The sequence below is a fragment of the Brachyhypopomus gauderio genome, chromosome 1 (genome assembly GCF_052324685.1).
Source record: "Brachyhypopomus gauderio isolate BG-103 chromosome 1, BGAUD_0.2, whole genome shotgun sequence".
Lineage (NCBI taxonomy): Eukaryota > Metazoa > Chordata > Actinopteri > Gymnotiformes > Hypopomidae > Brachyhypopomus > Brachyhypopomus gauderio.
Genome location: NC_135211.1, coordinates 53,068,841 through 53,133,076, shown reverse-complemented (window position 1 = coordinate 53,133,076; position 64,236 = coordinate 53,068,841). Strand labels below are relative to the sequence as shown.

At 42.7% G+C, this 64,236-nt stretch overlaps 1 protein-coding gene across 2 annotated transcripts; it reads left to right on the top strand.

Annotated features, from left to right (window-relative positions):
• The first annotated feature begins 6,213 nt into the window (after positions 1-6,213).
• LOC143525346 (NLR family CARD domain-containing protein 3-like) lies at positions 6,214-45,887 on the top strand. Of its 2 annotated transcripts, XM_077019168.1 has the most exons (12): positions 6,214-6,268; positions 6,694-6,801; positions 6,915-7,217; positions 7,333-7,425; positions 8,868-8,904; positions 9,261-9,465; positions 16,534-18,319; positions 23,096-23,269; positions 24,898-25,071; positions 25,519-25,692; positions 43,813-43,859; positions 44,088-45,887. In XM_077019168.1, exons 2-12 carry the CDS (start codon positions 6,752-6,754, stop codon positions 44,657-44,659), a joined length of 3,615 nt encoding a protein of 1,204 aa, XP_076875283.1. In that variant the 5' UTR covers positions 6,214-6,268; positions 6,694-6,751; the 3' UTR covers positions 44,660-45,887. The 2 variants fall into 2 exon arrangements, with proteins under 2 accessions (XP_076875283.1, XP_076875292.1); XM_077019177.1 differs by lacking the exon at positions 24,898-25,071.
• The last annotated feature ends 18,349 nt before the right edge of the window (positions 45,888-64,236 follow it).

Genomic DNA, 64,236 nt, shown 5'->3' with positions numbered 1-64,236 from the left:
TGCCGTCCAAACATTTTAGACAGGACCTCACTTTGTGTATGAGTTTGGCTAAAGCCCTACTGAGTGTCTTCCAACTGGAGAAGCGCTCAAATCGATGTGACCCCAACCCACTTTCAGAGGCATTGACTGTGAAAGCTGTAACCTGCTGTGGGCGTATATCTTTGTCTGCATCAGGGTCAATAAGATCGAATGTCTCTGGTTGTGAGTAGGTGTCTCTGGACAGGAAAGCTGGGCCTTTAAGCCAGCTGGTGTCCTTCAACACAGCCGCTGGCACTGAGCGGGTCCCATGGTCTGCAGGGTTGTGTTCTGTGCTGACAAACTGCCACTGTTATGGCCTTGTGGACCTCCTGATGCGGCCAACTCTGTTGGCTACGTATACATAAAATCTTCTGCTTGTGTTGTGGATGTAGCCTAAAACAATCCGACTGTCTGTGTAGAATGTGATCTTGTGGATGTCTATGTCCAGCTCATTGATGATCAACTCTGCCATTTCAGTGGCCAAGACAGCAGCACAAAGTTCCAATCGAGGAATGGTATGTGGAGGATGCGGGGCCAGTTTTGACTTGCCCATGATAAATGTGCCCAATGTGACTGTTTCCCTCTGTGTCTGTTGCTTTGAGGTAGGCCACTGCTGATATGGCCATAGTGGATGCATCAGAAAAGACACAAATCTCTCTATATCTTGCTGAACACAGAGAGATGGGCACATAGGTTCTATGTATCTGAAGCTGTTCAAGCTCGCAAAGTGAGTCAGTCCACAGTTTCCACTGTTCTTCCTTTAACGCTGGTAGAGGATCATCCCATTCAGCATTTTCGGTAGACAGCTCTCTAACCAAAGCTTTCCCTTGAATAGTTACAGGTGACACATATCCCAGGGGATCATAAAGTCCGTTGACAGTAGACAAGATTCCCCTTCTAGTGAACGGCTTCTGTTCTCTAGATACGCGAAAGGTGAAAGTGTCAGACTGCAGGTTCCAGGTAAGTCCTAGACTCCGTTGTAGTGGCAAGGGGTCTACAGTTAACTCCAAATCCACTAGGTTTTTGGCTCTCTCTTCAGGGGGAAATGCATCCATCACAACATGGCTGTTGGATGCTATTTTGTGTAATTTGATGCTTGACTCTGCTAGCATTTCTTTTGTACTTTTCAGGACCGAGATGGCTTCACCTTCACTGCGGAATGAGGAAAGCCCGTCAGGTTCCTCATGACAAATTGCTTAGCTTCAGCACCATGTTCTTTCTCCCCAAACAAGGCTGCTTTCCTCAGGCCATATATGGCTACCGCAGGGGATGGAGAATTTCCAAAGACATGAACTTTCATGCAGTACTCAATTATCTGCTTGTTTGGGTCATTCTCTTTAAACCACAAAAATCTCAGAAAATCTCGATGTTCTTCTTTGACAATGAAACAGTAAAACATCTGTTGTATATCTGCCGTCACGGCTATGGGCTCTTTGCGAAAGCACATGAGGACTCCCAGCAAGGTATTGTTCATGTCGGGCCCCCGGAGAAGAACATCGTTGAGGGAAAGGCCTTCGTACTTGGCGCTGGAGTCAAACACCATGCGGATCTGGTCTTTTTTCTATGGGTGATAGACACCAAAGATCGGCAAGTACCAGCGTTCTTGTTGTGATGGCAGTGCTGGAGCGGGTTCTGCTTGGTCTGCGTCGAACATTGCTTGCATAAATTTGAAGAAGTGTTCCTTCATGCCTTGTTTCTTTTCCAGCATGCGGCGGAGGGACATGAGACGATTGTTGGCATGTTGCATGTTGTTGGGTAGACGCGGTCTGTTTGGTTTGAAGGGCAGGGGTGCTACCCAACAGTTTGCTTCATCCATGTATACGTCTCTGTCCATGAGGTCGAGGAAAAGCGCATCTTCAATAGACGTGCCAAGCTTGTCATCATGCTGTGTTTTTTGAAACACATTCCAGCCCAAGCTCTCTACCCTCTCCTTCACAACTAGACTACTAGTGCATGGGCTGAGAAAGGAGTGGCGTCCGCTGGCGAGTACGCTTGTTTTGAATGCACTGACATTAGTTGTTCTGTGAGTTCTTCCCAGACACACGTCTCCGATGATCACCCATCCAAGGTCTAGCCGCTGGGCGAACGGAGCACTATGAGGGCCATTACACTGTTCTCGTACCTTGTGTGCCTGGATCACATCCCTTCCAAGAAGAAGCAGAATAGACGCATCTGGATCTACGGCTGGAATTTTGTCCACCAGATGCTCCAGATGAGGATGGTGTTTGGCTACTTCTGGCGATGGTATTTCAGACCTGTCTTCTGGCAGCATGTCGCACTCAATCAAGACAGGCAGCGGGATTTGTGTGTTGCCATCCAGCGATTCCACAATGAAGTTTCTGGCATGTCATCCTGTAGTCTTGAACGACCCTGAGCATGTTTTCAGAGTGTATGCTGATCCTTCTCCTTTAATGCCGAAGTGCTCAAAGAACTCTGTTCTGCCCAGTGACTTGTTGCTCTGTTCATCAAGAACCGCATAGATCTTTATAGCTCTGTCTCTCTGCCTTGCCGGATACACAAGCACAAGACAGATTTTGGAGCATGACCTTGAGGTGTTAACACTGCCACATACTTTTGTGCATCTGGGATTCACTGATAGGGTGGCTTCCCCTTCTTGTGACTGCTCCCCGCCATGGTCTGTACATATTTGTCGCGCCACAGCCTTCCATGGGGCAGGTCCTGGATGCAGTGCTGAGAGATATCTATCACTGTTACACTCTTTACACTGCACGAGTTTGACACAGTCCTTGGCCATGTGGGTAGATGATGCACAGCACCTGAAACAGATGTGTTTTTCCTCCAGATATGCTTTCCTTTCATCCAATGTTTTGTTTCTGAAGCCGCGGCACTTTCTCAGAGGATGTGGCTTATTATGTAAGGGGCACTGCTTGTCGGGACTATCATCAGGTTGGGTTGTCACAGCATCACCCCTGTCGTTGTTGCTAGCTGAGACTTCAGTCCTTCTCACAACCACTGACGTTCTCATCTGGTTACTGGTTAAGCTACTCTTTTCTGTTTTGGCTGCGCACCATGATCCTGTTATGCTGGCGAAGCTAGGGTCATTGCGTGTTTTTGCTTGTTCACAGATGAAGTTTACGAAGACTGAGAACGGTGGGTAAGGAACCCTGTGTAGTTCTTTGTAGCGTGATGTTTCCCTATGTTAATAACAGAACATCACATTATACATATTCCTCCTCCTCTGCCTGACAACCTAGGTCTATGTATATAACTATATCCCACAGGAGTGGCTTCGTTTAGTGTTAAATAATCACCAGATTGAATCCACATTTCAGTTAGACACAGAATATCAATTTTCTGGTGAGTTATAAGGTCATTTACAAAAACTGCTTTCGAGTTGAGCGATCGATTATTGATTAATCCGATTTTCAGATTGGTCATATAGGTAATAATTGGATGTGAAGTCTGAATATTAGTTAAAAACTTAGGGCGGACTATTTTCTTATTATTTTTAGTCATCACTAAGCTTTGGGGAGTTCATTTCAAAACATTTCCGATGTAATAACATACAAAAAAAGAATGAAAATTAAAGAAATCAAAACGAAAGCATCACTGCCACATACTCCCCTCTGAACTTCACAAAGCTTGGCCTTAGGAGATAAGAAATACATAGGTAGTCATCCCCCTCAGTATGATACTCCATGCAACGTACACGTCACCCGACTTTTCGGGAAAGAGGCGTAATAGAGTTGATCAGGCTTTCAAATGCCGTCTTGCTGCAGGGGTGCTTTATACACCACCTACTCGTATGACTTGGATGACAATCTACTCTCCTGGCCTAAAAGGGAATGTCACACCTTGATTCATGTTACTAAGATGCATTATGATGACAATGCTTTTACAAAACTCTTAACTGAACCATGTGTAGCCTTCTGTGTCATATTTTGAATAAGCCTATCCACAGGTCTTACTATTCTACCAACTCGCGACCTAACCTAAGCCACTACTCCAAGGACATGTGATGGTGACCAATGTACAGTTGACGTGTTGGGCTTCACTGAGTCCTCCCGACCACCGGATACTCCGACATCAGCAGACACTGCTAAATTGTCATCTTCGGCAATGTTAGAATGACCAGCAAGGGACTCTAAATCCACGTTCACTGATTGCTGTTCTGACTCTCCTTTCTCTGAGGTGCACTGGCCTTCCGCAGAGCCATCCAAAGCGGCTATCCAACTGGCCGTCTGATCGTCTTTGTCTGGTTTGTCTTCAAGCATGGAGGATTGCCTGGGGGACAAGTCTGCTTGGCTACCATCTGATTCTGAGCCACTAAAGGACAACTCTACTTCTCTGTCAGTGTCAAAGGGTAAAAAGTTGACATGCAACATTAAATTATGGTGGACCACCTTCTCTTGACCAGTTCTATTATTTCTTACACGATAGGTATGGCACTGGGGGTCTTTGGAGACCACGGTGTAAGGAACAGATTCCCACCTATCTGCTCATTTCCGCCGTCCTCGCTCACCCTTGTTGGCCAGTAGCACTTGGTCACCTTCCTCAATGTCCGAACCCTTCATTCTTTTGTTGTAAAGTTCAGCTTGGCGCTGCTGACTTGCGTTTGCGTTGGTTTGGGCAAAGGACAGAGCTTCCTTGAGGTTATCTCGCATCTTTCTGATGTAGCTATCGTAATCAGTGATGTCATTGTCCCTTTCTACACTGAAATACCACATCTACAGGTAGGCGTGGAACTCTACCAAACATCAAATAGAAGGGAGCGTAACCAGTAGACTCATGGGCTGTGCAGTTATATGCAAATTTCAAGGTCTGCAGCATCTGAGGCCACTTTAACTTGTCTCTTGGGGGCAAAGCTCTAATCATGTTTCCCAGAGTGCGATTAAACCTCTCAACATGCCCATTACCCATTGGATGATAGGCTGTGGTTCTTGATTTCCTTACCCCAGAAATCTGCAGTAACTGTTGAATCAAGTGGCTCTCAAAATTTGCACCTTGGTCCAAATGAATACGTTCTGGAAACCCGTATACACAAAAGAATCTGTCCCAAAGCTGGCGGGCGACTTGTCTGGCTGATTGACCATTGCAAACGAATGAATGAGACATTTTAGTGAAGTGATCCGTGATCACTAGGACATCTACACTCTTGCCACGGGAATCTTCTGCACTCCAAAAGTCTATACAGACCAATTCTAATGGCCGTGATGTTTTCACACTTTCCAGTGGAGCCCGTCCCTCAGGTTCAGGGGTCTTACTCACTACTCACTACACTTACAGCGCCTGACATGATGTCGTATGTCTTGTTCCATGCCAACCCAAAAGAATCTCTGCCTCGCTGAGTAGAGTGTTCTGCCTTGCCCTTGATGACCAGCATCATCGTGCAACACCATATCCAACAGCAGAGCAGGAACAACATACTGGTCTTTGCACACACGGTATAGTATGCCATCCAACATTTTTAGCTTGTCCCACTGTTTCAGGGTTTTCAAAGTTTTGAATGTTTCCTGAGTCCTCTCTCGCCTCGATGGTTTCCTGCCACGTGTGATGTAGTATAGAACTCGAGACAGAACAATGTCACTTTGTTGTTTTTCCTGCAGGACTGGTATTGCGCTCTGACCTGATGGTAACAACTGATGTATGTCCTGGGACAGCCACAGCCCCACGTTTTCACCAAAGCCTGTGTCCCACTCCATGTGATTATCCAGTATGGCAGACACCTCAGCACAGGACAGTGAGCTGTGTGCAAGGTCTTTGTGGCATGGTGCAGGTTCAACAGTTTGGCACTGAGCACTGACATGGAGTTTGGTGAGAGTTTGGTGCTGTGGAATCTTTAATGTCCATAACACAGCAATAAAAATCACACTCAGTGAAATGAAGCAAAGCCAGACACACACAGTGATAGGCAGAATCAAGCTAATCTAGGCACATAGTCCATGACTTGGCAGTCAGAGAGAGGCAGCAGAAGACGATGCAGCACAATCACTCCTCACGACTCAAGAACGCACAGTGATGACTGGCTGGACCTGTGGTCTGAAGTAGGGAGGGAGGGTGATGAGGAACAGGGGCCTGTAATTATGGAGTATGCGGGTGAATTGGAAAGTGTGAGTAGCTGTGTTGAGGAATGTGTGGAATGTGAAGTGGGCGGCTCCCCTGTGGGGCTGGACCGTCCTACCATGACAAACACAAACAGGTAAAACAGGTAAAGGTGAGATGGGTGAGGCCAGATGACAACTGAAAGTTAAGAAGAAAGAATAAAGAATTTAGTCTGTGACATACAACGGTGAGTTTATTAACACTTATATTGAGAAATGTTACGAATGTTACATTATGTATAAAATGTATTGTTTAATGTTCTAACGATAAAGGGGCGTAATCCAGTCTGAATATGTACGAATCTGTGAGTCTTAAATGACAATTTCTTCTGGAAAATCTTACCATTGGTTAAAAAAAAACAAAGAAAAGAAAAGAATAGTCATAGAAGTTGTCAAATGATGGCGCTAGTGTTATCACAAGTGTCAGTCAAGTAAGCATTCAAGTACATGTACAATACAGTGTGTCATGAACCACATGTCTATGAAAAATGTCCTTTTCCTATAGTGTTACTGGGGTTCTGTTAGGGAGAGCCTCATCCTGCAGTGACATCAGGTTCATTATAATCAGTGTTTCAGTGTCCTGCTCCTCCTCTTTATGATGAACTGTTGACAGGGAGCAGAGAGCAGCATCTCCAGTGTCCAGCTGTGTGTGTGTGAAGAGGAACAACTCCATGATGGAGCCTCATATCTCCACCAGTGGAGGAGGAACCTCTGACCCAAAGTGAGGAGCTTTACATCAGCACTTAATCTGAGGAAACAGGAAGAGGGAATATTCAGGATAAATGAAATGTAGTGAAGGACGTAAATACTCAACACTTTCCTCATCTTCATCAGGGTAAAGACAGCAGCACATCCAGTACCCAGCTGTGTGTCTATGAAGAGTGAATCATCTCCACTACCCAGCTGTGTGTCTATGAAGAGTGAATCATCTCCAGTACCCAGCTGTGTGTCTATGAAGAATGAATCATCTCCAGTACCCAGCTGTGTGTCTATGAAGAGTGAATCACCTCCAGTACCCAGCTGTGTGTCTATGAAGAGTGAATCATCTCTAGTACCCAGCTGTGTGTCTATGAAGAGTGACTGGTCCATGCATCAGCCTCTTGCATTCAGCAGTGAACCTGTGACCTCTGACCCACAGTGAGTGACACATTTACACACATAGAGATTATTTCAGTCTTTTAACAGGAAGAGGGAATATTCAGGATAAATAAAATGTAGTGAATGATTAATTACTCAACACTTTCCTCATCAGGGTGAAGACACACAGCTGTGTGTCTATGAAGAGTGACTGGTCCATGGGTAATCCTCCTGAATTCAGCAGTGGACCTGTGACCTCTGACCCACAGTGAGTGAAACATTATACACATAGAGATTCTTTCATCATACAAAGTCTTTTCTCCATCACATATAATATTGATATTTTACAGAATTCCTACAGTTTCCCCACTATCAGGATTCAGGATAATCTTCACACAAATTCAACAAAGAAGAGAATAACAGGTCCCACTTTATTGTAAAGTCACTCCCCAAATGAATGTCTCCGGAGCTCAGAGGAGCCCTAATGTTTATTCAAACTGTATATTCTAATCACACACACATTGCCCCTCCTACTTTATTTACATATCCGCTTTAGATTCTACCATCATCATGACTTCACACCCCAGTCATTCATATTCATATACACATTCGTTATATATGTATTAGGTCCAAATGTAAAAGTTCTATCTGTTTAAAGATCACCTGATCTGGACCTTTATCAAATGAAGCCTTTTACAGTGTCATCCTACATGCACAGTTCATCCAGCAGCATGTAGAGACCCTTTCATTATCTCCCTGTGTTCATATTATGTCTAAATTCTCCAGGTCTTTCCACCAGTCTGTACGTTATCAATGGAGCTTTGTGAAGTTTTCATTATTAATAGTTTAATTCATTTTTAATATTCTTGGCTGAGTTCCAAAATATTTTCCAACTACATTTGTGTCTCACAGGAACTGATCTTCACCTTTACCCTGTATGATATATTACAATGAATTCTGTTTAACCATGAATGAGAATGTCTTAACCTCCCATATAAATAATTAATAATGATAAAATATTTTTCTATTAAACATCTTGTATTCTGGTATAGATGAATATGTATCAGTGGTGCTGTGGTCATAAACTGACCAGTGATGAAGGGGGTAGAGCAGGGGTGTCCAAACCTTTTACAGTGAGGTCCAGATTTGGTGAGATGAACATGTGTGGGGGTATAGTATAGTATACTCTGCCATACCGCTATAGTATAATATACACTGCCATCTTCTGGTGAAATATAAAATGTTGTGGTCAACAGAGGCTGTGGGCTGGAAAATTTGAACGTGGGCCACATTTGGACACCCCTGGGGTAGAGGGAGGATGAAGAACTGTGTCATCATCAGAAAACTACAATATAAGTTAGGGACATAAAGTGTCCAGTGTTTGTAGGTACAAGTTGTTTCTAATAAAGTATCTGGTGAGGCCCCATTCACATAAACATTATTCTACATCACCAGAGTTAAAGTCAGATGCAGGTTCTCTGTGTTTGTTCTACAGCATTTGGGTTCAGTGTCCCTCAGTCTGGGAGCCCAGTGAACCGTGACATGTTCAAGTGTGTTCAGTTATTCCACAAGTATCACATCATCATCATCATGTACAGAAGCATGAATATAACATGTATTTATGAGAGTAACATATTCATGAATGTAATTTGTATTCATGCCTTTAAAATGTAGATTTTCCATTAAAATTGTTGTTCTGTCTGTACACAGTGTCCAAAAGAAAGACAAACTGGAGTCAGTATTCAAGGTGTGTATGTGACTGTATATGTTTATTTGTGTGTGTTTGTGGGAGAAGGGGCTTATCATTAGAGTGAGTTTACATCACAAATCCTGATGAGACTGTGGCTTTACTGCTTACTGCTTCACTTTAATTTAATTCAGCTGATGATGAATCATATTCAAAGTTATAATACAACTCTGTTCTGGCTTTATAAAACTACATAGAATTCAAACTTTAATATTAGAATTATGTACTTATAAACCATAATGTCCACAAGACCAACCAGTCCCTCTCAGTTCAGTCCTCTCTTATGTTTAATGGATTATTCTGTGTTATAATCATCTGTCTGTAACACTGTAGTTTTACTGATACTGATTATTCAGGAGCTGGAGCACAAAATCATCTCTCTGGTGAAAAATGAGCTGAAGAGGTTCAAGAATCTACTGAGTGCAGATTACCCAGCATGCACTGAGAGACAGGTGGAGGATGAGGAGGATCAGAGCAGTGTCAGAGAGGGGGCGCTGAAGATCACACTGCACGTCCTGAGGAACATGAACCAGACAGACCTCGCTAACACACTACAGACCAGTAAGAGCTATGGGTCATGACATCATAACATCACTTTATTACTTTAGAGGGAGGACACTGTTGGTGAATCTCAGTTCACAATGAGGATCTTAAATCAGTGTTGATCTGTCCTCAGTTGACCTCCCTTCAGTGAAGTCTGCTCAGGTGCAGACTCAAGACACCTACTTTTATCAGTCATGTGATTGTAGAATGTTGAGGATACATTGTTGTTCTTTACAAGTGAGATTTGACAACTCTAACACCAGTGAATGGCGAACACGAGATCCACCGTGATGTATTAACAGTAGGCGAACCCAAGTGCCAGCCCACGTAAATTTGAGAATAGAAACCACCCTTAGCTAACACAGAAATAAGGGCAGGTAACTCACTGCTGTCATACATGCAATATAAGGCAGAAATGGGGAAAACCAAAGGACTCGCAGAAAACTCAATGCAATAAAGAGAGGGAAGAAAATAAACACTCGCGGAAAACTCAATGTGACTAGAAAACAGAGGAGAATGAACTAAAGTAGAGTGAGAACACTCGAACAGACAGGCTGAAGCATGTAATCTCCAAACGGAGATAGATACAGGGTGGCGAGACACCCAGCGCAACATGTTACTAGAGACAGGCTGAACGTTAGCAGCAGCGACTACAGCAACAACTCAGCAGCAGGGACATCTTTAGACTTCCACATGCCCAGGTCCATCTTTAGACTTCCACATGCCCAGGTCCATCTTTAGACTTCCACCTGCCCAGGTCCATCTTTAGACTTCCACCTGCCCAGGTCCATCTTTAGACTTCCACCTGCCCAGGTCCATCTTTAGACTTCCACCTGCCCAGGTCTATCTTTAGACTTCCACCTGCCCAGGTCCATCTTTAGACTTCCACCTGCCCAGGTCCATCTTTAGACTTCCACCTGCCCAGGTCCATCTTTAGACTTCCACATGTCCAGGTCCATCTTTAGACTTCCACATGCCCAGGTCCATCTTTAGACTTCCACATGTCCAGGTCCATCTTTAGACTTCAACATGCCCAGGTCCATGTTTAGACTTCCACATGTCCAGGTCCATCTTTAGACTTCAACATGCCCAGGTCCAAAAAAATCCAGCGCCCCCCTTGCCCTTTTGCACCTGCACTTTTAAGTCTAAAGTAAAAAACAAGCCAACAACTGTTGAGTTCAGTTCTATTCGTAGGTTTGGAACTGTAGATCACAAAAGAAATTTACACAGTACAGTAAATGTAAATTTCTCACAGACTAACAGAGACAATCAGTAAATAATTACAATTATTGTTGCTGACAAGGTGACTACAAGTAATAAAGGTAAAGGCATACAGACATGTCATAATGTTTACTGGATTGAAAAATGTCCAAAACAAACTTTTGCTAATTCACCCCACATTCATTCTAAATTGTTATAATACATAATATTACTTGCAGACAGTCAGACATGACACACAAGTAACACACACAACTAACTGTATGTCTGGGCAGCATGCAGAACAGCATAATGCATAATTATGCATTCCGTTTATTTTGCCCTAGGCTATGGCCTAGTTGGCCTATGCCAAATTGTAGGGCTGCTCTGCTTCTGTCTTCCTTAAGAAGCAAGGAAGACCGGTGCAGATCATCACTGCTGATTGAGCTGAGTTCTGGCTCATGGGCTCCCCCAGGTGGTTACAGAGGGAATGGCCCTGGATCCAGCCCTGACAGTCACTGTCTCATGATGTCATACACAGATGTGTTTTCTATTTATCCCCATTGTCTGTCAGATGTCCAGTCTGCTAGTTGTAGGTCTCCTCAGTCAGGTGATAGTTACCAATGTGTGGTGGAACTTCAGCTAGTGTAATTGTAGCACTTGTCTGGCCAGTATCAGAAAGCACTAACATCTACTAAGTTCGAAGGAGAGGTAAGTCAAACGAGAGCAAGCTGAACAATTGACCAGTTTATTGCCTCACAACTGATCATGCAAACCACAATGTAAAATACTGTAAAACAAAAATAATTAAACAAAAGTGAATTGCATGGGGTTATCAGATTCCTAAAAAAAAAAAAGAAAAATCAGTCCCTCTAATATGTGCACATATGAGTAGAATCCAGGGTATAAAGGTTTCAGTCCGCAGACAGTGGTGGGTGCAGATTCCACGGTTCTGTTCCGATCCGTCCTTTACACAATTGTATCTGACTACCTATCTGTCGGATGGGTAGGACTTGGATCTGATGACTTCTCGATGGGCGAATCAGGTTCGGTCTGGATCATACGGTCAGCCGCACCGCATCCAGGATCTGGGGTTGGCTCGCCATCTCAGCATTCAGATTCGTCAGCTTTAAAATGTATACAAAAAACCAATCTACACAAAGTGCAGAACAATCAGTGTCTGTTTCAATCGTACATGAGATCTCAATAATGCCTTCTCACAGGTGTAACATTACCCGAATACACTCAATTTATACTGAATGATAGATCATCATAATATTCACTCAAACTTCCATGGAAGCTTGCATTATCGATGTGCTTCAGGAAATAATATACCATCAAAATGAAATACTTCAAATTACAAAGTAATTATCTGTATCATTTTAGTAACATGTCGTGACTTATTGTCGTGCTACATTGTGTAAATGTACTGAACAAACATGAAAATAACACACATAGTATCCCTTAATCTAAGATGTAGATTAGCCATTTAGTCTGGATATCTACCGACATAAGTTAAATGAACAAACTGTAACACTTAGTGCAACGCACCTCATAACATTCCTTTACGGTTCACTGTTACCTCAACGATAGGGTAAGCATCAAAATGGCAGGTTTATATTTAATCTTTTAGTCTATAATAGTGAACAGTTTAATGATTGTAATAATAGATTACTAAAGTTTTTTTCATCATGACTATAATTATATTATTACTCCGATTGGTTTTAGAGGATTCATTCAAACACCACCTAATAATTTCCTAAATTCGCTAGCATGGTTCTAGTAACGACTAGCCAACGTGAATGTGTTCACTCACCGGAGTTTCTAGTGCCTGATAACGTGATGGAATCGCTTCGAAATAACTCTCAAGTTGAATGTCTAATTGGAGAATATAGTTTGTTTATATATAATTAGGACGTTATCCTGAGAGCTTTATATTATTTCCCAGCGAAGTCTGGGAGTTTCGATCTCTGACACGTCAGGAAAATCGCTCAGGGAAAAAAAAAAAAGATGTTCTTCTTCGTTAGAAATTCCCTTAAAAAGAACGTACAGAGCGCCCCCTTAAGGCAATGACCTCAACGATTCCTGAGATTAGTAACCCTAATTTCAGGAGGGTTACATAATGGTTTCCTCCATGAACCAATGTGTTCTCCATTTCAATCTGCTGATCATTCAGTGTTATTGTAAGTAAGTAAGTAAAATGTATTTATATAGCACTTCTCACAGGCACAATCCACAAAGTGCTTTACAACAGAAAATAAAATAACAAAATAAAAACACAAAAACACACTATAAAACATAAATAAAATACAGTGCACAAGGTCAACAGCTGCAACCTCCACCACTAACTAAAAGCCTGCGTAAAAAAGGAAAGTCTTTAGCTGTTTTTAAAAAGTATCCACAGAGTCAGCTGATCTTAAATGTGGAGGAAGTGTGTTCCACAGTTCTGGAGCAACCACCTTAAATGCTCGGTCTCCACGAGTCTTTAGACGTGAACATGGCACAGACAGTAAACTCAGGTTGTTTGTCCTGAGTGATCGCGATGAAGTGTAGGGGTGGAGCAGGTCAGCGACATACACAGGAGCTGTGTTGTGTAGGGCTCTGTATGTTAAAGTTAAAATCTTGAACTGGATCCTGAATTCTACAGGAAGCCAGTGTAAGGATTTTAAAATGGGTGTTATGCGAGACCGTCTGCTTGACTTGGTCAGTAACCTCGCTGCAGCGTTTTGAATTATCTGTAAACGTCCACGAGCTGATACACTGAGAGATGAAAACAAGGCATTACAGTAGTCTATGCGAGATGAAATAAACGCATGGATCAGCATCTCTAGATCTGCTGTTGAAACCATAGATCCCAGTTTACTGATATTTCTCAAGTGGAAGAAACAGGATCTTGACAGCTGTTTAACATGAGAATCAAATGCTAAAGACTGATCGAAAATAACTTCCAGATTTCAGAGGCTAGAGTGGACAGCAGAGGAAAGAAGCCCAAGATTTGCTATTGATACCCAGACACTTTAACCTACATCTAGTTTAACACTTACAGTACTTCAATTTCCTGAATGTATCATGGCTGTAATGGGGTAACAGAAACAGCAGACAGAGGAGGTGGTGCTGGGTCGACTTTTGTCCATTTCCATCATAGACACAGCACAACTCAAAGCAGTGTAAACACTTGAAATCAGTTGAGCATAGAGTGTTCAAAGAGAGAGTCACGTTATAACTTGGCCTAAAGTGTAGCACGACGTCAGCAATCAGCAGCAGGTCCTGGTAGGCACACAAGGTGCAGCGACGTGTAATGAGACCTGTGGGCTTATGAAGAGGTGACAGGAAATGAGGAACAGGTGAGAGTAATGATGAGAGTGAATCAGTAGTCAGGGGATTGAGACCTATGGAGTGAACGTAAGGTGGAGTTTTGTGAAGTGGGCGGCTTAACATGATAACGGCCAATCTATGGGGACTAAAAATCCATTCATAATGATGTCTTTTCTTTTTTTCTAACAATTTCTTTATTGAGCAATAGCAATACAGAGACTCAGAAAGGATGGGGTAAACCCAAAACATAAAAATGGCTCACTTGTTTTACAGTTTTCAGAGAAAAACCAGCCCACCCGCCCCTCCCTCCCATACTCTCACCCACCCCTCCCGACCCTCCCGCCCACCCATCAATCCCCAACAGCCCCATGATTTAAGTGCAGTGTATGAGTGAAAGTAATCTAAAATTTACAAACAAGGGGACAAGAAGGAAAAAAAATAATGTAACGAATTAATAATAAAAAAAACTCAGACATATGTCTCTTCTGGTTCTATGTCCACAGTGTCTATGATAGACAGCAGGGGGTCCCAAGTCCTATTAAATTTACTCTGTGATCCCTTAAGGGAAAATATTAGCCTCTCCAATTTCAAATTGAACAGAACTTCCTTGACCCATCAACTATAAGAGGGAGGTGCAGTGTGCTTCCAGTTAAGCAGAATTAAACGCCTTGCCAGTAAAGAACAAAAGGCCAAACAGTGTTGGGCTTTGCTTGAAAAGGATTTTGTTTGAAGAATGCTGAAAAGAGCTATTAAACCATCCTTTTTCCCTGAGACTTGGCGTGATCGCTTCCTTTTTAGTTGCTCACACCGCCCGTCACAGAATAACCAGCCACCCTTCGAAAGCCGCCGAGTCTCTTTTTCTTTCTCCTTCGTTCGTGGTCATGTCTCGTGGTAAGTGTGTGGTGTTTTGTGAAGAGTTCCGCCGTGCTTTTGTGTGGTGTTTGTGGCACGGCGAGGACCAGGGCCGTCTGCCCTGGGAAAAACTCTTCGTGTTTGTCGTTTGTTTGTTGGAAGAGCTCCGCCGTGCTCGTGTTGTGTGTGTGGCACGGCGAGGACCAGGGCAGTCTCCCTGGGTATGCTCTTCGTCTTGTGTGGTGTCAATGTGTACGTATGAATGGTAACGTTGGTCAGTGTGCGTCGCTCGTTTGTGTTTGTGTTGAATGTTTCATGTGTGACGCGGGTACCGCTCATCACCGTCGCCTCGCTCCCCCGTCGTCTTGTGTTTAATGTGGGGGAGCGACTGCGAACCTGAGCGGCACGTCACTGTCTAACGAGCGCGCACGTAAGGGTCCCGTTCCGTTCGTTGTTTGTACACAGTTTTGTTTGTCTAGCCATGGGGCTCCGGTCTGAAAAGCTCCTGCTGAGGAGGGAGATACTCCCTCCTGCCCGGGGTGACCAAGAGGCCCTTGGGGCTGCTCCCTAGCCCGCGTCGGGGGTGCTATGGGCCTCGGTCTCTGGCGCTCCTGGGTTGGGTGGAGGAGTCTACCTCGCGATGAGAGGCCCCGGGAGGGGTTGGCTCCCCAGGAGGTTGGGGTGACCCCTAGCAGAAGGCAGGGGTCAGCTCTGGGAGGAGATAGGTCCAGGAGGTGAAGTAGCCACGCCTTGGAGAGGTAGCCTGCACACACACACATACACGAGGGACGAGAGAGGAGCCGTAGCCCCTCGTCCTCACACCTGTGGGGCTCACCGGCTGAAGGCCGGATAGGGCGTGAGGGCCCTGTGACCGACTGGGGCGTGGTTTTGTGTTGTTAACGGCCCGGTCGGTCCAGGGTCCCGCTCGGGGAGGCGAGCTGAGTAATGTGTGTTTTTGTGTTTCAGCTCCCGGACTCAGGAGGTGTGTCCATGCCTGTCCCTGCCTTCCTGCCCCTTCGTGTTTTGTGTGTAGCCGCTGTGTGCCACACACCCAGTGGAGGGGAGTGCGGCTTGGTGGGGGGGTCTGTCACGGTGAGGCGGCCCCCTACCGGCTGCCTCTATCCACAGCGGCTGTTGTTGTTGTTGTTTGGTGACGTCATGTGCGTCCCTCAGGTGGGCGGAGCCCGTGATCCGTCTCACCTGAGGGTCGTTTGTTTGCCTATATATGTCTTGTCTTTGTACCAGTTGACCGCTGGTCATTATATCCTTAATTTGGATCTTTTGCACGGGTTTTGGTTTGCACACTTTCTATTAAACCATCCTTTTTCCCTGTGACTTGGCGTGATCGCTTACTTTTTAGTTGCTCACACCGCCCGTCACAAGACCTAGATCTTGCTCCCACAAATTTTTTGTTTGTTGGGGGAAGACAGCAACAGTAGAGTCCAATTCCCTAAATATATGTGAGATGTTTCCTCTTTGATTGGGATCTATCAAAAGAAGTTCGTCTAATAAATTTGGTGCAGGAAGATTTGGGAAGTCTGGGTAATTTTTCTGAACAAAGTCACTGATTTGAAAAAAACGAAAAAGGTGGGAAGGGGGAAGCTTAAATTTGGTCAGCAAGCCCGTAAAAGGCATAGTAATGATGTCTTTTCTTGTATGTCCTGTGATGAGTCCGTTATAATTTATCATAAAGATATGTGCTGTTGTCTTCCTATTTATCAGAACTGGCCCCTGCTTGCCACAGAAAGCTCAAATCCAAACTGAGGGAAAAATGTCAGAAAATTAATGAAGGAATCTCACAGCATGGAACCACAGCACTTCTGAATGAGATCTACACAGAGCTCTACATCACAGAGGGAGGGAGTGGAGAGGTGAATAATGAACATGAGGTGAGACAGATTGAGACAGTATCCAGGAGACCAGCAACACAGGAGACACCCATCAAATGCAGTGATATCTTTAGACCCTTACCAGGACAAGACAAAGCCATCAGAACTGTGCTGACTAAAGGAGTGGCTGGAATTGGTAAAACAGTCTCCGTGCAGAAGTTCATACTGGACTGGTCTGAAGGAAATGTAAATCAGGATGTTCTCTTCATATTTCCACTTCCTTTTAGGGAGCTGAATTTGATGAAAGAGAAAAAGCTCAGTCTGGTGCAGCTTCTTCATTGCTTCTTTCCAGAAACACGTGAATTAAAACCAACTCACTATACACAGTACAAAATTCTTTTCATCTTTGACGGTCTGGATGAGTGTCGTCTTCCTCTAGATTTCCAGAACAATGACAGCTTGTTGGATGTAACAGAGTCGACCTCCGTGGATGTGCTGCTGACAAACTTCATCAAGGGGAATCTGCTTCCCTCTGCTCTCCTCTGGATAACCTCTCGACCAGCAGCAGCCAATCAGATCCCTCCTGAGTGTGTTGACCAGGTAACAGAGGTGCGAGGGTTCAGTGCCCCTCAGAAAGAGGAGTACTTCAGGAAGAGAATCAGTGACCAGAGTCTGGCCAACAGAATCATCTCACACATGAAGTCATCAAGAAGCCTCTACATCATGTGCCACATTCCAGTCTTCTGTTGGATTGCAGCCACTGTTCTAGAGAGAATGTTGTGTGAAGCAGAGAGTGGAGAGATCCCCAAGACCCTGACTCAGATGTACACACACTTCCTGATATTTCACATCAAACACAAGGATCAAAAGTATGATCAGAAAAGTGACACTAACCCTCACCAAACTAGAAAACATGTTTTAGCACTGGGGAAACTGGCTTTTCAACAGCTGAAAAAAGGCAACCTGATCTTCTATGAGGACGAACTGAGAAACAGTGGCATTGATGTCAGAGAAATATCAGCGTATTCAGGAATGTGCACTCAGATCTTCAGAGAGGAGTTTGGTCTACAGCTGGGGAAGGTGTTCAGCTTTGTACATCTGAGTGTTCAGGAGTTTCTGGCTGCTTTATATGTGTTTATTACCTTCATCTCCACCAACAACAATGTGCTGGATCAGCAACAACCTGGATTTTTCAGTATTTCCAAAAAATCAATATCTTCTCTCCTCATCAGTGCAGTGGACAAGGCCTTACAGAGCCAGAATGGACATCTGGACCTTTTCCTCCGCTTCCTTCTGGGTCTCTCACTGGAGTCCAATCAGACTCTCTTACGAGGTCTTCTGACACAGACAGGAAGAAGCTCTCACAGTAATGATAAAACAGTCAAGTACATCAAGGAGAAGATCAGGGAGAATCCCTCTCCAGAAAAAACCATCAATCTGTTCCACTGTCTGAATGAACTGAATGATCATTCTCTAGTACAGGAAGTCCAAACATACCTGAGCAGAGGAGGTGACACTCGTCTGCGTGGAGCCAGGCTCTCTGCTGCTCAGTGGTCAGCTGTGGTGTTTGTGTTGCTGAACTCAGAAGAGGAGCGGGATGAGTTTGACCTGAGCAATGTCCCATTAGAGGAATGTCTACTGAGACTGCTGCCAGTGGTTAAAGCATCCAGAAAAGTAATGTGAGTATTTTAATTAGAGATTAACAGTGGACATAGCACTGGGTGTTCTTGACTCAGAAGGTCTATGACAAATGAGAAATAGATAACTTTAAACAGAGAGAAGGGTAGAGAGATCCCACATTAAAGGGAGAGAACATTATAAAAAGAGATAAGGGTAAAGAGAGCCTACATTAAATAACTATTTCACAAGATACTGGCACCACTTACTAGGGTTCTTTACACTTTTCTTGTGGTAATATCTTTTAATTTATATTATATAAATGACACATTCCCAATATTAAAATGACATGTTATGAAAAATCCACCTTTCAGTGCTTGTACACATACATTTGACTACATTATATTGTAACGGCGTTGTGTCAGGATGATGCCAGCTGTGGTCTCTTACTAGTCTCCGGTGGTAGTGGACTAGCGTGAGCAAAGTCACCGCCTCCATCCTTGTCATGAGTGTCACGCGGGGGTCCTGGTTCAGGAGTCTCCCCCTAGCGAGGCCGAAACGGTGCCAACCAATCTTGATGGACCACCACGATGCGCCTGCCTGCACGCACCCTGTAGACGACCTCTCCCAGGCGGTCCAGGACCTCGCACGGGCCCTCCCATGCGGACTGAAGCTTTGGGCAGCGTCCGTGTCGCCAACGAGGGTTATACAGCCAAACCCGGACCCCTGGGCAGAGGGGTTCTCCTGAACACCGGGAGTCATAGGCGCGGTTCTGGCGTCCATTGGCGTCACCCTGGTGTGCCCGCGTCATCTGGTGGATTTTCGCTGTCTGTGTCCAGGGGAGCTCTGAAGGCCAGCTCCACTGGTGTGCACAGCTCCTTCCCGAATATCAGCTGCACCAGCATGAAACCCGTTGTCTCCTGTACTGCCGAGCGGCATGCCAGCAGAACTGCTGGTAGGTGTTGGTCCCAATCGCGCTGGTGCTGGGCCATCAGGATCACCAGTTGCGTAACCAGCGTGCGATTGAAGCGTTCTACCAGGCCGTCACTCTGGGGATGAAGGAATGTAGTACGGGTTTTCCGAACGTTCAGCTTCCTGCAAACCTCGGCCATAACAGCAGACTCAAAATTTCAACCTTGGTCACTATGTAACTCCTCAGGGAGCCCAAATCGGCAGAAAAACTCACTAAGTAGAGCAGTCGCTACAGTCGTAGTACTCTGATTAGGAATAGCATAAGCCTATGGCCACTTAGTAAAGTAGCCCATAGCTACTAGAATGAAACGGTTACCTGTGTCTGACGCAGGAAAGGGACCCAGGATGTCCATGGCCACTCTCTCCATAGGCGTGCCGGAGCAAAGCGTGTGCAGGGGGGCTCGTGAACGTCGCTGCGGCCCCTTTTTTGCTGTGCAGTGATCGCAACAGTGGACAAATAGCTCCATATTGTTGTGGCAGCCCGGCCAGTAGAATTGTTGCTGCAGTCGATGCAGTGTCTTGGTAACGCCGAAGTGTCCTACGCCGACAGCTCCATGCACTGCAGCCAGCACTCTTTCTCCCAAGCTCCGCGGCACTACTAGTTGCCAGGTCCGAATGTTAAACTGATACTCCTGCAGTATGGTGTTCCACCTCGCTATCTGACCTTGTTGTTCCTTGAACTGCATGAGCCATGTCATAGATGCGTGATCGGTACGGAGTTGGAATGAGACTCCATACAGGTAAGAGCGGAAATGTCTCAACACAACCACGATGGCTAATAGCTCTCTGTGCATCACGCAGTAGTTCCGTTCGGGCTTGCTAACACAATCGGCCTCTCTTCTCCATCGTGCACTTGTGAGAGCACTCCTCCAATACCGGAATCGCTCGCATCTGTTTCTACAATGAATTTGGTGCCCGTTCGGGGGAAAGCCAGCGTGGGCGTGTCACTGAGCTTCTCTTGGATGACCGTGAAAGCACTCTCCGCGGGGTCATCCCACTTGAATTCGGCGCTCTTTGCCGTCAGTCGGTGTAGTGGTGCCGCTATCTGCGCAAAGCCTTGCACGAAATGACGGTAGTAGGAATCTAGTCCGAGAAAACTCCGCAGCTCGGTGACGTCGAGGCCAGTCTCGTACTGTCTGCGTCTTCTGTGAGTCTGTCTCAATTCCTGCACCACTGACGATGTCACCCAGGAAATTGGCTCGGCACCTGAACAACTCACACTTCCCCAGGTGTAACCTCAGGTTCGCCTCTCTGATCGCTTTGAACACCGTTTGCACATTGTTCAACTTGACTTGGACGTGGCTGCGTGTACCAGTACGTCCAGGTAAACAATGCAGCGGTCTGTCAGGGCATCAGCCAGTACATGCTCCATGAGGTGCTCGAAGATAGCGGGGGCATTACAGAGGCAGAATGGCATGACTGTGAATTGCCACAGACCTGTACCTAGTGTAAATGCTGTCTTCTCTTTAGCCTCGGGTGCTAATGCTACCTGCCAGTAGCCACTACTCAGGTCAACGCATCGTCGATGCGAGGAACAGGGTAAGAGTTTACCTTCGTCACCATGTTCAGCTGTCGGTTGTCCAAGCAGAACTTCCAGCCACCTAGCTTCTTCTTTACTAGCACCACCAGGGCAGCCCACGGGCTGCTTGACTGCTCAATGACTCCTGCAGCAGCCATCTCAGCTATTTGCTGCCTGGCGACCTATCTCTTTGCCAGCGGCAATCGATGTGGGCGCAGTCAGATGGGCGCAGTGTTGCCAGTGTCAATGTGGTGCTGTACGAGGTCGGTGCGTCTGCAGACTTCCTCAGACTCTGCAAAAATGTCTTTGTTTTGTCGCAGTAATTCCCAGTTTTTGCTTCTGTCCCGAGGCGAGTTCTTTGCTGCTGCGGTCCCACAGCACGTGGACACAGCTTCTCAGTCTCGCATTCTTGTTCCGCTGTTGTATGCTGTCGTGTTGCTCGTGTGCACCGCCCACAGCCCCTGAGGTTTCACTCTCTGATACCGGCGCTGCGTGTTCAGCTGCTTCAGCACGGGCAGTGTTCCCCAGAGAAGGCAGTGGTGATCTCTACTTGGTGGTGGCGCGCCCGGCCCCTCGAGTGTCACCATTCACCTCTGGTGCTGCATTTTCAACTCCTCCAGAGGTGGCGGCTCCACCCGAAGGAGTCCGGGGCAGCACCACCAAGGAGCCTCGGGACTCTGCTGTTCTATCACTACAGCCTACGCCAGCCAGCGTCACTGTTTTTCTCCCAACTTTTAGCGTTCTCGTTTTTATATCCAGTATAGCTCCAACTGCAGTCAGATAATCCATGCCGAGGATACAGGGCTCGCTGATGGGTGCTAACCAGAAGTCCTGTGCCCACGCCTGGCCGGCCAGACTCACCTCTAGCCGTTTCTTGCCCCACATCTCTACTTGGGCGCCTGTAATGGTCCGCAGATGTGCATCGGTCAACTGCCATCCCTCGTCAGGGAGTATACCGGGGCGCAGTATTGAGATAGTAGACCCAGTGTCAAGTAGCGCTTTGACCTGTACCCCATCTAGTCGACATTCACCCAAAAGCGCGTCAGCTCTTCTCTTAGGAGCGGGGTCCTGTGGGACTGCCGGTCCCCTATTGGGCAGCCCCGTCATCGTTTCCTGCCTGCTCGGGTTATCAGCAATGGGGGGCTCTATGTCCCCACTTCTTGCATCGCCAGCAAACAATCCGTGCGTCTGTCAGCCTGCTGGGGCCCGTTGGTCTAGGGTCTTCCATGGCAAAACATTGGGCCGCTCTCTTTGGGCTGTGTTCACTCAAGTTCAATTCTGCTCGCTCTGCCTCTTTGATAGCCCTGCTCAGTGACTCCAGTGCCACTAGCTGTCCTTGATGCCTCATCTCGTCTGGTGCAAGTGCGTTCATGAAGTAGTCCAGTACTAGTTCCTCGCGAGCTGTTTCTGGGAATGTAAGGTACGCTTGGCGGACCATAGTGCTGATCTCGGCTGCCAGTACGCCTATACGCTCTCCTCGTAAACACCGTCGTCCTGAGAGCTGTTTCTTGATGCTCACGGTGGCCTGTCCGAAACGCCGAAATGTTCCCATCAGCGCTTCTAGGTCGCCGTGTTGTTCTGCTGGCACATCCAGTAGTGTTTGCAAGGCTTTTCCTTCTAGGGCCAGGCAGATCTGTAGCGCCGTCTCTGCAGTCATCCATTTATAAAAGCTTGCTATTCCGCGTAATTGCGCGTGGTATGGTTCCCATGCCCCCTCGCCGTCATAGCGTGGGATCCGTATTGTCACGGCCCAGCAGTCGTCTCGACCGGTGGCAGCCTCTTTGGTGTGGCGTAGCCCTGCCGTGTTGCTTGCTGCATCCTCACCATCAGCATTGTCTGCGGCCTCTCTCCCGCGACGTTTTCTTGTCGCGCTTGCGCCGTCAGGAGGCTCAATTTGCCCATCTTCCTTCTTTGTCTGCTTCTCTAGCCGTCGAACTGTCAGGTCCTGGACTTCATCCAGCAGTTGCTGGTACTCGCAGTATGGACAGTCCTGCTTCTGACACCAATGTAACAGCATTATGTCAGGAAGATAGGAATGAGCCATGACAGCAATGTTTCTTTTAATGGTGTTTTATTAACAGACTGCTAATACCAACAAGTGGCAAAACCACACTCACTCTAAGGGGAAAAGGAAGGGGGGGGGACACCAACACACATACAACACACATCCAGGGAGACAGGAGAAATTCACCAAGGAGCCTGCTGGGAGGCATGTAGGCTCCACCCCTCACCACTGCCCATTGGTAGACATTATCAAAGCTCAGAGTTAAGCTCAGAGTTCATATTCTGGAATCCAGCACCATCTGATTGATCTGTATTTTGTACTGTATTTACTCCTCCTTTACAGACTATCTGGCTGTGGTCTCACTGAGGAGTCTTGCAAATCTCTCACATCAGTTCTACAAACAGAAAACTCCTCACTGAGAGAGCTAGAGATTAATAACAATAACCTAAAAGATTCAGGAGTGGAGCAGCTCTGTGCTGGACTGAAGAGTTCAAACTGTAAACTGGAGATTCTCAGGTGAGTTTTCTGTCAGTTTAATCTAAAATGGAAACAGTAAAGTGTGATGACACTACAGAGTTTTAATAAATATTAAGATAAATGTCACGGAACAGCTCCGGACCCCTCCCTGTGGGCATGTGTCTACGTTGTCTGCATCTTGCCGTCTGTGTCTGTGGCTCCTCGTGGGTGTGGTTGTGTCTGCGTGTGTTCATTCGTCCCACCTGTGGCCCGTCTCGTAATCACTCGGGGCTCATGTAGTTTGTCTATTTAATGTGCGTTCGCGCAGTGTCGTGTGCTTGTCGTTGTCTTTAGTGTGCACGTTGTGTGTGTGTTACTGTCATTTTATGTGGAATAAAGCAGTGACGTTGGCTGCAAAGCAGGATCTGTGTCTCGTCCTTGCTCCTACCCGCCACCATTACAATAAAGATCTATGTCCTTTTAAAAAGTTTCCTTTTAAGAAAATTGAACTTCCTTTGAGTACAGTATTAAAAATACTACCACACAAGACAATGCAAGACAATCTCATAATTTATTATTATTTCATTATTTCAAGTTTTGTTCCTTAATTCATACTTAATAAGTATTTTTAGTTAAAAATAACTACATGAACTACATTTCATTAAATGACCAGATTGTGGAGAGAAATTAAAATTGGTGATGCAAAACTAATTCCCAGAATCTCCTAGTAGAGAAATTCAGAGTCCTTGTCCAAACATGTGTGGGTATTTATGAAAACACACACACTCCTACATAGAGCTGAACACACCCACACACACACCTACATAGAGCCTGCAGAAACACACAGCCTGTAAAACTGCTCTGCCTCAATTGTTTATAAATGTTCCAAATCCAAACGTCCACATCAACACTACTGTGAAAGAAAATGTGGCAATATCTTTAAATTTCATTTACACATATGACAAATACCCAATATTAAATGATATGTTATGAAAAGTCCACCTTTTCAGTGCTTGTGCACATACATTTGTCAACATTATATCAAAGCTCACAGCTACGCAAGTTAGGATAATCAGGTTTAATATTGTGGAGTGTCACAGTCACAGCTCCGGACCCTTCCCTCTGGGCATGTAGTTATGTCCATGCTTGTAGTTCCGTGGGTGTGGGTCGTTTGTGAGCATGTTCGTGGTCGCACCTGTGCCTTGTTTCGAGATCACGAGGGTATGTGTTAATCACCTATACAATGTGTGTTCGCGCAATGTCTTGTGCTCGTCTTTGTCTAAAGTTTCGTGCCTGTGTTAGTGTTGTCTTTTTGCTTGCCCTCTGCATGAAGCTGCACGTGTTTGTGGTATTATTAAACGTTTTTTGTTGCACTGTTCGATGCTCGTCGTGCCTCCTCCTTTCAGCATCACAGGAGGGTGTTTGGTGGTGTAAGATCATAGGTGAGGAATGGAGACGAGATCTCACCATGTCAGTAGTTTATTATAAAGCACAGGGTGAAGCCTCCACTACAGTTACTGCCCTCTCTAGCGGCCCATACTGGCTGCTCTGATACTTGTTAATCTGTTCATGCAATTTCATCCTATTTTCCAACATACAGAGGATCATTTAATCAGCAGTTCGGATTCTGGAATCCAGCATCATCTGATTGATCTGCATTTTGTACTGTATTTACTCCTCCTTTACAGACTGTCTGGCTGTGGTCTCACTGAGGAGTCTTGCAAATCTCTCACATCAGTTCTACAAACAGAAAACTCCTCACTGAGAGAGCTAGAGATTAATAATAATGACCTACAAGATTCAGGAGTGGAGCAGCTCTGTGCTGGACTGAAGAGTTCAAACTGTAAACTGGACATTCTCAGGTGAGTTTTCTGTCAATTTAATCTGGAATGGAAACAGTAAAGTGTGGTGACACTACAGAGTTTTAAGAAATGTGATTTATGTCCTTTAAAAAAGTCAATTTCTTTAAAAAAAATAATGAACTTCCTTTGAGTAGCCTACAGTATAAAAAAATTCTACCACACAAGGCAATGCACATCCACAATATTCCACTATTGTTATGAAAAATCAACATTTTCAGTGCTTGTGCACACACATTTGATTACATTATATAAAGTTCAGAGCTAAGCAGGTTAGGAGTATTAGGTTTATTATTGTGGAGGGTGTTTGGTGGTGTAGGAATGGATACGTGACCTCACCATGTCAGTAGTTCCACTACATTTACTGGCCTCTCTAGCGCCCCACACTGGCTGCTCTGCAAATGCATCTCCCTCACTTTCTCTCTCCCTCTTTTTCCCTCCGTTCTGAAGATTGTCTGGTTGTTTGGTCACAGAGGAAGGCTGTTCTTCTCTGGCTTCAGCTCTGAGTTCAAACCCCTCCCACCTGAAAGAACTGGATCTGACTTACAACCACCCAGGAGACTCAGGAGTGAAGCTGCTCTCTGCTAGACTGGAGGATCCCCACTGCAGACTGGACACACTCAGGTATGTAGGAATCCCCTTAAACACCTGAACACATACTTCAAATGTGAGAAGAACAGTGTCATACATAGCACAGCACACATGACACACACATGGTCTTATTCCTAAAATACATACAGTATCATACATGACATCAGTGGCAGGTCGTCAGTAGAGAGCGCTGGGGTGCCACCCCCATCAAATTATCCAGAAAAAAATGTTACTTAGACATATGAATTTATGTCAATTATATTTCGCAAAGATATTATGAATCTAGTAATATTGACAATTATCATTCATTTAAAAAAAGAAGAATTCTATCCTCTGAATATCTGTGACATTACACGTGTACCGTATACCTTCTGTGTGTGGGGCGCCAGACTAATGGGTGTCAATGTAGGTCCTTAAACTTTTGGCAAGCATGTGAGCTGGAGAAGCTCTTTAATTGGTTGCCTTAAAGTTTGCTGCTGGACAGAGAGCTGCACCCCAGACACACCTACTTTTATCAGTAGCCTATCAGTATAGTTAATTATTGCTTCTGGAATATTCTTTAAAGGTTTTGACTCCACACACAAGGCAGTGAAAGTAATCTGTGAAGTCTAGACCCTAGAGAGGTGTGTATATGTGTATGTGTGTGTGGGTGAGAGAGAGAGAGAAATAGAGAATTGCAGTGCAATGTGCTGTTACTGTGTTGTATTGAATGGTGGTACATTTTACAGCTGGTGGTGAGTTTGAAAATTACATTTCAAACGTGTTGTTATTGAATGCAAATGCATATTACATTACATTATGTTACAATTACCTCTATAACAATGGCAACATTCAGATGTTAAAGGGGAAACAGCATCTCTCCTCTTTGCATTAACATAGTCACCCTACTGCACTCAGTCTGGATACAAATACACTTTCACAATGTAAATAGAGCCAATTGCATTTTTGTTTCCATGGTTACCTCTTCGGTCAGCCAATCAGATTCATCCTCTTTCTCCCTCAGTCAATCAGCACGGGGCTTATAGCCCACTAAGTAGATCAGGTAAGTGTTTGAATCATGGCAGCTGAAGAGTCATTAGAGTAATTCACAGAGTAGCAGATGAGGTGGAGGAGAGATGAGGATGTGATGAGAGTGAAGAGGTTTGTGGAGCAAGTTTGTTTCTCTAATTACATTATGTGGAAAAACATTCTCACTGCTTCACTGTACCCAGAGAAGACAGTTAGGAAACGGATCATTTATCAAGATTTACTTCATCAGAGAAGAAATTCACTCAGTCTACTGAGGAAGTGTAGACTTTTAAAACAGTTTATTACCACGACATAGTAATATTTCTACCTTGAAAACATTTTTGTTAGATATTTGCATATATTGTCAGTGACAACAGCGCAATGCTGACAGATTAGAGTTTAGTCTACTATACTCTGTCTAGCTGCTCTTAGGAATAATTCATAACATTGATTATGTCCATCTAGATGATTTTTTAAATAAGGTAATTAACATTTTCAAATGCCCATCACTATTATCAGCATCTGTACTGACATTAGTAAACTATCTAACTAATAATGCTACCAAAATGGAGCCCAGGTGTCTACAAGCAGTGTGGGAACTCGACAGTAAATTCTAGTCAGGCTATTTACTCACTTTATTTGGCTTTATCTATTTTTTCTGGCATATTCTGGCTGTATCTGGCTTAACAACTCACTAGCTTTGCCATCATTAGCAAGCAACTATAAGAAAGGTACACCAGGTACACATCTGTAAGAGAGTTTGGTGATATTTTGTGTTTATTATAATAATCTAATGATAATCATTTAGATATAGAAGTATTTCCTGGAGCTTTTAATTTAAAGTTGTAAGTTATATTCAGCCATGAAATCCTATTGGTCAAGAATGCTGCTGTTATAGAAGTGTATAGGTTTCGACGGTCTTGCCTAGTCTGTAGCAGCCGTGAAATGTATTAGTTCTAGACATTATTCATGTTTGCATATGGGATGTGTGATGCGTTGAGCCAGGTGTATATCTAGGTGTATATTTGTGTGAGAAAGACAGAGTCCTGTTATCGAGGTGCATGTGTGTGTGTGTGTGTGTGCAGGGGCGGACTGGGACAAAAAATCGGCCCTGGCATTTTTGGACCAGACCGGCCCACTCACACTCGATAACGCTTTTCACACTTTTCAGTTTTTTGAATGTGTATACCAACAGTTTACAAAATTACCATTTTAAAAAGTGTAATTTCCTTTAATTTCTGTACATTGTCCCTAAACACCTCCATAAAAACTACCAAACATTTCCCCTTCCTATCAAGCATAGCCTTAGCCTAGCCTACTACTCACCCCACAAATATTAATAGTATAATAATGAAAATAGAATGCTGCCTGCTGAGATCTCAGATACTCACATACGTTATGTTAATAGGCCCTTTTCACACTTCCGCATTTTTTCTTCCGGAAGCTCTCGTTGCAGGGTAAAGTTACTTCCGTTACACATTAAACAATGGCAGAGTCCAATAACAAGAGCTTTTGCAGTGCACCAGGGTGCTCGATCTCGAAGCAAAAACAGTCGTATCTCAGTTTCTATGGTTTTCCGGCTGACGACGAGCAGAAAAGAAAATGGGTTTGTGCAATTAGGAGGGATGAAGGGGAAAACTTTGTGATACGGAGCATCTTTGTGTGTAGCCAGCATTTCACTGCTGCAGACTACATAGCAGGAAGCTCGCGGCTAAAAGTTGGTGCTGTTCCCTGTTACTGTTCCCAGTACTGTTACTGTTCCCAGTACTGTTACTGTTCCCAGCCGGTTTCAGTGGAACAGTTGCTGTCCGCGTTTGAAAGATCAAGCTCTCGGCTGGGAGTACACGTACGTCCGCTAGCATCTAGCTGTTACCCGCTAGCATCTAGCCCCGGTTCGCTAGCTTCTAGCTCCGGTTCGCTAGCTTCTAGCTCCGGTTCGCTAGCTTCTAGCCCCGGTCCGATAGCATCTAGCCCCGGTTCGCTAGCATCTAGCTCCGGTTCGCTAGCATCTAGCTCCGGTTCGCTAGCTTTTAGCTCCGGTTCGCTAGCTTTTAGCCCCGGTTCGCTAGCTTCTAGCCGTGATCCGATAGCTTCTAGCCGTGATCCGATAGCTTCTAGCCGTGATCCGATAGCTTCTAGCTAGAAAAGAGCAAGCTCTTGGCTGGCAGTACACCACGAACATCTACTAGTCGAGAGTTTGCTCTTTCAAATGCGGACAGCAACTGTTCCACTGAAACGGCTCTGAAACTAGTTGTGATCCGCTAGCATCCAGCTCTGCTCGGTAGCATCCAGCTCTGACCATCACTTTGCTGTCGACTATATTGGACACTGAATAAACAATAACACGTAATAACTTGGTGTGTGTCATGAACTTTATTGATACTGATGTAAACCAAACAATCAATAGCTGACGTCCCTTGGCTAGCTAAAGCTGGGCGTACACTGTACGATATTTTAAATCATGTGCTCAGCTCCAGCTCAAACTACGACTAAATCGCAGGGAGAGTCGGCTCGTGGAGCTGCTTCAACAGTGCGATACTCTCACGAGGAGCGATTTGAATTTCAAACATGTTTGATATTCTTGCGACGCTGCGATTTCTGATCGGGAGTTGGTCGTGAGGTGTGAATCGCTCCTCGTTTACCTGTGTAAACTATACGATGCACGACACGCGATTGAGCCGAAACTCGGCCCGATCGCAAAAATAGTCGCACGACTATAAATGGGCCAAAAATCGCACAGTGTATGCCCAGCTTAACCTAGCTAGATATTGTTAACTAAAGCTGTCAGTATCATTTGTAATATTATAATATATATCATAATAATATAGACTGTTTTACCACTCCGTAGGATGACTAATGGAACCAGCTATACCTTAAATAATAGTTAGTTACCTAGCTAGTGCTAGCTGGTGTTAGCTTACCCTGGTATAAGTGAATAAATTATTCTACAAACAATTTGTAGCCTCTATTTAACTTGGAACCGTTCGTTGTTGAATGTTCTCCAACGATACTGGAAACGTATTTAAAATTCAGTCTCGGCAGCGACGACAGGGATGAAGTAAACACACGCTCCATGCTGAGGTGAATTGACAACAACTATCTTCTGCGAGTACCGGAACTTGTTTTACCCGGCGGTGACGTATTTCCGTTTTGTTGTGAAAAGGGCCTATCAACGTTAGATTGCACTACGCACCGGCGCATGGAGGAGGGGGGTGTTTGATGATATGATTGGTGCAGCTCTGTGTCAGTAAAGAAAATAACCAATGGGCTGCATACCAGCGTGTTTAAGGACCGGTAAACTCTCGTGCTGACTTTTTTTTTGCCAAATGCATTATGCAGGCAGCAGGAGCATCGCGAAAGGTGTGTTAATGTGATTAGCCAGACCATAGTCAATCAGCCTGCCTCCATCTGAATCGGCCCACTGATCTACTTGTTTTATGGGCCGGTCAGACCAATATATAAATAGATAAAAAAGTGTCAGGACTGTCGGCCCAAATAGCACGTCGGCCCACCGGGAAAATGCACGGTATGCCCGATGGCCAGTCCGTCCCTGTGTATGTGTGTGTGTGTGTGTGTGTGTGTGTGTGTGTGAGAGAGAGAGAGAGAGAGAGAGAGAGAGAGAGTCCTGTTATCTAGGTGTATATTTGAGTGTTAAGACCCAGATGAACCTGGCTCACTAGTCAGGGTTGCAACATAAAACAGAAATAAAAATATATATATAGGGCGACACTGAAATGGATGTCTGGGCTGTTGAAATTAATTTAATTATATATTAGTTATCTATATATTGGTATCAATAATTGTGACGGGCAGGGTCATGCCAAGTCTCAGGGAAAATGGATAGTTTAATGAAGAAAGTGCACAAACCAAAAACCTGTGACATGACCAGCAGTCAACTGGTACAAAGACAAGACATATATAGGCAAACAAACCACCCTCAGGTGAGACAGATCGCGGGCTCCGCCCACCTGAGGGACAAACACTACACAACAACAACAGGACAGTTGCTGCTGTAGACGGAGGCGACCAGTAGGGAGCCCGCCGTACCGTGACAATAATAAATAAAGATTTTAAAACAATGTCTTCAGGCTGGGCCAAGACCAACATAAACAAAACTCCATAATCCCCTGTTTCAATTTAATTAACCTTACAAAAAGAAAACAAACGAAAATACATAAACCTTCCCTATCTCCCTATAACTTATACAGGAGACAATTTTTAGGCAATAAACTCAAAATAGACAACCCCCAAAATCAACAATTATCTTTATAAACTATACATAAATACAATAAATGGGTATTGGATATAAGCATTACTTCTCACAATGCTTATTGATATCTCTCATAACAGACCTGACTGTAAAACCATCAGTAGGGAGTTTTTCCTCGCCACTGTCGCCCTTGGCTTGCTCATTAGGGTTCTGGACCCGTAGTATTGTTAACCTTTTAAATCCTGTAAGGCGCTTTGTGACAACATGTGTTGTGAAAAGCGCTATACAAATAAACTTTGATTGATTGATTGATTGAGTCCAAACTCACACAGCCGGTTACAAAACAAGCCAGAAACCACTCAGTATCACCCAATGACCAAGTGGAGTCCACTGCTCAAGACACCACAAGGCTCTGCTTCTCTCTCGGAGTGAGCTTTTAAAAACCTGCCATTCAATCTCATCCTTCGCAATGAAGCCACATGACTCCCACACCAGATGGTAATCAGGTCGTTGCCTCATCTGGAGAACCTGCAAAATAACTCCAAACCAACCAAACAAAAAAAATAATAACAAAAATGACCATAACAGTGAGAAAGTGAGACAGTCCTGTTATTTAGGTGCATGTGTGTGAGATAGAGAGAGTCCAGTTATCTAGGTGTATGTGTGTGTGTGTGTGTGAGACACTCCTGTTATCTGGGTGGATATATGTGTGTGTGAGAGACAGGCCTGTTATCTAGGTGCATGTGTCTGTGAGAGAGAGAGAGAGAGAGAGAGAGAGAGAGAGAGAGAGAGAGAGAGAGACCGTCCTGTTATCTAAGTGCATGTGTGTGAGAGACAGTCCTGTTATCTAGACGTTTTGTGTTTATATGTGTGTGAGAGAGAGACAGTCTTGTTATCTAGGTGTATGTGAGAGAGAGAGAGTTTTGTTATCTAAGTGTATGTGTGTGTGAGTCCTTTGTGAGTCCTGTTATCTAGATAGACAGTTCTCTTATCTGGGTGGATAAGTGTGTGAGAGAGACAGGTCTGTTATCTAGGTGCATGTGTGTGGTGAGAGAGAGAGAGACAGTCAGTCAGTCAGTCAGTCCTGTTATCTAGATGTGAGTGTGTTCGTGAGAGAGACAGCCCTGTTATCTAAGTGCATGTGTGTGAGAGACAGTCCTGTTATCTAGACGTGTGTGTGTGTGTATATGTGTATGAGAGAGAGAGACAGTCTTGTTATCTAGGTCCCAGTGTGTATGTGATAGACAGACAGTCTTGTTATATAGGTGTATGTGTGTGTGTGTGTGTGAGAGAGAGAGAGTTTTGTTATCTAAGTGCATGTGTGTGGTGTGTGTGTGTGAGAGAGAGACTTAGAGAGACAGACAGTCAGTGAGTCCTGTCATCTAGACACGTGTGTGTTTGTGTATGAAATTAAATGAAATGAAATGTGCCATATTTAGGGTTCACATAAATAGTGTGGGAAACCTATTGTAATAGCTCAATTTTTTTTCTTTCTTATTAGGGTTCACACACGTAGTGTGGGAAACCTATTGTAATTGCTGGTATTTTTCTTTACATGCATCATCATGGGGTCAAGTGGTATCAAGGCACATAATGATGATGTCATCACTCAAAAAACATGGCCGCCATTCGACACTTAATTGGTTTTGGCCATTTGACAGGCTTATCATAGGTACATACGCATGAAACTGACATGGTATGTTCATGTACACACCCTCTAAGACATACTCATGTTAGAAGGGAATTGCACCACTAGGTGGCGCTATACTAGAAAATCCAGAATTTCTCCTACATATTTTCACTTATCAAGAAAAGCTTGGACTCATATGATTGTGTAACGGTGGTGAACCCGAGGGTAGAGATGGATCCATAAGCAGGTATGAATATACTTGATTTAATAACAATAAACAAATAGCAGACCCCATAGGGAAGGCAGGCAGCAGCACAAAAGGGCAAGGCAAAAAGGGAGAGTCAAAAACCAGGCAGAGAATGTCAAAAAACCAAAAGACTTCAGAAGGCAGGCAGAGGTACAAAAAGGCTAGGCGAAACAGGAGGGTAACAACAGACCAGAGCAGAGCAGGGATCAAAAACCAGAATCAGTCCGAAATGTAATGCAAGAAATAAGGCTTGGTAAAGTCACTCAGAGAGGCAATACTTCGCAATGGTGTCTATGTACAGAGTCCTTAAGTAGGTTGTGGTGAGTGTTTCATTGGAGTCAGGTGTGCTGGTCAGTATTCCGGCGATGGCGCCCTCTGGCGGTCACAGGTGTGATTGCCATTCCTGACAGATTGTATGCAGAATGCCTAGCAACTTTCCAATTACATGTGCTTTGCAAAAATGTACCACTTTTTCACTATTATCAAATATATATAACTTGTCATTTTCATACTAGTCCTAGCATTTTAACTTCATCACCTTTAAATCACACCTTGTAATACTCAGCAGACTCTGAAATACTAAGATTAGCGAGAAAATCCTAAGGTTTTCACAAATTAATATTTTTCATATGCATCACAATGCTACCATTGTAACACATCAAATTCCCAGTTCAATAACTACGCCATAGTATGTCTGATTGTTATGAAAATTGACATCCACATTCACATGACCATTATGGTGATGTATGCCAAGTTTGAGCCAAATCCGTCCACAATTATTTTATTCACCCCCCCCCCCCCCCCCCTCCTCCACTCCCTCCACACTCCCCCATGCTTGTAACACTTTACAACTCATGGGCTCTACCTGCCCCCGCCTCTCTTTCACATGCACTTACAAAAACACAGGCCTCTGTAGCTTTCACACTGCCCTTGCCATACCTACCCATTTCTCTGAGTAACCCAGATACAAACACACAAACTGACGTTTAGCTTCTGTTTTTGAAAACACACTCTCTCTCTTTCTCTCTCTCTCTCTCTCTCTCTCACACACACACACACACTCACACACACACACACACACACACACACACACACACACACACACACACACACGTCTACTTATAGGTTTAACACACACACTGCCCTAGCCATGTATACCCATTACTCTTTGACTAAAACACACACACACACACACACACACAGATATTTAACTTTTTTCTCCATAAACATTCACACACAGGACTACAACTATGCTTCATATACACAGTTCTCTAGCCATTTCCAACACACTAACTGATGTTTAGCTTATTTTTGCCATCCAAAGACACACTAAGATAATCTCAGCAAGTGATTTAGATCTATTATCTGAATTGTTTTGCCATTACAATGCTTTGTGACCTTTTGGGCCTTGGTGACTCATAAGCCAGTTAAATGGACACTGATACTTCAGAGCACGCTACATGTATTCAAATCCAAGGTTAATTATTTACTCTAAACAGTGCTCATATCCTATATTGCCCATGGGCCCCTGCATATCTTTTTGAGATTCAAGACATTTGACATTGGGTGACTTTATTTGCTTAATCTGATTAATGTCAGAACATGAAATATGAAAATGAATAAAAACATAATACATTTTCAAATAGTGGACTTTATTGCATTGTCTTTGAGACCACTTTTCTGCACTCATTCAATTTTGGATCTTAGGCCACTTATACCTGCTAAATATTTTTTAAATGGACAGTATCGATACATATAATATTCATATTGTTGAAGCTCTTTCATATTTTATCCAATTCTGACCAAAATGCACAAACCCATTCACAATCTCATCCTGAAAAATTGGCCATGTTTCATCCAAATTGGTTATTGTATGGCTCTACAGTGCAATATTATATACGATGGATGTGCCTCTGTCACCTTCTCCCTCTCACATGCACGCAGGCTGAAACTCACACACTCAGTCTCTCTCACACTCTCACCCACATTCCCCCTCCCATCTCTGCGCTCTAAGTAAACATTGCTCTGGCTACCTAGATCTCGGTGTCTCTCTCTCACACAAACACACAGACACACACACCTTTATACCTGCATGTATGTATAGTTTCTATGTATACTTATGTATGTATGTATTAGTATATCTTGTCATAGTTTGAGTACATACACTACCACACACACACTTCTACCTAAATCTATGTATAGTTTGTATGCATATCTATAGTATATGTATAGTATATGTCAGTCATGCCAGCGATGTCAGTCATATCAGACATGCCAGTCATGTCAGTCCAGTCATGTCAGTTATATCAGTCATATCAGACATGCCAGTCATGTCAGTCCAGTCATATCAGTCATGTCAGTCCACATTCATACTTTGAATACACGGACAGTCATGTTAGGCGTGCAAGGTGTGCAAGGAGTGAATTAACAAAGCATAGTCTCTGGCTCCCTCATTCTCTCTCTGTCAGTAATATACAGGCCCAATCATGTATAGACACAGGCAGGCCTTCCTATATTGTTCACATAGATGCAGCCCTAGCCAGATGTGCTATTTCTGTGTCTCCTTTTCTGACACACGCAGATGTCATCACACATTTGTAGAGCACACACTGGCCAAACCCAAACATCTTCTTTTCACTTTTATTTTCCAATATCTTTCACACTGTAGGGCCTAGAAACAAAATTCTACTTCTGTTGCAGTCCTTGGATCAAGCCAAGATGTACTGCTTACATCAAAAAACACACAAACACACATACACACAATGCTAATCACAGCATGTGATTTACTTCTGATCTGAGTCATTTTGCCAACTTTTTGGGATTTTTTGCCTTTTCGTGTGTGAACCAGCGATCGCCGCTTGCGGCTATATTTAGGGTTCACACACATAGTGTGGGAAACCTATTGTAATTGCTCAGATTTTTAGGGTTCACACACACAGTATGAACCCTGCAATTCTGCAATTCAGACCCTGCAATTCACTACCTAGTCAGTATAAGCCAATCCAATGAGGGGGCGTAAACTCAATAGTACATTTTGCGCATATGGAGCTCTAATTAAAGAAAACTTGAATGCAATGAGATGGCACTTCACAGAGAGCTTCCCTCTGAGGGTCTGGGGCAGCTCGCAGAGGTTAACATACCTCACCTGCTAGGAGTCGCTATAACATGCAAAAATTTTCCCCATGCACTCAGATTGACCGAACCACATGAAACTTGGCAGACATCATCTATGGGCCTCTGGGAAGCAGGTCCTAAAGCAGACACGCCATACTTCCAAAATGGCTGATGTAATTGGCCAATCAGTGATCGGCATGCGTTTGACAGGCTTACCATTGGTCGATCTGCATGAAACCTCTTGGGTGTGGGCAAGTGCGCGCCCCTATGACATACTCCAGCCGGGTGTCGATTGGCCACTGGTGGGTGCTATTGCAAAAAAAGCAAGTATATCCCCTACATAATTCCACTTGAGAACATGCAATTGGACTCTACTGATTCCTTGCAGTAGTGTGAACAACTTTTCCATTACATGTTCTATTAAAAAATGCACAGTTCATTTACAGTTAATAATAGTTTGAAATCATCACTTTTCATACTCCTCCTACGATTTTCATACTATCATGTCAAGCAAAGTCTTATAATACTCTACAGAGTGTGAAATAAAAAAAAAAACTATCCAAAGATTTTGGATCTTAAGCCACTTATACCTGCTAAATATTTTTTTAAATGGACAGCATCGATACATATAATATTCATATTCTTGAAGCTCTTTCATATTTTATCCAATTCTGACCAAAATGCAGAAGCCCATTCCAGGGCCTGAAATTCATTTTTCAAAATGAGTGGGAATTCCCCCCTTAAATGTGTCACATAAGGGGGATTTCTACATTTTGGGGGGGATACTACTGGTGAACCTAAATACAGGTCTTGCTGTGCTTCAACAAGATATATATAATTAGGGGTGGGACGCGTAAAAAAAATTAATCGAATTAATCGGAGGCTTTGTAATTAATTAATCGAAATTAATTGCATTTAATCGCATTTCAGTATTTAACATGAGAAATATTAATTTAAGTTTGAATGATGAATGAATCAATGAACATAATCATAAACTTCAACATCTTGTTTATTTTTCCACCAGTCTACTACATAGACCAATAGATGAGTGCAGAAAACAGAGCAAACAGTTTTCAGAACACTGGAAATTCTGACCAAAAGTGTCAAAAAAATATTAATTTTGTGAGTTTTGCTCAGGATATTGGAAGAATTGAAGTAAATCAGAAGATGTTTTTTAATACCATTTTAGATGGTATATTTTTCTTTAATTTCCCAGGCCTCTGCCACAGGCATCTTCATAGTGCCTAGAAGTGGTCTTCTGCATGCTCAAAACAAATGACTGGATCTTCCATTCATCATCTATAATATGAGCTGTCACACCAAGATAATTCTTGTTGCTAACAGAGGTCCAGTGATCCCCAGTCAGAGACATTGTCTTTCTGGACGGGAGTTCATAACTTGCATCAGTTAACGCAATGTGCTTCTTGTAAGCCTTTATCTTCGACCACAGAGAGCGGACAACACAAATAATGTTACGCGTTATGTATAAACGCGTGCGGAGTCGCGCGCTACGGCCACTCGCGAAAGTTTAATCCAGTCTTAATGGTCCAATGAAGGTAATTTAAAAACCAGGACATTTCCTCACTTAAAAAAACCCGGGACAGGATGTGAAATACGAACATGTCCCGGGAAATATGGATGTTTGTTCACCCTATCGTACTAGAAATACATTTAGCAGCTAAGTTATCTTTACTGACCTGCGCGTTAGCCCCAACATGTTTTGCGTTGATGTGGTAACGAAGGGTGGAAGTGCTCCTGTGATAAGCGAACTCCTTCCTACATAAAGTGTAAATAACACTATTTGTGTTTGTACTTCCATCTGGAAGTTTCTTATATTTAAATGTCCCATCCACCAGCGTAGCCTCTTCAGTCATCTCCATCATGATCTTTTTGTGCGTCCATATAATCTGTATGTCTGGAACTCGTGCACTGAAAAACATTCCACGGTGCAAAAGTGTCTCATGCGTTAAAATGCGTAAATTTTTTTAGTGCGTTAATTTTCCTGTAATTAATTAATCGAAATTAACGCGTTAAAGTCCCACCACTAATATATATATGTGTGTATATAATATATATACATTGTAACTTGTCTCTTTGTGTGCTTTGTGTATCTAGTCTTGGAACATCCTGTGATTAGTTAAGGTAGGACTTGAGTTTAATTACTATTGCCTCAGATTCTGGTAGATTCTAGGCTTCTTATCATAACCTTGTTGTTTTGTTAGCTGTTATTGGCTGTAATTAGTCACTTCAGGTGTAGTTTCGCCCTGGTCTAAGGTGTGAATTAAGGGGCGGATACAGCACTGACAAACAGATAAATTAGGACAACTCTAGTTTTAGACTTCAGTGTGCTTTGTGTATCTAGTCTTGGAACATCCTGTGATTGGTTAAGCTGTTATTGGCTGTAATTAGTCACCCCAGGTGTAGTTTTGCCCTGGTCTAAGGTGTGAATTAAGGGGCGGATACAGCACTGACTAAAACAGATAAATTAGGACAACTCTAGTTTTGGACTTCAGTGTGCTTTGTGTATCTAGTCTTTGAACATCCTGTGATTGGTTAAGCTGTTATTGGCTGTAATTAGTCACCCCAGGTGTAGTTTCGCCCTGGTCTAAGGTGTGAATTAAGGGGCGGATACAGCACTGACTAAAACAGATAAATTAGGACAACTCTAGTTTTGGACTTCAGTGTGCTTTGTGTATCTAGTCTTGGAACATCCTGTGATTGGTTAAGGTAGGACTTGAGTTTAATTACTATTGCCTCAGATTCTGGTAGATTCTAGGCTTCTTATCATAACCTTGTTGTTTTGTTAGCTGTTATTGGCTGTAATTAGTCACTCCAGGTGTTTCTCTCTTCACTCTCTTCACTGGCTTCCAGTAGCGGCACGCATCAGATATAAAACCTTGATGCTTGCTTACAAAGCCAAAAATGGACTGGCCCCTCCCTACATGATGTCCATGGTCAAAAGCCGATCTGTACAGCGAACACTTAGAACCTCAAGCTTGGCTCGACTTGAAACTCCATGCTTAAAGTCTCATGGAAGACAAAGCTCCAGACTTTTCTCCGTCCTGGCTCCAAGATGGTGGAACGATCTTCCATTAGCTGCTAGGACTGCAGAGTCTATTACTATCTTCAAGCGTAGACTGAAGACTCACCTGTTTGTTGAGTTCTTACCAGAGCACTAACTCAGCTGATACCACTTGCCGTGTTCTTAAATTGTATGTCTGTTTATGGTTATTTGTGCTTTTTGGCAAATGCCTAACTTGCAAAACACTAGGTAATGATATTGACTCCTGTAGTTTAGTAGTAGTCTGACTCAATGGTGTCTTGAATTCTGGCCTATCTGTACTATTTCCTAGGATGTATTCTGTGATCAGAAGCAAAGCACTTTGTAAGTCGCTCTGGATAAGAGCGTCTGCTAAATGCCGTAAATGTAAATGTATCTTGGTTCTTCTCTACCCTGATATGTCCTCTCCTTGGTCTTTCTTTTCTAAAAAAAACAAAAACATTCCAACTGCTCTCTTGGAGGGCCAAGCTCTGAAATTAGCATACATTGGTTAGGCTTGTTATAACTTCATTTTACGTCTGTTTTGTGTGCTGAAATGTGTCATCATATCACAATCAGCTGACTGGGCATCAGGCAGAATTTTATGCATTGCAGTAATCCAGGGTTGCCAACTCTCACGCAAAGAGCGTGAGACACACGCATTTGACCGTCTTCACACACACAAATGCCACATCCGATTTCTCATGCTGAAAAAATCTAGTTTATTTATCTCTGATCTACATCTATGATTCAATGAGTTACTAGTTCGCTCTGGCGCCACTAGTTCGCTTATATCGTTCTGATATAATACTTAATGTGTCCATTTTACCACCCCCCCCCCCCAAAAAAAAACAATTTACACATGGACACCCCGCCCCCGGCCAATATTTTACACACACGCCGCCACCCCCCTCCTAAAATCAAATCTCACTCAAAGTGATAAAGTTGGCAACCCTAGTAATCTGTTTTTCTGCCCTTCTCCTCCGTTATTGACCACCTCTTTCAGATCAGCCTCGCGCTTTCTTTTCAGTGCTGCTGTATGAGAGACACTAGCCGAGTGGCGACTTAAAGTCAATGTTTTGTAGCATCGGCTGGTAAAAGGCACAGCACCGTACATTTTACAAATCGAGCAGCTCATTTCACCACTATTAAGTTCGAGCCAAGGATATATATTTGGCCAGTTGGACTGAAACATATCTTTGGACTGCTGCTTTAGTTTACTACCGTCACCTGTCTGTGAATCGTGAGGATTAGTTTAGTCAATGTCACCGCCGCTGCTGTTTGTGCTAGGAAGAGTGAGAGCGCCGAGTGCAGCGTCCAGTACGAAAGTCGGTCTGTCCGACTATCTGTCCGTCTCACAATACAAACCGAGCTATTGTTTTGCTGAACGTTTTCGCTGTAATTGTGTGCGGGAGTTTCCCGCAGTATTATGGCTAAAATTGCGGGAATCGAAGAAATAGTGCGCAATTCCCGCAATCCCGCACTGAAATTCAGGCCCTGCCGTTCACAATCTCATCCTGAACAAATTTGCCAAGTTTAATCCAAATTGGTTATCGTATGGCTCTACAGTGCAATATTATATACAATGCATAAAAATGCATGTTAAAGTGCCTCTGTCACCTTCTCCCTCTCACACGCACGCACACTCTCACCCACATTCCCCCTCCCATCTCTGTGCCCTAAGTAAACATTGCTCTGGCTACCTAGATCTCTCCGTGTCTATTATACAGGCAAGACACACACATACAGGCGCAAGCAGGCCTTCCTATAGCATTTACCATGACACTTCCCTAGCCATACCCACCCATATCTCAGTGACTAACACATGCTCATACAAACTGATATTTGGCTTCTTTTTTGTGAGTCACACACAAACACACACACCTTTATACCTACATGTATGTATAATTTCTATGTATGCTTATGTATGTATATGTATTAGTATATGTTGTCATAGTTAGAGTACATACACTATCACACACACACACACACACACACACACACACACACACACACACACACACACACACACTTCTACCTAAATGTATGTATAGTTTTTATGCATATCTACAGTATATGTATATGTATATACAGTATATGTATAATACAGTATATGTATAATATGTATATGTATACTATACTATATGTATAGTATGTCAGTCATGCCAGTGATGTCAGTCGTACCAGTCATGTCAGTCCAATCATGCCAGTCATGTCAGTCCAGTCATTAGGCGTGTTAGGCGTGCTAGGTGTTGAAGGAGTGAATTAACAAAGCATAGTCTCTGGCTCCCTCAATCTCTCTCTGTCGGTAATATACAGGCCCAATCATGTATAGATGCGTGCAGGCCTTCCTATATTGTTCAATATAGATGCAGCCCTAGCCAGATGTGCTATTTCTGTGTCTCCCTTTCTGACACACACACATCTGTGGAGCACACACTGGCCAAACCCAAACAGCTTCTTTTCACTTTTAGGTCTAAAGGACCTTTTGGGCTTTCTTGTGCCTATTGAGGCCAAAATGCCTATTCTTGTGTGAACCCGCCAATCACCGCTTGCGGCTATTTTTCTTTCTTACTAGGGTTCACACACGTAGTGTGGGAAACCTATTGTAATTGCTGGAATTTTTCTTTCTTCTTCTTATTATTCTTTTTCCCATTTTTTTGACCTAAAACGTATTGTGCAGCCTAGACCGTAATGCCTAGAAACACCAGTAGTGAACCGTGACCATTAAACCTGGGCCCGCTACCCCCCCCCCCCCCCCGAAAAAAAAATCCTCTCCTAATAAACTGCAATAAAGAAAAAACTGAGACGACAGTATAGCTTTAGAAATGCAATAAACAATAATATCTGTACTAGATAACTTGTTAAGCAAAATAAGTTTCCAAACAAAATAAAGTTCACAGCTCTGTGGTTCTCGGAAGCGGAATATGTAAACAACGCGCACGAGGACATCAAAGGACTGAATCGAAAGTTCAGCTAGCGTCGCCACAGCGGGCGGAAATTATCATACAGTTAAGCCCGCCCACTAAGAGGGAAGATATGATTGGTCAATTTTGCTGTCATTTGAAACTGGTATTGCGCTGAATTATAACTGCCAGGCCCTCTGTAAACGAACAGCGGGCATCACAGTCCTGATAGAGGGAGACACAGGCTTACAGGCTTCCACTTAACCCCTCACCTTCCAACACAGATTGAATAGACACGGGTTAATAATTTATTTGCTTATATTTTTGTAATTGTTTAGATGTCGATTGTCAAACTGTAAGTAGATAAAATAAAATTGGATAAATTATATATATTTATGTTTTAAGAATATTTTAGGCCCTCTGAGAGGGCGTAGAGGGCCCTGACGGTTCCCCACTGAGAAACACCAAACTGGGCAAATTGATAATGTATGGTCCAAGGACCAGACTCAAGTACAGAGACTCACATTGACCTGATGGTGGTGCTATAGCACACCATTTTGTCTTTTGGTCCATATCTCCCACACCATAAGTCATAGAATCAAAATTCCAGTTCCTATGCATTCCTTGGCTCAATTCAATAGGACATTTCATATACAACTATGAAGCTCCGCCCACTTGGTATCACTCTTTGTATCAAACTACTCAGAAGAATCTCATTATTAAAACTTATCGACAACATTGTGACATTTCCATACAGCCTGGCTGTCACATATCAATCAATAGCTCTGAGGTGTGGCCAAATTTACTTCAGCAGCTATACCTCAACAATGCTTTGACCAATCTTCATGAAAATGTATCGGCTGATAGGGCACATGACTTCAAGGTCACAGGTCAAAGCTGGCCACGATTGTCCAATAGGGGGCGCTATAACATGGGAAAAATTGTTTCTCAGAAGCCATTAGTCACATCAAGCCAAAGCTTTACATGCATCATCAGGGGCCCAAGTGATATCAAGACACACAATGATGACATCATCACTCAAAAAACATGGCCGCCATGAGCCAATTAATTTTAATTTGAATTAATTGGCCATTTGACAGACTTACCATTGCCCAATCAACATGAAACCTCACCACTGTGCATATCTCAGGACTATGTGTCATGCTGTGCAGTTTTGAAACATTTGGCCACTACTTGGCGCTATTTGTGAAAATCATGCATAACTCCTCCAAATTTTCACTTAGGAACATGCAGCTTGATTCTAAAAAAATGCATACTACATACAAAGCAACCAAAAATAAAAAATCTCTGACCATAACAGTGAGAAAGTGAGACAGTCCTGTTATCTAGGTGCATGTGTGTGTGAGAGAGACATAGGTCCTTTTATCTAGGTGCATGTGTGTGTGAAACAGTCCTGTTACCTAGACAACCAGTCCTGTTATCTGGGTGGATATGTGTGTGTGAGAGACAGGCCTGTTATCTAGGTGCATGTGTGTGTGTGTGTGTGTGTGTGTGAGAGAGAGAGAGACAGTCCTGTTATCTAGATGTGTGTGTGTGAGACAGACAGTCCTGTTATCTAGGAGCATGTGTGTGCGAGACAGTCCTGTTATCTAGGTCCCTGTGTGTGTGTGATAGACAGACAGTCTTGTTATCTAGGTGTATTTGTGTGAGAGGGAGACAGTTCTGTTATCTAGGTGCATGTGTGTGTGTGTGAGAGAGAGAGAGAGAGAGAGAGACAGACAGACAGTCAGTGAGTCCTGTTATCTGTGTGTGTGTGTGTGTGTGTGTGTGTGTGTGTGTGTGTGGTGTGTGTGTGTGTGTGTGTGTGTGTGTGTGTGTCAGACTATCCTGTTGTCTGGGAGCATGTGTGAGACAGACAGACATTCCTGTAATCTTGGTGTGAGTAATCGAGTTTTCCTCTATTTCTATATTTGTTTGTGTGTGTGTGTGTGTGTGTGTGTGTGTGTGTGTGTGTGTGTGTGTGTGTGTTTTCTTTAGGGTGGATCATGCAGGGAAGATCAGACTCAAACCAGGACTAAGAAAATGTAAGCAGCAGTTTTGTAGTTAATACACACACACACACACAAACACACACACACACACACACACACACACACAACCGTGCGCGCACCCACACAGATAAACACACACACACCCTCACACAGATACACATATACATACACACAGATACATACACACACACACACACACACACAGATACATATACACACAGTATTTGTGTGGTCTCCTCTAATGTCTCTTCTTGTGTGCAGATGCATGTGAGCTCACACTGGACCCAAACACAGCACACACACGTCTCTCTCTGTCTGAGGGGAACAGAAAGGTGACGTGTGTGAATGAGCACCAGACGTATTTTTATCATCGAGAGAGATTTGATCACTATACTCAGGTGATGTGTAGAGAGAGTCTGACTGGACGCTGTTACTGGGAGGTTGAGTGGAGTGGAGATCATGTTAATATAGCAGTGACATATAAAGGAATCAGCAGGAAAGGAAACAGTGATGACTGTGGGTTTGGATACAATATAAAGTCCTGGATGTTGCGCTACTCTGATTACTGTTACTCTGTCTATCACAATAATAACTGCACTAGAATCTCTGTCCGCCCCTCCAGCTCCAACAGAGTAGGAGTGTATCTGGACTGGCCGGCCGGCACTCTGTCCTTCTACAGCGTCTCCTCTCACAAACACACACTCACACACTTACACACATTCCACTCCACATTCACTGAGCCCCTCTATGCAGGGTTTTTTGTTTTGGGTTCTGAATCCACAGTATTTTGGGTTTATTCTGACTCCTCAGTGTGTGTGTGTGAGCTAGAATAACGTCCTGTGTACTGGAGCAATACCCGAGTCTTCATGGAAACATACACTCCTCTTCACACACAACTGGAGAACAAAACCTCTCTCTCACACACACACACACTTTCTCTCTTGCACACACAATATTTTTGTTTGACGCTTGAAATACCATAGACACACACACACACACACACACAAACACACACACAGGGCAGTCCAGTTGTGTCCAATGTCTTATCAACCAACGTACATCTATATTCTAGATGGGGCTTTTGAAATGTTTCAGCGATGCAATAATGTGTCTTTTACAAATGTTCATGCACATGCTTAATACACATGCAACTATTTCATCTGTATATGGACATGCTTTCCATTGATCTGTGTATGACTATCTGGATGTCTGGAGGTTTTTGTACTTTATTTCCTTTCCTTTATGTGTAGGTAAGGTAGTTGATATGGTTTTGTTATAGACATTTTGTTTATTGTTCTGAGCATTGAGTTGATTCTTGATACATCCCTGTGCAGTTGTAAATAAATTAGTGGAGGGACTTTAACACGTAATTTTTGATTAATTAATTACAGGGAACGAACTAAAAAAATTAACGCATTTTAACGCATGAGAGACTTTCGCACAGTGGAATGATTCTGAGTGCATGAGTTCCAGGCATACAGATTATATGGACGCACAATAAGATGAGCATGATGGAGATGACTGAAGAGGCTACGCTGGTGGATGGGAAATTTAAATATAAGGATATAAGGATGGATTGCTATGGACTGTAGACCGCTCTCTGTGGTCGAAAGCTTAAGTAAGACACGGCAAGTATGAGGTAGGCAGAGTCGCGCGCTACGGTCACTCGCAAAAGTATAATCCAGGCTTTACAAGAAGTGCTGCAAATTGCGTTATGAAGTTATGAACTGCCGTCCAGAAAGACAATGTCGAAGAAAATCCAGCAGCTGTATGATGAGGAAAGGGAAGTAAAACAGGTTATTGTGAAGAGCGCCACAAATTTGGCTCTGACTGGGGACCATTGGACCTCTGTTAGCAACAATAATTATCTTGGTGTGACAGCTTATATTATAGATGATGATTGGAAGATCCAGTCATTTGCTTTGAGCATGCAGAGGACCACTTCTAGGCACTATGGAGATGCCTGTGGCAGAGGCCTGGGAAATTAAAGAAAGTCTACCATCTAAAATGGTATTGAAAAACATCTCCTGATTTACTTCAGTTCTTCTTATTCTTCCAATATCCTGAGCAAAATTCCCAAAATTAAACAACATTTTTGGTCAGAATTTCCAGTGTTCTGAAAACTGTTTGCTCTGTTTTCTGCACTCATCTATTGGTCTGTGTAGTAGACTGGTGGAAAAATAAACAAGATGTTGAAGTTTATGATTATGTTCATTGATTAAAAAGAAATATTTAAATAGCGACAAATCTAGCGTTAGGACCATGCAGAAAACGACCGCTCTGAGCTCCACTCCGGTAACACTTTACGTTCCTAAAAATGAATTTTCCATGAAGCAAACCTGGCGACTTCGTGGCTGCATCCATGTAAACACACGTACGATTTGTAATTCACAGGTTTGAAAACTCGTTCTCGCCCCTAGTGTGCAATTTATATATATATATATATATATATATATATATATATATATATATATATATATAGTGTTGCCATAGTTACTTTGAAACAGTAATCCGACTACTGACTACTTCTTTAAAAAGTAACTCAGTTAAGTTACTGACTACTTGCTTTTAAAGGTAACTAATAGATTACTTTTAGTTACTTTCAGCAGAGGCTGATCCCCCGCCCCTATAACATGAAAATGACTAGTTCTGCCAATACTCACTTTATTGACATGTATTTTAACCGGAACATCAAAAATGACACTGGCATTTGTAAACTTTTTCTTGAAATAGGCTTACATGTTTAAAAAAAAAAAAAAAATAAGACAGTCTTTCTGTTCAACTCCGCCCACTTACAGGGTTGCCAACTCTCACGCATTGAGCGTGAGACACACGCATTTGACTGTCTTCACACGCTCTCACGCCACACTTCCGATATCTCACGTCGAAAAAAATCTAGTTTATTTACCTCCAATCCACATCTATAATTCAATGAGTTACTAGTTCGCTCTGGCGCCAATCACCGGCGACCGATAGATCGCGATATAATACTGAATTTAGTCCATTTTACACCCCGCCCCCGGTAACAATTTACGTTCGCCACCGCGAACGCCACGTTTTTAAGGTAGACAGCACTTTAGAGTGTACAACGGACCTTAATGTTGTCATCAGCCGAAATAAAATCAAAATATTGCCTGTATTTCCAGCTGCTAAAAGCGAACTTCTCTCCTTCCATATTGTTCACGTCTGACTTTGGCGCCGCAGAGCAGAGATGACATAACCGCGTAAGAAACGTGTAGCCAAAAAATAAGAATGAATAAATATAACCTACGTTCCCCCGAATTGCAGAAATAGTAACGCACAATGTTTTAGATAAGTAACTTTAATCTGACTACTAGTTTTTTTTTAAATAGTAGTTGCGTTAGACTACTCGTTACTGAAAAAAGTAGTCCGACTACAGTAACACACACTACCGTTATATATATATATATATATATATATATATATATATATATATATATATATATATATATATATATATACACACACACTACCGTTCAAAAGTTTGGGGTCACCTAGACAATTTTGTATTTTCCCTGAAATCTCATACTTTTATTTATCAAATGAGTTGCAAAATGAATAGAAATATAGTCCAGACATTGACAAGGTAGAAATAATGTTTTTTTTTCCAAATAATTTTCTACTTTAAACTTTGCTTTCGTCAAAGAATGCTCCCTTAGCAGCAATTACAGCATTGCAGACCTTTGGCATTCTAGCTGTTAATTTGCTGAGGTAATCTAGAGAAATTTCACCCCATGCTTCCAGAAGCCGCTCCCACAAGTTTGATTGGGTTGATGGGCACTTTTTTTGTACCATACGGTCAAGCTGCTCCCACAACAGCTCAATGGGGTTGAGATCTGGTGACTGCGCTGGCCACTCCATTACCGATAAAACACCAGCTGCCTGCTTCTTCTCTAAATAGTTTGTGCATAATTTGGAGGTGTGCTTTGGGTCATTGTCCTGTTGCAGGATGAAATTGGCTCCAATCAAGCGCTGTCCACAGGGTATGGCATGGTGTTGCAAAATGGAGTGATAGCCTTCCTTATTCAAAATCCCTTTTAGCTTGTACAAATCTCCCACTTTACCAGCACCAAAGCAACCCCAGACCATCACATTACCTCCACCATGTTTTTTTTTATATATTTTTTTTTTATTTTCAGAACCCTACAACAAGCAAAACGACAGGACTTAAAACATACATAATATAGAAAAAAAGAAAAACTTGAAACAATTGACCAAGATAATGTTGATTCATTTGTTAATTACTCGTAGCTAATAATAAGTGAAGGGCAATAATAATGATAAAAATATAGCCGCAAGCGGCGATTGGCGGGTTCACACACAAATAGGCATATTTTGGCCTCAATAGGCAAAAGGAAGCCCAAAAGGTCCTTTAGACCTAAAAGTGAAAAGAAGCTGTTTGGGTTTGGCCAGTGTGTGCTCTACAGATAGAGTGTGATGACATCTGCGTGTGTCAGAAAGGGAGACACAGAAATAGCACATCTGGCTAGGGCTGCATCTATGTGAACAATATAGGAAGGCCTGCATTTGTCTATACATGATTGGGCCTGTATATTACAGACAGAGAGAGATTGAGGGTGCCAGAGACTATGCTTTGTTAATTCACTCCTTGCACACCTTGCACGCCTAACATGACTGCCCGTGTATTCAAAGTATGAATGTAGTCTGCAAAGCCTGGCATTACATGACTGACATGACTGGCATGACTGACATAACTGATATGACTGAAATGACATCACTGGCATGATGAACAAAAGTAATATGACTGATATGACTGACATAACTGGAATGAGTGACATGACTGGCATGACTGTAATGACATGACTGATATGACTGACATGACTTATGTCTGACATGACTGGACTGACATGACTGATATGACTGGACTGAAATGACTGACATGACTGGACTGACATGACTGTTATGACTGGACAGATATGCATACAAACTATACATACATTTAGGTAGAAGTGTGTGTGTGTGTGTGTGTGTGTGTGTGTGTGTGTGTGTGTGGTAGTGTATGTACTGAAACTATGACAACATATACTAATACATACATACATAAGTATACATAGAAACTATACATACATATAGGTATAAAGGTGTGTGTGTCTGTGTGTTTGTGTGAGAGAGAGAGACAAAAAGAAGCCAAATATCAGTTTGTATGAGCATGTGTTAGTCACTGAGATATGGGTGGGTATGGCTAGGGAAGTGTCATTGTGAATGCTATAGGAAGGCCTGCTTGTGCCTGTATGTGTGTGTGCCTGGTTAATAGACACAGAGAGATCTAGGTAGCCAGAGCAATGTTTACTTAGGGCACAGAGATGGGAGGGGGAATGTGGGTGAGAGTGTGAGTTTCAGCTTGCGTGCGTGTGAGAAGGAGAAGGTGACAGAGGGACTTTACATGCATTTTTATGCATTGTATATAATACTGCACTGTAGAGCCATACGATAACTGATTTAGATGAAACTTGACAAATTTGTTGAGGATGGGATTCTGAATGGGCCTGTGCATTTTGGTCAGAATTGGATAAAATATGAAAGAGCTTTAAGAATATGAATATTATATGTATCGATGCTGTCCATTAAAAAAATATTTAGCAGGTATAAGTGTCCTCAAATCCAAAATCTTTGGATTGTTTTTTGATTTCACACTCTGTAGAGTATTATAAGACTTTGCTTGACATGATAGTATGAAAATCCTAGGAGGAGTATGAAAAGTGATGATTTCAAACTATTATTAACTGTAAATAAACTGTGCATTTTTTAATAGGACATGTAATGGGAAAGTTGTTCGCACTACTGCAAGGAATCAAAAGAGTCCAATTGCATGTTCCCAAGTGGAATTATGTAGGGGATACACTTGCTTTTTTTGCAATAGCGCCCCCCAGTGGCCAATCGACACCCGGCTGGATTATGTCATAGGGGGCGTGCACTTGTCCACACCCAAGAGGTTTCGTGCAGATCGACCAATGGTAAGCCTGTCAAACGCGTGCCGATCACTAATTGGCCGATTACGTCAGCCATTTTGGAAGTATGGCATGTCTGCTTTAGGACCTGGTTCCCAGAGGCCCATAGATGATGTCTGCCAAGTTTCATGTGGATCGGCCAATCTGAGTGCATGGGGCAAATTTTTGCATGTTATAGCGCCCCCTAGCAGGTGAGGTATGGCAACCTCTGCAAGCTGCCCCAGACCCTCACAGGGAAGCTGTCTGTGAAGTGCCATCTCATTACATGCAAGTTTTCTTAAGTTAGAGCTCCATATGCGCAAAATTTACTATTGAATTTACGCCCCCTCATTTGATTGGCTTATACTGACTAGGTAGTGAAGAAATTAGCATTTTTGTTGGATACATTTTAAAGTTCAGACTCTTCTGAACGTTTTGATACCACATATGTGCATGTATGTGAAAAATCCAGGGACTAGTTCGCGCTCAAAGATGTGTGTGATTTTGCACATTATGCAAATTAACTCGAAATCTAAGTGGGCGGAGCTAAAGGGTCCTAGAGGCTTTTTTGTTTGGTTTGATCCAAGGAATCCATCAGAAGTGGAATTTCGTTTCTATGACCTACGGTGTAGGAGATATGGACCAAAACGCAAAATGCTGCGCTATAGCGCCACCATCAGGCCAATGTGGGTCATTGTCTGGGTTTCCCTCATTGCACCTCTGGTGCACCTGTCTGACAAGTTTGGTGTTTCTGGGCCTTACGGTCTAGGCTGCAGTATGCGTTTTACAGCCTGAAAAATAATAATAAATATAGCCGCAAGCGGCGATTGCGGGTTCACACACGAAAAGGCAAAACAGCCCAAAAAATTGGCAAAATGATTCAGATCAGAAGTAAATCACATGCTGTGATAAGCATTGTGTGTATGTGTGTTTGTGTGTTTTTTGATGTAAGCAGTACATCTTGGCTTGATCCAAGGACTGCAACAGAAGTAGAATTTTGTTTCTAGGCCCTACAGTGTGAAAGATATTGGAAAATAAAAGTGAAAAGAAGCTGTTTGGGTTTGGCCAGTGTGTGCTCTACAGATAGTGTGTGATGACATCTGCATGTGTCAGAAAGGGAGACACAGAAATAGCACATCTGGCTAGGGCTGCATCTATGTGAACAATATAGGAAGGCCTGCATGTGTCTATACATGATTGGGCCTGTATATTACAGACAGAGAGAGATTGAGGGTGCCAGAGACTATGCTTTGTTAATTCACTCCTTGCACACCTTGCACGCCTAACATGACTGCCCGTGTATTCAAAGTATGAATGTAGTCTGCAAAGCCTGGCATTACATGACTGACATGACTGGCATGACTGACATAACTGATATGACTGGCATGACTGAAATGACATCACTGGCATGATGAACAAAAGTAATATGACTGATATGACATAACTGGAATGAGTGACATGACTGGCATGACTGTAATGACATGACTGATATGACTGACATGACTTATGTCTGACATGACTGGACTGACATGACTGATATGACTGGACTGAAATGACTGACATGACTGGACTGACATGACTGTTATGACTGGACAGATATGCATACAAACTATACATACATTTAGGTAGAAGTGTGTGTGTGTGTGTGTGTGTGTGGTAGTGTATGTACTCAAACTATGACAACATATACTAATACATACATACATACATAAGTATACATAGAAACTATACATACATATAGGTATAAAGGTGTGTGTGTCTGTGTGTTTGTGTGAGAGAGAGACAAAAAGAAGCCAAATATCAGTTTGTATAAGCATGTGTTAGTCACTGAGATATGGGTGGGTATGGCTAGGGAAGTGTCATTGTGAATGCTATAGGAAGGCCTGCTTGCGCCTGTATGTGTGTGTGCCTGGTTAATAGACACAGAGAGATCTAGGTAGCCAGAGCAATGTTTACTTAGGGCACAGAGATGGGAGGGGGAATGTGGGTGAGAGTGTGAGAGAGACTGAGAGTGTGAGTTTCAGCTTGCGTGCGTGTGAGAAGGAGAAGGTGACAGAGGGACTTTACATGCATTTTTATGCATTGTAAATAATACTGCACTGTAGAGCCATACGATAACCGATTTAGATGAAACTTGACAAATTTGTTCAGGATGGGATTCTGAATGGGCTTGTGCATTTTGGTCAGAATTGGATAAAATATGAAAGAGCTTTAAGAATATGAATATTATATGTATCGATGCTGTCCATTAAAAAAATATTTAGCAGGTATAAGTGTCCTCAAATCCAAAATCTTTGGATTGTTTTTTGATTTCACACTCTGTAGAGTATTATAAGACTTTGCTTGACATGATAGTATGAAAATCCTAGGAGCAGTATGAAAAGTGATAATTTCAAACTATTATTAACTGTAAATAAACTGTGCATTTTTTAATAGGACATGTAATGGGAAAGTTGTTCGCACTACTGCAAGGAATCAAAAGAGTCCAATTGCATGTTCCCAAGTGGAATTATGTAGGGGATATACTTGCTTTTTTTGCAAGAGCGCCCCCCAGTGGCCAATCGACACCCGGGTGGATTATGTCATGGGGGGCGTGCACTTGTCCACACCCAAGAGGTTTCGTGCAGATCGACCAATGGTAAGCCTGTCAAACGCGTGCCGATCACTGATTGGCCGATTACGTCAGCCATTTTGGAAGTATGGCATGTCTGCTTTAGGACCTGGTTTCCAGAGGCCCATAGATGATGTCTGTCAAGTTTCATGTGGATCGGCCAATCTGAGTGCATGGGGCAAATTTTTGCATGTTATAGCGCCCCCTAGCAGGTGAGGTATGGCAACCTCTGCGAGCTGCCCCAGACCCTCACAGTGAAGCTGTCTGTGAAGTGCCATCTCATTACATGCAAGTTTTCTTAAGTTAGAGCTCCATATGCGCAAAATTTACTATTGAATTTACGCCCCCTCATTTGATTGGCTTATACTGACTAGGTAGTGAAGAAATTAGCATTTTTGTTGGATACATTTTAAAGTTCAGACTCTTCTGAACGTTTTGATACCACATATGTGCATGTATGTGAAAAATCCAGGGACTAGTTCGCGCTCAAAAATGTGTGTGATTTTGCACATTATGCAAATTAACTCGAAATCTAAGTGGGCGGAGCTTAATGGTTGTATATTAATTGTCCTATTGAATTTAGTCAAGGAATGTATAGGAACTGGAATTTTGGTTCTAGGACCTACGGTGTAGGAGATATGGACAAAAAGTCAATGTGGTCTGCTATAGCGCCACCATCAGGCCAATTTGGGTCCCTGTATGGGAATCTGGTCCTTGGAGTTAACTGAACCTTTTTGCCAAGTTTGGGGTTTCTAGGCATTACGGTCTAGGCTGCACAATGCGTTTTAGGTCAAAAAATGGGACAAAGAATAAGAAAAATAAGAAAAATACCAGCAATTACAATAGGGTTCCCACACTATGTGTGTGTGAACCCTAAATATAGCCGCAAGCGGCGATTGGCGGGTTCACACACAAATAGGCATATTTTGGCCTCAATAGGCAAAAGGAAGCCCAAAAGGTCCTTTAGACCTAAAAGTGAAAAGAAGCTGTTTGGGTTTGGCCAGTGTGTGCTCTACAGATAGTGTGTGATGACATCTGCGTGTGTCAGAAAGGGAGACACAGAAATAGCACATCTGGCTAGGGCTGCATCTATGTGAACAATATAGGAAGGCCTATATTGTGTCTATACATGATTGGGCCTGTATATTACAGACAGAGAGAGATTGAGGGTGCCAGAGACTATGCTTTGTTAATTCACTCCTTGCACACCTTGCACGCCTAACATGACTGCCCGTGTATTCAAAGTATGAATGTAGTCTGCAAAGCCTGGCATTACATGACTGACATGACTGGCATGACTGACATAACTGATATGACTGAAATGACATCACTGGCATGATGAACAAAAGTAATATGACTGATATGACTGACATAACTGGAATGAGTGACATGACTGGCATGACTGTAATGACATGACTGATATGACTGACATGACTTATGTCTGACATGACTGGACTGACATGACTGATATGACTGGACTGAAATGACTGACATGACTGGACTGACATGACTGTTATGACTGGACAGATATGCATACAAACTATACATACATTTAGGTAGAAGTGTGTGTGTGTGTGTGTGTGTGTGTGTGTGTGTGTGTGTGTGTGTGTGTGTGGTAGTGTATGTACTGAAACTATGACAACATATACTAATACATACATACATAAGTATACATAGAAACTATACATACATATAGGTATAAAGGTGTGTGTGTCTGTGTGTTTGTGTGAGAGAGAGACAAAAAAGAAGCCAAATATCAGTTTGTATGAGCATGTGTTAGTCACTGAGATATGGGTGGGTATGGCTAGGGAAGTGTCATTGTGAATGCTATAGGAAGGCCTGCTTGCGCCTGTATGTGTGTGTGCCTGGTTAATAGACACAGAGAGATCTAGGTAGCCAGAGCAATGTTTACTTAGGGCACAGAGATGGGAGGGGGAATGTGGGTGAGAGTGTGAGAGAGACTGAGAGTGTGAGTTTCAGCTTGCGTGCGTGTGAGAAGGAGAAGGTGACAGAGAGACTTTACATGCATTTTTATGCATTGTATACAATACTGCACTGTAGAGCCATACGATAACCGATTTAGATGAAACTTGACAAATTTGTTCAGGATGGGATTCTGAATGGGCTTGTGCATTTTGGTCAGAATTGGGTAAAATATGAAAGAGCTTTAAGAATATGAATATTATATGTATCGATGCTGTCCATTAAAAAAATATTTAGCAGGTATAAGTGTCCTCAAATTCAAAATCTTTGGATTGTTTTTTGATTTCACACTCTGTAGAGTATTATAAGACTTTGCTTGACATGATAGTATGAAAATCCTAGGAGGAGTATGAAAAATGATGATTTCAAACTATTATTAACTGTAAATAAACTGTGCATTTTTTAATAGGACATGTAATGGGAAAGTTGTTCGCACTACTGCAAGGAATCAAAAGAGTCCAATTGCATGTTCCCAAGTGGAATTATGTAGGGGATACACTTGCTTTTTTTGCAATAGCGCCCCCCAGTGGCCAATCGACACCCGGCTGGATTATGTCATAGGGGGCGTGCACTTGTCCACACCCAAGAGGTTTCGTGCAGATCGACCAATGGTAAGCCTGTCAAACGCGTGCCGATCACTGATTGGCCGATTACGTCAGCCATTTTGGAAGTATGGCATGTCTGCTTTAGGACCTGGTTTCCAGAGGCCCATAGATGATGTCTGTCAAGTTTCATGTGGATCGGCCAATCTGAGTGCATGGGGCAAATTTTTGCATGTTATAGCGCCCCCTAGCAGGTGAGGTATGGCAACCACTGCGAGCTGCCCCAGACCCTCACACGGAAGCTGTCTGTGAAGTGCCATCTCATTACATGCAAGTTTTCTTAAGTTAGAGTTCCATATGTGCAAAATTTACTATTGAATTTACGCCCCCTCATTTGATTGGCTTATACTGACTAGGTAGTGAAGAAATTAGCATTTTTGTTGGATACATTTTAAAGTTCAGACTCTTCTGAACGTTTTGATACCACATATGTGCACGTATGTGAAAAATCCAGGGACTAGTTCGCGCTCAAAGATGTGTGTGATTTTGCACATTATGCAAATTAACTCGAAATCTAAGTGGGCGGAGCTTAATGGTTGTATATTAATTGTCATATTGAATTTAGTCAAGGAATGCATAGGAACTGGAATTTTGGTTCTAGGACCTACGGTGTAGGAGATATGGACAAAAAGTCAATATGGTCTGCTATAGCGCCACCATCAGGCCAATTTGGGGTCCCTGTATGGGAATCTGGTCCTTGGAGGTAACTGAACCTTTTTGCCAAGATTGGGTTTTCTAGGCATTACGGTCTAGGCTGCACGATGCATTTTATGTCAAAAAATGGGCAAAAGAATAAGAAAAATAAGAAAAATACCAGCAATTACAATAGGGTTCCCACACTATGTGTGTGTGAACCCTAATAAGAAGAAAAACTCGAGCAATTACAATAGGGTTCCCACACTATGTGTGTGAACCCTAATAAGAAAAATACCAGCAATTACAATAGGGTTCCCACACTATGTGTGTGTGAACCCTAAAAATAAAATAAATAAATAAATATAAAGAGTGGAAAAAAAGGGGGAGAAGAAAGAAAAGAAAAAGGAAAGGAATAGGGGAAAGGATATATATTAGGGGATGGGATTATTCAAGTCCTCCTCAGGCATTTGTGGGAAAGACTCAAAGTAATTTATAAAGGGTTTCCAGTACCTATAGAAATTGTCTGTTGAGCCTCTCAATCCAAATTTAATTTTTTCAAGGCGCAAGAAAAACATGACATCCTTAAACCAGATTGAATAAGAAGGGGGGGAGATAGACTTCCAACTTATAAGAATTTGTCTTCTTGCCAGCAAAAGAGTAAATGCTATGTTGTCTAGCTCCTGGGTGCTCCAACTCGTTCTATCAGAGGGAACCCCAAAGATGGCTAGTAAGGGGCAATTAGTTACCCGTTTATTAAATACTGCAGAAAGGGATGAAAACACAAAGTCCCAGAAATTTGCCAGCTTATGACAAGACCAGAACATATGACAGAGCGTTGCTTGATCCTCACTGCAGCGGGGGCAATTTGACTTCGTTCCTGGGTATATTTGGGCTAATTTTGAATTGCACAAGTAGGCTCTGTGTACAACTTTTAATTGCATTAAATTCAATCTAGGGCAGGAAGATGAGGAGTTAATTCTGGCAAGAGCCTCCATCCACCAATTGTCTTGTATTTCCAGGTCCAGTTCCCTCTCCAATTTAGCCTTAACATCCAAGCATCCAGCATCAATGAGAGAAAGAATCCCATGATACAGGGCAGAGATATTATCCTTACTTATAGGAGAGATAAGAAGCTAACTTAAATGGAATCTCTTCTTGTGTTATTGAGAGAGCTGCTGTATTGATTGGATAGAATTCACTTTTAGAGAGATTTAATTTATAACCGGAGAAAAAACCGAATTTATTCAAATTTTCTGTAATGTAAGGGATAATTGTTATTGGGTCATTAAGATAAATCAGTAAGTCATCGGCATATAGAGATATTTTGTTGCTGATTCCATATCGAGTTATACCTTTTATAATGGGCGATGATTTAATAGCAATTGAGAGGGGTTCTATAGCTAAGGAAAATAGTAGTGGGGATAATGGGCATCCTTGACGTGTTCCTCTGTATAGTGGAAAGTAATCTGAAAAATTTGAGTTAGTATGAACCCGGGCTGTCGGGGTTGCGTATAGCAGTTTGATCCATGAGGTAAAATTCTCTCCCAACCCAAACTTCCCTAGAACAAAGAATAGATATTCCCATTCGATGCGATCAAAGGCCTTCTCGGCATCTAGTGAAATAACTCCTTCGGGTATTCGTGTATTAGCTGGAGCATATATTATGTTAAAGAGTTTACGAATATTGGAGGACATTTGTCTCCCCTTGATGAATCCGGTCTGGTCCTCTGAGATCACTGAGGGAAGTGCGAGTTCAATCCTTTTAGCTAGGATCTTTGCTAGAATTTTATGTTCGTTACAGAGCAGACTTATGGGACGGTAAGCGCTGCATAAATTGGGATCCTTGTCTTTTGTAGGTATGAGTGAAATAGTGGCCTGGGAGAAGGAGGGAGGCAGGCTGCCTCTGACCAAGGATTCGTTGAAGACCTCTAGTAGTATCGGTGACAACCAATTATTGAACGTTTTGAAAAAATTCTATCCCATATCCATCAGGACCCAGAGATTTTCCACTATTTAGAGATTTAATTGCCTCGGATACTTCACCCAAGGTGATGGGACGATTCAGCTCTTTAGTTTTATTTGGCTCCAATGTTTGACAGATGGTGTCAGGCACTCATCTAGCATCTTTTCAGTTGTTCTGCGTCTCACAAATGTTCATCTGTGTGATCCAAACACCTCAAACTTTGATTCGTCTGTCCATAACACTTTTTTCCAATCTTCCTCTGTCCAATGTCTGTGTTCTTTTGCCCATATTAATCTTTTTCTTTTATTAGCCAGAAATGGCTTTTTCTTTGCCACTCTGCCCTGAAGGCCAGCATTTCCGAGTCGCCTCTTCACTGTAGATGTTGACACTGGCGTTTTGCGGGTACTATTTAATGAAGCTGCTAGTGAGGCGTCACAGAACCTGTGAGGCGTCGATTTCTCAAACTTGAGACTCTTAATGTACTTGTCTTCTTGCTCAGTTGTGCAGCGGGGCCTTCCACTTCTCCTTCTACTCTGTTTAGAACCTGTCTGTGCTCTCCTCTGAAGGGAGTAGTACACACCATTGTAGGAAATCTTCCGTTTCTTGGCAATGTCTTGCATGGAATAGCCTTCATTTCTCAGAACAAGAATAGACTGTCGAGTTTCAATTGAAAGTTGTCTTTTTCTGGCCATTTTGTGAGTTTAATCGAACCAACAATTGTAATGCTCCAGATTCTCAACTAGCTTAAAGGAAGGTCAGTTTTATAACTTCTCTAATCAGCTGTGCTAACCTACTTGCACAAGGGTTTTCAAGGGTTTTCAATCAATCAATCAATCAATCAAATTTTATTTATATATCGCTTTTTACAACAGTTGTCACAAAGCAGCTTTACAAGTGCCGAGTCCTAGCCCCCAGTGAGCAAGCCAATGGCGACAGTGGCAAGGAAAAACTCCCTAGTTTTTGCATGAGGAAGAAACCTTGAGAGGAACCAAGACTCAGGGGGGGAACCCATCCTCCTCTGGCCGACACCGGTCACCATGATATCAACAACAATTTAGACAGAAAGAAGAGAAAGAAAAGGAAAAATATGTAATAATGTCCATCATGATGTAGGCATCCGGTTAGGCATGAGGTGGCCGGCCCAGGATGGATCGCTGGTCTCCTCATCTCATTATTCCTCAAGCAGGCGGGCAGTCATGTGGAGAAATGAAACGGGGAAAATTAGCTCTGTATGAGGACATATACAAGACAGGTGAAATTATAAACATTTCTGGAGTGTGGCAGCAACTCCGGCATTAAGTTAAATTATTACAGCCTAGCTAAATTAGGCAGAACCAGAATGTAACATAGGCTTGGGGGCATTCTGAGACAATGGCATCTGTCCACTGCACTGTCAACAAACTTGAGTGACTACGAGCAGTGACAGGATGACAGCACCAGCACCCCAGTCTACCATAAAACCCTTCGTCTATGAACCCCTAGATCTGTACCTTTATCTAAGGGGGGATATTAATTATCAAACGCTAAACTAAATAAGTGGGTTTTCAACCTAGACTTAAAGATTGTGACTGTGTCAGAGTCCCGGACGCATTTAGGAAGATTATTCCAAAGCTGGGGGGCCTTACAAGAAAAGGCTCTTCCCCCTGCTGTTACCTTGTTAATTTTTGGAACTAATAAAAGACCAGCACCCTGTGATCTTAGTGGACGTGGGGGTTCGTAATAGGAAATAAGTTCCTGAAGGTATTCAGGAGCAAGCCCGTGCAATGCTTTATAAGTTAATAAAAGAATTTTAAAGTCAATACGGAATTTAACTGGGAGCCAATGCAGGGCTGATAGGACTGGACTGATATGCTGAAATTTTCTAGTTCTGGTCAGAACCCTGGCTGCGGCATTTTGAACTATTTGAAGTTTATTTAGATTCCTATTTGAACATCCTGACAGTAGTGCATTGCAGTAGTCTAATCTAGAGCTAACAAAGGCATGCACCAATTTTTCCGCATCATCCTGTGATAATGCATTTCTTAACTTAGCAATGTTGCGGAGATGTAGAAAAGCTATCCTAGTAGTATTATCTATGTATTTATCAAATGATAGGTCAGAGTCAGGTATGACGCCTAGGTTTTTGGCTACTGTGCCAGGTGTAATGGGGTAGTCTGCGAGATTAAGCATTAGATCTGGAATTTTCTGTTTTGAGGCCTTAGGGCCCAGAAGGAGAACTGCTGTTTTGTCCTCATTAAGGTGGAGGAAGTTTAGAGACATCCAGCATTTAATATCTCTTACACAGGCCTCAATTTTTCTTAAACTGAGTTTGTCATCAGGTTTGGCTGATATGTAAAGTTGAGTGTCATCTGCATAGCAGTGAAAATTGACACCATGTTTGTTTTATAACTGTGCCCAATGGTAGCATATATAATGTAAATAATAGTGGTCCTAAAATGGAGCCTTGCGGGACCCCATATTTAACTTTTGTACGTTTGGATGGAATATTATTGAGCTCTACAAACTGATAGCGATTTGTTAAGTAAGAATAAAACCATGAAAGGGCTGTGCCAGAGACTCCAACCCAGCGTTCTAACCTTTCTAGCAAGATCCTATGATCAATTGTGTCAAAAGCTGCACTAAGATCAAGAAGCACTAACAGCGATACATAGCCTTGATCTGAAGCAAGGAGGAGATCATTTGTTACTTTAACTAATGCTGTTTCAGTACTGTGATGGGGCCTAAAACCAGATTGGAACTTTTCAAATATGTGATTCCTATGCAAATATAGGCATAATTGCTGGGCAACAGCTTTTTCTATGATCTTAGATATAAATGATGTGTTTGAAATGGGTCTATAATTAGATAGCACAGTAGGATCAAGATTTGGTTTCTTGATCAGAGGTTTAATAACTGCTAATTTACATGATTTGGACATGTGACCTATTGTAATGGATGAGTTAACTAGAGTTAGAAGAGGTTCAGTTACCGCTGGTAATACCTCTTTTAATAACTTTGAGGGAACCGAGTCTAGTGTGCAGGTAGCACAATTTAAGGAAGAAATTATTTTCTCTAATTCTGATTGTGGGAGTGGATGAAAAGCATCAAGTTTTTCTCCCAGTATGTGATTTAAATCGATATCAACCAAACCAGATGACATACCAGTTGTATTGCTAATAAAAGGTTTTATATTTTGTCTAATATTCTCTATTTTATTATCAAAAAAATCTATAAATACATTACTAGTGAGGTTTACTGGAATCTGAGGTTCTGCGCCTGCTTGATTTTTTGTAAGTTTGGAAATAGTATTAAAAAGAAATCTAGGATTGTTTTTATTTTTCTCTATCAGTGAGGCTAGGTATGCTGAGCGTGCTTTAGCGAGTGCCCGTTTGTAGTCAATAATGCTATCCTTCCAGGCACAGTAGAATACTTCCAACTTAGTAGATCGCCATTTACACTCTAATTTACGTGCTATTTGTTTTAAGTTTCTAGTTTGGTCAGTGTACCATGGAGCGAGTTTTTTAGATCTAGTCTTTTTATATTTGAGTGGAGCTACTATATCTAGAGTTGATCTGCAGGTATTCTCTATGCAGTTGGTTAGACTGTCTAACTCTCCTGGATCGGATGGCGAGTGGGCTAGAGCAGTTAAATCAGGGAGGGCTTCAATAAACTGTGTTGCTGTTAATGAATTTATCGAGCGCTTTATACACTGCCGAGGAGATGGGCGAGTATTTATGTTAAGATGAATCTCAAATTGGACTAAATAGTGATCAGAGATAGCTACAGTTTGCGGGAGTATATTTATATTATCTACGTCGATACCTAACGTTAAGATTAAATCTAGGGTATGATTTTGATAGTGTGTGGGTCCTACTACGTTTTGTTTAATGCCAACAGAGTTCAATATAGAAGTAAAAGCCCTTGTCAGTGGATCCTCCGCATTATCAAAATGTATGTTAAAGTCTCCTACCATTATTATTTTTTCACTACTTACTGCTAAATTTGCTGCAAAATCGGTGAAATCTTTTAAGAAAGGTTTTAAGGTTTTTAAGGTTTTCTAAATATCCAATAGCCTCCTTACACAGTTACCAAACACAATGTACCATTAGAACACTGGAGTGATGGTTGTTGGAAATGGGTCTCCATACATCTATGTAGATATTGCATTAAAAACCAGACGTTTACAGCTAGAATAGTCATACCACATTAACAATGTATAGAGTGTATTTTTGATGCATTTATTGTTAGCTAAATTTAAAAAAAAATCAGGTGATGTGTAGAGAGAGTCTGACTGGACGCTGTTACTGGGAGGCTGAGTGGAGTGGAGATGCTGGTATAGCAGTGACATATAAAGGAATCAGCAGGAAAGGACACGGTGGTGACTGTGGGTTTGGATACAATATAAATTCCTGGATGCTGCGCTGCTCTAATAACAGTTACTTTGTCCTGCACAATAATAACTACACTGTCATCTCTGCCCCCCCCTCCAGCTCCAACAGAGTAGGAGTGTATCTGGACTGGCCGGCCGGCACTCTGTCCTTCTACAGCGTCTCCTCTCACACACACACACTTACACACACTCCACTCCACATTCACTGAGTCCCTCTATGCAGGGTTTTGGGTTTGGGGTTCTGACTCCTCAGTATGTGTGTGTGAGCTAGAATAACCTCCTGTGTACTGGAGCTACACCTGAGTCTCCATGGAAACACACTCCTCTACACACACAACTGGAGTACAAAACCTCTCTCTCTCTCACACACACACACACTTGTCTTTCTCTCTCACACTTCTCTTGCACACACAATATTTTTGTTTGACACTTGAAATACTACACACACACTCACACACACAGGGCAGTCCAGTTGTGTCCAATGTCTTATCAACCGACGTACATCTATATTCTAGATCGGCCTTTTGAAATGTTTCAGCGATGCAATGATGTGTATTTTACAAATGTTCATGCACATGTTTAATACACATACAACTATTTAATCTGTATATGGACATGTTTTCCATTGATCTGTGTATGACTATCTGGATGTCTGGAGGTTTTGTACTTTATTTCCTTTATGTGAAGGTAAGGTAGTTGATATGGTTTTGTTATAGACATTTTGTTTATTATTCTGAGCATTGGGTTGATTCCTGATACATCCTTGTGCAGTTGTAAATAAATATTTACTATTTTTCCACCTATCCATATTACAGTCTCTCCATCTCTGAGTCCCTGAGTGTGTGTCTGTGTCAGTCCCCCAGGGGGCTGAGGATCCCGGTAGAGAGTACGCTGTGTGCAATTGGCTGCCGCTTCTCGCCGATGTGTGATTGGTTGTCTGAGACGTAGCTGTGTTAACAATTGTAAGGCTTGGGTATCCTGAAAGGCGCTATATAAATTGAAACATTCATTCATTCATTCATCTCCTTTTCTCTGTTTTGCTATTGCTTAGAGTAGGCTTAACAGCCCTAACCATAGACCAACACTAATGATAACCCTAGACCAGGGATGGGTATCTTCCATGATAAAGAGGGCAAATTTTTTTTCAGCACTATCATTGGAGAGCCACATGACCACACACTTCAAATAATTGGATATGAAAGAAGCTACAAATGATTCTCAATAAGAACACATTTTAAATGAATTCAGATATGCATGTTTATTGCACTAACATACATCTATTTTCTGCATATAAATGCATTAACATGTCCTTAATAAGTAACAAAGACAAAACATTTGCTTAATAAAAAAGTGCAAAAAGGAATTTGAACTCCTTCATATCAAAGAACAAAAAAGTTTGCTTAAAAAAACTGAGTGGATGTAATGCAGAGCAGTGGAGCCCAGGACTGATGCTGAAAAGGGCAGATCTATAACCTCTGCAGTCATGGGAATATGTTTATACTTTAATATAGCTATCTGTAAAAATAGCACCACACACCCAATGACCCACTTATCATAGAACATCCAGTATCATTGTCTGTTAACCTCCATGTCCTGTCGTACCAGAGAACTTTGTCCTTAATGGAGATTCATGGTCCATCGTGGTGCTATTGACCATTTGTGCAGCACACAATGAGCTGCTACTGATTCAGAGATAGATAGATATATAGATAGATAGATAGATACTTTATTTATCCCAAAGGGAAATTCCTGTTTTTTTTTTCTTTTAGATAGATAGATAACTCATAATTCACCACTATGACATAGAGTCTTACAGGTCTGTTGATGAGGTCTTACAGCTCCCATCACCAACACTCTCTCTTTTCTTCTCTGGCTCTGTCACCCCTGTGCTTAACACTGTGCACCGTGGTTCTATCACCCCTGTGTTTAACACTGTGTACACAGAGCTGTAGCACACAGCGTTGTAGTACATGGAGCTGTAGCACACAGCTGTAGTATATGGAGCTGTAGTACATGGAGCTGTAGCACACAGCTGTAGTACATGGAACTGTAGTGTCACAAAACTTTGTTTCCATTTCTGAAATGAAATTTTGTTTAAATTGTTTGATGTATGTGAGCTTGATCTTCATGCTTCATAACTGCTGTTATTTATTTTCCTGAAACATATATTTCATACTGGTGTAAGTATGCTTTTCAAACCTCATACACTTCTACAGTCCTCGTGACTTCAGTAGGCCTCAGAAGTGTATCTTCTCTCTGGACGGCCTCGGCTCAGTC

Bases quoted from the DNA above. Each gene is read 5' to 3' on its own strand.
- LOC143525346 (XM_077019168.1), top strand. From the start codon at position 6,752: ATGATGGAGCCTCATATCTCCACCAGTGGAGGAGGAACCTCTGACCCA. The intron at 9,466-16,533 runs GTAAGAGCTATG...CCTATTTATCAG, and splicing joins CGCTAACACACTACAGACCA to AACTGGCCCCTGCTTGCCAC. The intron at 25,693-43,812 runs GTATGTAGGAAT...TGTTTTCTTTAG, and splicing joins TGCAGACTGGACACACTCAG to GGTGGATCATGCAGGGAAGA.